This window comes from Trachypithecus francoisi, unplaced genomic scaffold, assembly GCF_009764315.1.
Source record: "Trachypithecus francoisi isolate TF-2019V2 unplaced genomic scaffold, Tfra_2.0 Lachesis_group20, whole genome shotgun sequence".
Classification (NCBI taxonomy): domain Eukaryota; kingdom Metazoa; phylum Chordata; class Mammalia; order Primates; family Cercopithecidae; genus Trachypithecus; species Trachypithecus francoisi.
In genome coordinates this window covers 66,137,752-66,209,840 of record NW_022681466.1, presented here as the reverse complement: position 1 = coordinate 66,209,840, position 72,089 = coordinate 66,137,752, and the positions used below count along the sequence as shown (strand labels likewise).

Sequence of the window (72,089 nt, the reverse complement as noted above, 5' to 3'; positions counted from 1 at the left end):
CACACTGGGTCTTGTTGTGGGGAGGGGGGAGGTGGGAGGGATAGCATTAGGAGATATACCTAATGTAATGACGAGTTAATGGGTGCAGCACACCAACATGGTACATGTATACATACATAACAAACCTGCACACTGTGCACATGTACCCTAGAACTTAAAGTATAATAATAAAAAAAAATTTTTTAAAATTAGATGCAAAAAGATGAGCAGAGTGCTGGTGAGAGAGTCAGCATGTAGTCAATGTCAGCTGTTATGATTCTCACTGTTATTCCCCCAGCCTGGGGAGCTGACCCACAAAGGGATGCAAAAGCAAACATCTTTTCTTAATGGCTGCAAAGGCCCCGAATCAAATCAGGATGTGTCTGATGGCTGCCGTCAAGTGAAACATACATGACCAGGACGAGGGGAGGGAGTTGGGGTGTGTGTAATGTAATTTAAAGGAATGTCTTTGCCAGTCAGAAGGAAACTGTGAGATTTACATTGATGTGGCAAAGGTTCCCGAAAGCTGCAGCTCTCCCACGGCCTGAAATGATGATATTTGCTGTTGGCAGACGTAGCTGAATTGGAAAAAGAGAGACCGCACTCATAGATTGTCACTTCATTTTATTCATCCATGGCTGTCGTCCAAAGGGGGAAGTGAGAGCTCCTCCATGGAGGAGGCGGCTTGTGGGATGACTATCCTCCTCCTTTTCCTCCTCTTATACTTCAATTGCCTCAGTGGCCAGAGGAAAGGATTAAGGCCTTGGAGTCAGGAGGTCTCAGTTTGAGTCCTGGTTCTGCCACTTGCCAGCCGTGTGTGTGACCGAGGACCAGCCACCCACCCCTCTGAGACTCTCACCTCCTATCTTTCTAGAGGACCAACAAAGACACAGTGCTGATAGCTGGTGGTGAGCCTCATGGTGCTCTTTCACTTGCCTAGTGCTTCTCACCTTGCCCTCCAAAGGCTGCCTGCTGCCTTTCTGTTTCCAGAATTGGTTGCCTGTTGTGGTCACCTCAGTAAAGTTCCAAGTTTGCATCTTCATCTTGGAAGGAGGAAGAAGCATTAGGCTGATAATGTCCCACCAGCAGCTGATATTAAGGGAGTACATCTCACCAAAGAGATCAGGCACTTGGCAGTAATGTTGAAAAGCATTGTTCCCTGAAGGTGCCTATACCACCTTTGTGAAAACAATAGGAACAACAACAACAGGCCGCTATCATTTCTTTCTTTTCTTTTTTTTTAAAAAATTATACTTTAAGTTCTGGGATACATGCGCAGAACGTGCAAATTTGTTACATAGGTATACATGTGCCATGGTGGTTTGCTGCACCTATCAACCCGTCATCTACATTAGGTATTTCTCCTAATGCTGTCCCTCCCCTGGACCCTCTCCCCGCAGCAGGTCCCAGTGTGTGATGTTCCTCTCCCTGTGTCCATGTGTTCTCATTGTTCAACTCTCACTTGTGAGTGGGAACATGTGGTGTTTGGTTTTCTGTTCCTGTGTTAGTTTGCTGAGAATGATGCTTTCCAGCTTCATCCATGTCCCTGCAAACGACATGAACTCATCCTTTTTTATGGCTGCATAGTATTCCATATGTGCTGCATTTTCTTTATCCAGTCTATCATTGATGGGCATTTGGGTTAGTTCCAAGTCTTTGCTATTGTGAACAGTGCTGCAATAAACATACGTGTGCATGTGTCTTTATGGTAGAATGATTTATAATCCTTCGGGTATCTACCCAGTAATGGGATTGCTGGGTCAAGTGGTATTTCTGGTTCTAGATCCTTGAGGAATCGCCATACTGTCTTCCACAATGGTTGAACTACTTTACACTCCCACCATTACTATTCCTCAAGCATTTATTCCAGGGCGATGTGGATTATCAAATCCTCAGGATACCGCTCTGAGGGAAGTGCTCTGGTTATTCCCATTTTATAGAAGAAATAGAAGCTTAACAAGGTAAGATAATTTGCCCAAGACCAAGCAGCTCCTCAGGGGCATCCTGTATGGTTGATCAGGTTGTGCACTGCGTGAGGAAACTCCACCTAAGAAGATGTCATTTACATTGTAGAAAAATACGAATGTGTATTACAGGACGCAGTGAGCACAGAGCTTCCAGGCCTCTGAGGCATGTCCTAGAGCAACCAGTCCTTCCTAAACCCACCCCAACACCATGACCAGGCTTCTACTCAGGAGTGCAGGAGACACACACTCATTGATGCACACGGGAGTGTAGTTGTGCCAGGTTCTGACTGTGTCCCAGTCATCTTCTGAGGTTGCTTCTCTCATTGCTGTAGCTCTGGTATTCACATCCCATACCAGACTTGGGGTTGGCTACGATTGCCTTTTGGGGAAGGATAAGGCAGGTGCACATTGGTGTCGGTGGGGGCCTGAGAGAACTGGGCTATCTGTATACACAAAGCTGGGCCTGATTCCTAATCAGATGCTTTCTTACCCCGAGATCCCCAAAAAGCAGAGCCAAAGGAGCAGCTTATGTGTGAGCATCTCACAAACAGCGTGAGCCCAAAGAGCAGAAGTGAGGGATGGGAGCTGAATGAGCTTCCTGTGGCTGCTGTAACAAATTATTAGAAACTTCGTGGCTTAGAAGGACACACACTTGTTCTTTTACAGTTTACTCATGGTCACACGTCCCAAATTAGTTTCACTGGGTTGAAATCAAGGTGTCAGCAGGGCCTTGCTCTCTCTGGAGACTATGCGGGAGAATCCACTTCCTTGCTGTTTCCAACTTCTGGAGCTACATTCCTTGCATTTCTTGGCATGTGGCCCCTTTCTCCATCTTCACAGTCCATGGCACTGGATCTTATTCCATCCTCACTTTGCCTTCTTCTGTAATTTCATTTCCCCCGCCTTCCTCTTATGACACCTGTGATTACATTTAGAGCCTACCAGCTTAGCTGGGATAATCTCCCCATCAAGATTCTTAATACAATCACATCTGCAAAATGTGATTGAACCCCCGCCCCCCCACCCCCGCTTGCCAGTAGGTAACAATCACAGTACCAGGAATTAGGACCTGGTTCTCTTTGGGGGCCATTATTCAGCCTACCATGGAATGAAGAGGGGAGGGAGAGGAGAGCCAAGATAAGGACGCATTTTCTGCTTGGCTGCTCTTACGGGAGACTGGTTGCTTGATTCTCTGGGGCCACCAAGAAGCTGTATGAAATGTTTTCATCTCAGAACTGCCTCTGGGGAACAGTAGGCAGCGGGAAAGGAGGGAGTATCTTTCAACGGCTTCTACCCCCTGTTGATTAAAGGTTCACCCCCTGGGGCATCCATACTCCCACAGCTGTGGATTGTGCCCAAGTGGATGCTTGGGGTCTCCCACCTGGAGGAGGAAATGAGACCAGTGGGTGCCACTAGGCTGCACCACCGGCCAGGGCCCCCATGGAGCTGCCCATCAGAGCAGAGGCTGGAATAAGTACAGATAAGTAAGGCCCAGAGGGCCTGAAAGGGGTGCAAAAGAGGTGTCCAACACAGGTGCCTGTGCTCTGTCTACAGGTACAAAAACAAGTCTGAATTAAGGGACCATGCATGGTTCATGTGCATTTAAGTGGGATGCTACTAATCAAACCCCAGGTCCCGGGGCCTCGCTCCTGCCCCCTTCCCCCCCCGTCTTCCTGTTGCCTCCCTGTCCTTTACACAGGTGGGGGCATCTTGTGGGGCCGTCTGTGGTCAGTTATCTCACACAATCAGCAAGGCCACCTCTCTCATCCCCCTTCCCTGCCACATAATGCGCTTCTGGGTGTGCTTTAAGTTGTTTTACCCTGGCCGGGCAAGGTGGTTCACGCCTGTACTCCCAGCACTTTGGGAGGTCAAGGAGGGTGAATCACCCTCCTTGATCACCCTCCTGAGGTCAGGAGTTCAAGACCAGCCTGGCCAACATGGTGAAACCTTGTCTGTCCTAAAAAATACAAAAGTAGCGGGATATGGTGGCACATGCCTGTAATCCCAGCTATTTGGAAAGCTGAGGCAGGAGAATCGCTTGAACCCTGGAGGTGGAGGTTGCAGTGAGTTGAGATCGCACCATTGCACTCCAGCCTGGGGGACAAGAGCAAAACCCCGTCTCTAAATAAATAAATAGTTTTACCCCATTCCCAGTTTCTTTTACCTTGAAGAAAAGTTGTTGACGTCTGTTTTGTTTTTGTTTGTAATCTGCCTCCGTGTCCCCCCAGGCAACAGCCCTGCAGCATTTGGGAGGCGGAATCAAATCCTAAATCCAGATCTGTTCATTGCAAAACCCAAAGGAAACGATAAACTCCACCGCTCCCCTACAGTTCCTAAGAAACCAAGGGGAACAGGGGAAGGTCTGCCTCATTCTCTAATCAGGTTCCCGCACGTCCACACGTCAACACGTCTGGCAAAGAGGAGAGAAGCCCCAGGAATAAAATGAAGACTCTTGGAGAGGAATGGGTGCTTCATGGAAAAGAGCAGAACTGGTAGAACTGGTATCGTGGGCAGCATCGGGGAGCTGGGTGGTGCCGGGGTGTGGGTTTGAGTGAGTGGGGAAGGTTTGGGGAACCCTGAAAGGAACTGAGCTCAGTGAGTACCATTTCGAGAGAGGTAAGTGCTCCTAGCCTCAGAGATGGGAAGCCCAGGGCAATGGCTTCTGAAGTTCTTTCCCTCTGACCCTATGGGACCAGGGTAAAGTTCAGGCCTAAAGAGGTCTCCAGGCCAGGTCTTTATGACTCACCTGCCCCTGCACGCCCGTCTCTTGAAGCCATTTGGATACATTCATATGAACTTCTGTCCTCATTCCCATGCGGCTCCTGCCGCCCTTATTCCCCACTCCGTCTTAGCTTATGACCACCTCCGTCTTGCAGTTCCGGGCATGGAGTGTATTTCTGCTCTCCCCTGACTCTCGGAAGCTCCCTCCAGGACTCCAGCATGTCTTTGTTCTACCCCTTGCACCTGGTGGCACGCCTCCCTGGCGAGCCCTTCAGGTCTTCATCCTGTATCTCACTCCACAATGAGGTGATTCAGGCATTTCCAGCAGGTTCTACATAGAGAAGATTCTGATGTTCCAGACAGGCTGAGCCTGACCCTACCAGTCCCATGGCCCAACCTGACCCTGGCCTTGACCTTGACCTTTGAGTCTCAGTCCTGTCCCAGACTTAGCCCAATGCTCCCATCAGCCTCATCCCTCAACTGTGCCCCAAAGGTGCATTTACCCCAGACAGTTCCAGCCCCTGTCCCAGGCTGAGGCCCAAATAATCCCAGATTGTCCCTCAATCTAATTGGCCAGAAATGGCCCTTTACTGAAAGTGAAAGGTGTAGCTCAGCCCTCCCATTTTGGCAGCTCAGCTCCCATACCATGTGCCTCGGTGGGCCGATGTATTGAGACCGTCAGGGCCACGCAGTAAAAAGACCACCTCTCTTGGGCCTGAGTCCAAATTTTTTCACTTACCAGCGACTCCACCTTAGGCTAAGTTCCAAGAGGCACCTTCTGGGCCCCAGTGGCCTTTTCTTACCACAAACGGCTGTGACAAGGGTTCTGTAACCCCGCGCCTGGGAGTCCTGTGTACACTGTGGGATACTGCAGGGCTTCACATCCGGGGTACTTGGGGACTGGGCTTTCTGTCTCTCCCCTGCCAGAAAGGGCAGTTCTTTTCCCAACACTGCAGGTATGCTAGGCCTTCCGCAAATCCCCGGCCTGCCGACAGGATGTTTGAACAAGGCTCCTGCAACAGCCTTGGCCCTGGTGCCATCAGCCGACCTAGTTTGATTTCAGTTTCCTTGAAAGAAAATCTTATCCCAGTCCGCTCTGTGTAGTCTGACAAATGCGTTTCTTTATTAGGGTGAACCCAGCCCCGGGAGGCAGCAGAGCAGGTCACGTGCTGGCAGGGTTGCCATGGAAATTATTCACTTTTATTGAATTATTCATTTGCGGCGTCCACCTAGAATGTCCCCTCAGGCTCACAGCTGTGACAGACAGACACTTGGACAGAGAGAGGTGTGGCCAAGGGCCCCTCCGCACGTCCGCATCTCTCCCAAGAGCTGCCTCCTGACAGGGGCAGAGCAGAGAACTTTGAGTCTGAGACCCTGGATCGCCTCCCTGTCTTTGTTCAGGGGGCGGTGGCTCTACAGGGATTTAGTGTGCGCACTCTGGCTCCAGATTGCCTGGGTTCAAGTCTCCTCTCTCCCTCTTCTATTTCCTCTACTGGAAAGTGGGAATAGGAAGGTACCCACCTCTCCAGGTTGTTATTACAGCTGAGACTCAAAAATATCTAAAACACAAATAGTAATGTTGGTATTTATTTATTTATACCAAGTATGTGATTACGGCCTCAGTTTTCCCCATCTGTACAATGAAAACAGCTGACCAGATAATCCCTAAGGAAGCCTCCAGCTCTGATACTGCCTGCCATTGACAATGAAGCCAAATGGCATTGTCCTGCCTGAATTCTGAAGTTTCTCAGGGACACAGAATCCATTTTCTCCAGTAGACGTTGTCTTCTTCCCAATAGGGGGTCACAGGTCATGGTTGTAAAGTGAGTGTGTGTTAGAGACTCAAACAGGCAGCCAGGCGCGGTGGCTCACACCTGTAATCCTAGCACTTTGAGAGGCCGAGGCGGGCAGACTGCCTGAGCTCAGGAGTTCGAGAACCGGCCTGGGCAACACAGTGAAACCCCATCTCTACTAAAATACAAAAAATTAGCCGGGCGTGGTGGTGGGTGTCTGTAGTCCCAGCTACGCCGGAGGCTGAGGCAGGAGAATCGCTTGAACCCAGGAGGCGGAGGTTGCAGTGAGCCGAGATCGTGCCACTGCACTCCAGCCTGGGCAACAGAGCGAGACTCCGTGTTCAAGAAAAAAAAAGAAGGAAAGAAAGACTCAAACAGGTCCGGTCCCGATTTCAAAGTCAGGGGAAGGATGAGTTCTGCTTCCTTCAACTCTCCCAGGCTAGGAGGAGGGTGTGATGTGGCACCAATGTGCCTGGCATATCGGGCAACTTTTGCTGAAATGACCTCCACCATCTGCAACTTGAGGGGCTTGTTGGGGCTTGCTGGCATTGCTTCAAACAACTGATTCTCGGTAGAATGAAGAAAGATCAGCAACGGAATGTTAGTAGGGCTATTTTTTTGTATTCTAAACTGAAACCGGTTTTTAAAGTGACCACCTCAACAGATGTGTAAAGATATCAGTAGAGGGAGGATGTTATCACAGAAGCATTGGAAATCACCTAAATGCCCACTAAGAGAGGAGTGGCTGTATACACTGCTAATTCCTTTCCAATAATTTACCACGTAGACATGAAGAGTGAGCGAGACATATACTTACTGACAAATCTAGATGCGTAAGACCCAGGACCGAGTAAAAAGAGATGTACAACAGCAAGTGCTATAAAATGTCGTTTAAATCAAACCTATAAACATAAATATATAGCCCAGGTGTCTAGGGCCAGCCTGTAGTTTTAGATCTAGAAAAGGTTGGCTTGTAACTCCCATCCACAAATTGGGGAGCCCCCTGATCCCCATATGTTTGGGAATTCCTGAAGGAGTTTTCTTGACAGGGTCACATCTGGATTCTCTAGCACCTGGCTACCCTCCCCACCCCACCCCCATTCTGCTGAATTAGCTCAAGGTCAGGATTGTGTGACTGTCTCATGTTCCAATTTTCCTTCCACACCACGACCGCCCACATAGAGATCCAGACCTTTCCTTAATGTCTCCCCGCAGAACACTCATACTGGGTCTGTGTGTGTCAGAAGCATTCTTGAAGGCTTGGGGAAGCCCGTTGAAGGCTTTTCACAGCAACAAAGCCAGCACCTTGAAATCCAGTCATTAGGTGCCCCTGCTTTTCAAATGTCCCCTGACCACTCGCATGCCCAGGGCCCCAGCCTCCTGCGGGGATGTGCTTTGGTCCTTTATTTTTCTTTCTATTTTCAGCTCTATTGCTCTCCCGCTAGCGCTTGATTGGCCCTGGGAGCACCAAGCTCCTCTCACTTTATGAAGCAGAGCAATTCAGTTCCTTTTCTGCCTCACCCCCACATTTGGATCTAGGCCACTCTTGCAGGTATCGAAACCCGTGGAGGGGCTCAGGGTCAGCTTCCAGCCGGCTCTGCACCAAGCAGAACTTGCCCTCATTAGAGAGTTGTTGGGGTTGTAAATAGCAACGTACCACACACACACACACACACACACACACACATCAGTCTGGAATTGTGTTCACCAAAACGTTAACAGCGGTTATTTCTGAGTAATGGTATTTGGGGTAATTTTTTTGCCTAAAATTGTATTTTTGTATCATATATTTCTTTATATATTTTTGTATTATTTGAATTTTCTAAAATGAGCATACGTTAGCTTCCCAGTCTGAGCAGGGAGCAGAGGAAGCAATTTTGGGGGAAGACAATATCCTCTGCGACGCAGAAGCCCACTCAAGTTCCCCCTCTTCCCCCACGTAGTCCACGAGCACATCCCTTTAATGCCCACACCTCAGTCAGTCACTGCCCAGGCCCTGCTCTGACTCTCTCAGCACCCTCCCACCTGTCACTTCCGACCCCTGCTCCAACTCTCTCAGCACCCTCCCACCTGTCCCAGCTGTGGTGCCACAGAGGCTGGCAGGCAGCCCACCCAGACCTCCCAGGAGTCCAGGAGAAACTGACTTCCCACACACTCTGCTCACAGCCGTTAGGAGAGCAACCATGGCAAGGGTGCAGAGAGCCAGTGAGGCCTGGGCTATTTTGAGAGCACCCTTCCCTGCCCATTTTTGCAGAAATGATTGAACGAAGTGAGCCACACATAGGATTCACTGGAATTACCAGGAGCAGGGCTCAACATCCTACATCACCTTGTGAACAGAGCCTTGGCCTCTGGAGAAGGGGTGCAGAGCTGGAGGGAGGAGGAGTATCCAGGAGGCCTGGGGATCACTTCCAACACCACCCCCTTCAACAGATGCATCCTGTATCGCTACTGACACAGTGTTTGTTTTGATTGATATGTCACCACTGCTCTCTTGGTGAAGGGACGGGAGATGGGTAAAGTTGCTTTTGTTGCCAAGAAACTCATGAAAGTCAACTCATGCTCAAGAAGAGAACATGTAGGTTCATTTACGAGTAGTGAGGCTCGAGATTTAGGAGAAGAGGTTTCAGACTCCTGTGCTGCCCCACCCCCAATCTAGCCTGGATTTCTGCCCAAAGACCTGTTCGAGGCCAATATGAATCATGTAATAGGAAGAGGATTTTAAATCCATTCCCCATGGTGCCTGGCACCGAGCCAGCCGCTGTGGGCACTCAACATCCTTTTGTCAAATCAAGCTCTTACGGAATCACTCTTCCCTCTCTTTAAAACCACCATTCATCGAGAGCCTTCTGTGGAGTGGGCACCATGCCATGTGCTTTACTTATGTCATAGCCCATTAAACCATCACACTAGGGCTGCAAGGTAAAGTGTTATTGCTTTTGTTATTGTTATTTTTTTATAGATGAGGAAACTGCATCTCACAGCAATGAACATAAGTAACTAGCCAAGGGTCCCACAGTCCATTAGTCAGCTATTGTGGCAATAACGCTATGCAACACACACTGTCTGCAGACTGAGGAGATGGTAACAAGCACTTACTTCCCACTGACAGCTGTGGCTCTCATGGGCTGGACTCCAGGCTGTGGGTTGGGCTGTTTCAAGGATCTCATTCTCCTGGGACCAGTGGTTACCCACTCCATTCCTCTCGTGGCAGATGGCAGAAGAGCCAGATTCTAAGCCAAGACATGCAAATATGGAACAGTTTGTTGGCCAAAACCCACATCTGTGGGACAGGGAAAGATATTTCCCCTCTTCTATTGAGAGATCTTGTAAGGTCGCATTGCACAGGGTACGGATGCGTCATTCTGACACCAGGAGTCAAGAAATGGAAGCTGAGATACCATTTGTAGACATAGCTAGTGGAGAGGTGAAGCCAGGTTCACACTGAGATCCTTGCAATGCTAACACCCACTTTCATTCACACCACGTCCCTTCCTCTGTCCCCTCTGTGAGTGACACACTGAGCTCAAGTCTCAAGATGTAGGTAGCATGGATAAAGAACCCTGGAAGGCTTAGCAGACCTCAGGAGAAAATCGGGCCTACGACGCTTCCTTGGTGCATTTGCTGCGGTGGTAGTTACTCTCGGAGATGACAGCTGTGAACCTTTGAAGACTGGGTGGGGAGCCAAGGAGAGAAACTGCTCTCCTCCATTGGAACCAGATTCAGCAGCAATGCTTGCTCCCTGCCCACTCGAGGCCCATGAAACTGTTCATTTATCCCCAGCTTCTGGCATGAGGGTGCCCCAACGTCTAAGACAGGGTGGCTTCTGCATTTTGGGACAGCATTTCCCACAATGGTTCATGCAGTGAACCCCCAAGATCTTATCAGCGAACATCAACTCTTGGAACATTAGTGGGGGATAGCACTATTAATATCTGGGGGGCAGTTTACTTCCAACATCTGGAGCTCAAGATACCCTCAACTGGACTTGGCAGTCACAGGGAATAGCCAGTGTCCTGGGTGTAGGATCCGAGGCCCTGACTTCCAGTCTCAGCTCTGAAGCTCATCTCTGGGCCTCGACTTCCCTGCTGCTAAAATGGGGCTGGGTTATAGCCTGTGTCCAGAACCCTTCCCAGCCCAGCAGTTTCCGGTCCCAGGAGGCCAGCGTACTGCTGGGGCATTCTAGACTCAGTGTTCATCTGTGTGGTGCCTCTTGTCTCCCCAATTTCACCTATCCTTGTCACAAACAGTCCAGAGCCCTTAGACTTCTGGAAGAAAACAAGGTAATTAGGAGGTTGGATGACTGCGGGCAGGGGTCTTGTTACTCAGTCTCCTCAGGCTGCAAGCAGGGCTGAACTTGGATTACTCAGTCTCCATGGGTCTCAGAGCTGGAGTGGGGTCTGGGGCTTCCCCACAAAGCCCACATCAGGCTTGGATTGCAGAGCCAGTGAGGGACACCAGTGGATGTGTGAGCCCAGGAGGCAGAACAAGGGAGTTCTGGCCAGTAGCTCTGGCTACTCCAAGTGGGAGCCATAGACCAGCGGCAGGAGCCTCACCAGGGAATATGTTAAGAATGCAGACTCTTGGCCGGGAGCAGTGGCTCACGCCTGTAATCCCAGCACTTTGGGAGGCTGAGGTGGGTGGATCATTTGAGGTCAGGAGTTCGAGGCCAGCCTGGCTAACACGGTGAAACCCTGTCTCTACTAAAAATACAAGAAAAAAAAAAAATTTGCTGGGTGTGGTGGCAGGTGTCTGTAATCCCAGCTACTCGGGAGGCTGAGGCAGGAGAACCACTTGAACCTGGGAGGCAGAGGTTGCTGTGAGCCCAGGCCATGCCACTGAACTCCAGCCTGGCAACAGAGGGAGACTCTGTCTCAAAAAAAAAGCAGACTCTCAGGCCCCTCCTAGCACCCTTAAATCAGCACTGAACAAGGTCCCCAGGTGAGTGGTGTGCACCTTGCAGTTTGAGAAGCGCTGGCATAGCAGATGCCGGTATCTACCCTGACTCCCTCGCCTTTGCCATTTCCCCTGCGCACTCACTCCTGGGGCGCCTTCACTCCCAGCAGTCCACACCTGCGATTATCTGCCAGTGGCTGCCCTCAGGCTGCTTGAGACCCCTTTGCCTGTAGCACCAAGAGCCAGAGGGTTTGGAAATTTACATCCACCCAGGGGCAGCCCTTAACTCAGAGGTTCCAGAACTTTCATATTTCATGAAGCCCTTGGAAACTCAGTAATTTCTCACAGCACTCATTCCTAGGCAAAAAAAAAAAAAAAAAAAAAAGAAAAAGAAAAAAAGAAAAAGAAAAAACAAACCTGGCCGGGCGTGGTGGCTCAAGCCTGTAATCCCAGCACTTTGGGAGGCTGAGACGGGTGAATCATGAGGTCAGGAGATTGAGACCACCCTGGCTCACACGGTGAAACCCCGTCTCTACTAAAAAATACAAAAAACTAGCCGGGCGAGGTGGCGGGTGCCTGTAGTCCCAGCTACTCCGGAGGCTGAGGCAGGAGAATGGTGTAAACCCGGGAGGCGGAGTTTGCAGTGAGCCAAGATCGCGCCACTGCACTCCAGCCCAGGCGACAGACCGAGACTCTGTCTCAAAAAAAAAAAAAAAGAAAAAGAAAAAGAAAAAACAAACCTAACAGTTCCAACTATTATATAGTAAGGTGCAAACAGCTTAACTAGTATTTACAGCCTAACAACTTGGCAGCTGTTTACAAATATGATACCTAAAAATTAAAACAGAAAGGAATGTGTTGATTTCACTCATAAATAACCACAATTACTTATTCATGGGATGTGTGTGCCTGTTGGGCACTGCATAACTTTTCAATTCTCAGAATCATGTTGCATGCCACCACCCTCATTGCCGGCTCTACACTGATTTCCATTCAGGACTTCCTTTTTATCACAGCTTCTGCTTAACACTCAGCTTCACAAAGATGTAACGTCAGCCAAGGAAATGCAGGGCAGTCTGATGTTGAAACTGTGAACTGTCTCAGGAGTGGTGTCTGGCAGCTGTTGCTGTGTTTTCCTTGAAAACTTAAAATATCCCACGGCACCTGGGGAATCTTGGCACGCACTTTGAGAATCATGGCCTAACCCATACTTGAGGTCATCAAGTATAAATACTGCAGCTCCCTCACCCTGATGGGGCCAGCTCTGAGGCATGATGGACTCTGTCTACTGTTGGGCTAAACGGAGTTCCCCTGTGTGGGCCATGTGCTACTATTCCTGGGCCCCCTTCCCTTCCCCATCTCACTCCTCTACTCACCTCCTCGTTTATCTTGGGAACATTTCCTAATGCATGTCTTTCACAGGAATCTTCATAACAGGACCTGCTTCTGGATAACCCAGCCTAAGGAAAAGGCAACCAGGAAGATATGGGCTTGGGGAGGCAGTTTAGGAGGTAATGCTGTCATCCAGAAAGATGTAGATAGCTTTGCCTGGGATGGTGGTAGTGGATGGGCACAGAAGACCAAGTCGGGAAATACTAAGGATGTGAAATTAGCAGCCTTGGTCACCAGCCAGGTATGGATGGCAAGAGAATCTCAGAAACTCTGGGTTTCACCCCAGTACAGGGATGCCACTATCAGCCATCTGGAGACTAAGAGTCGGGGTGAGTTGGGAGAAAGGTAGGAAGTACATTTTTCAACATGTAAGTTCAAACCCTGAAATCCCAGTTCTAAAAAAAGAAGAAAGTCGAGCAAGCAAACTTTTCCACCCACTTTTTTTAAAGGTTCTGTTTAAGTGTATACTCAATGTGCTGTTCTCAGCTTCATTTACCGCCTCTAATAATTATACTAACGACTGCACTCTCCGCCTTGGGATGTGTTCAGAAGCCCGGGTTCACGCTTGGCTTCAGATGGCAGACAATGCGTTCCTGCGTCGTGGTGTGTTGCTGCTGCACCCTGAAATGTTTAAGGCAAACAGAGGCAGCACCTGTGAAATGTCATGGCTGGCAGTGCGCGGCTCGAGCTACCTGCAAGCACTCACAGCGGCAGAGCCACACTCCACGGAGCCAGACACCAAAGCCTTGGTTCTCTGAAGAGGCCAGTGAGTGGGGTGGGATCTGCCCTGTTAGTCTTCCCAGGACCGGTGGGGGACAGTTTTCCCACTTGTTGCCTCATTTATTCTCCCAATAGTCTTGAGATGTGAATATTGCTATGTCCATTTTGCAGGCAAGAAACCTGAAGCTGAGCTGCAGTTTTATAATTCATCCAACACATATATTCTGAGCACCTGCTACATGCCGGTTACTCTTAAAGGGTCTGGGAGTAAAGCAGTAAGAAAACCCAACCTGGCCCTGTCCCATCCTACTTCTAGTGGACATAAACAATGAATAAATCAGCCAGCCAGGCACGGTGGCTCACACCTGTAATCCCAGCACTTTGGGAGGCTGAGGCGGGTGGATTGCAAGTTCAGGAGATTGAGACCATCCTGGCTAACATGGTGAAATGCCATCTCTACTAAAAATACAAAAGATTAGCCGGGTGTGGTGGTGGGCACCTGTAGTCCTTGCTACTCAGGAAGCTGAGGCAGGAGACTCGCTTGAACCCGGGAGGCAGAGGTCACAGTGAGCCGAGATGGCACCACCACACTCCAGCCTGGGTGACAGAGCGAGAGTCCATCTCAAAAAAAGAAAAGAAATCAAGCCAAGTAGTAAAGAGATTGAGGACAACTGAGGCAAGGGGAGGAGAAGAGTGTAGGGGGCAGCATCATATGGGGCAGCTGGCTGGGGAAGGCCTGTCTGAGCGAGGAAGTTTGAGCTGAGACCCGAAAGAATGGAGCAAGCGAGCCACGGGGCTGTTTGGAGAAAGCAGATGCCAAAAAGAAATGGCACTGAGTACAAAGGATCTGGCAGGTGCCTGCTTGTTGAGCTGAAGAACAGTGAGAAGCCCAGTGCAGTGAAGTGGAGGGGGAGGCTCTGTATTTGTCTATTTGGCATCTGATATGGTTTGACTGTGTCTCCACCCAAATCTCACCTTGAATTGTAGCTCCCACAATTCCCACATGTTGTGGGAGGAACCCAATGGGAGGTAACTGAATCTTGGGGGTGGGTCTTTCCCGTACTATTCTCTTGTTAGTGAATAATTCTCACGGGATCTGATGGTTTTGCCAAGGAGAGTTCCCCTGCACAAGCTCTCTGTTCACCTGCTGCCATCCATGTAAGATGTGACGTGCTCCTCCTTGCCTTCCACCATGATTGTGAGGCCTCCCCAGCCATGTGGAACTGTGAGTCCATTAAACCTCTTTCCTTTATAAATTACCCAGTCTTGGGTATGTCTTTATTAGCAGCATGAGAACGGACTAATACAGCATCCACTCATCACAGGGCCGATGTAACTACATTTTCCTATTTTCTGTATCGATGCTCTGGCATTTGAGGATCTTACAGGCCCAAGAAGATATTTCCCTTCTAAGGACTATCCAACTCTTAGAGAAAGCAAAGGGCAGAGCTGGGAGCACGTCTTTCATCTACAAACCAACGAATCCAGAGTCTGAGCCCCCCGCCATCACCTTGCCTACCCTCACACACAGGGTCATACTTCCTTTGTCCTAAATCATCCAAAGGCGAGGTCTCAGGCAACTTGGGAACTCCCTTGAGCCCAGAGCCCACGAGAATTATTCAAATTAGCCTGCTTGAAGCGACTTACCTGGCCCTGCCTTTCTTTTCCCGGGGAAACCCTAGTCAAGGCTGTGGCTCATGCCTTCCCTCGCTCCCGGTTTTGCCTCCTGACCAGCCCTGGTGTTTACCCCTGTAGCTCCGTGTGGCACACTGTGCCTTGGGAACTGGGAGAAACATTAAACCTTTCTCCCAGTGGAGTTGAACTCTCCACGTTGTCCCTCGGTCACCAGGCCCCTTTAATTATTCGGAAGGAAAACATGAGGGATCGCTCTTCTGCAAAGGGACAAATAGCCCCAAGAGGAAAAGGGGGTGAATAGTGGCCTCCTGGCTACGGTGGGGCACGGGCGGGGGACAGAGGAACTCAGAGGAAGAGCAGAACATAGGTATCCATGATTCCTGGCGGAGGCATTCCGGTGTCTGGGCTGGCATCCCAGGCCTAGATCCAGGGCCATGCCTGAGCTAAGAAGGGGGCTTCTGTATGCACAAGGGGGCCAAGTTGAGGGCCATGGGACTTACGTTTCTGACTCTTCCCTGTGTTTGGGCCAAGGCAACTCCAACAGGGCTCTGCTCCTACCAGTCACATAGACTGGGGGAAGTCCGGGGAGAACAGGGAATTCTAATGAGTTTGGGAGGATGCTGAGTCTGGGCGTGGCAGAGAGGCTCTGGTCCCAGAGAGTGCCACCTGCATCCAGAAACACTTCTAGGGTCAAGGTGAGGAATGTTCTTGGCTGGGACAGTTTAGGGCAGGTGGACACAGTGTGCCTCTGTGTCATCTAGAATGAGGACCCTCACTTGGGGGACAGATTAGAAAAAGGTGCAGACACAGCCTCTTGGGGGCAATGTTTGCCAAGGTGCTTTAGGGCAGAGAAAACTGCATCCCCTCCTCCAGCCTAGCTTGTTGAGCAGAATGGGTAGAGAAGGACAGCTGACCCCAGACCCCTACCCCCAGGGAGGTTTCCCACTCCTAGGAGCAGGAAATTGCCCCTGCCTAAGGGATAGGCAGGCACCGAGTCTGTTTCAGAATAACAGAGTCTGCCTCTGTCTCCAGGGCCCTTCGCTCCCTTTCCATGGGTTAACCACACAGGACCCAGATTTCCAGCTGTTGAAGAACTGGTGAATGTTGCTTGAGAAACTTCAGGTAGATTCTGGGAACTGCTCCCCATCCCTCAGCAAAATGTGGACAGCTGGGGAGCTGCAAGGAGTCCAGTTAGCTGGCCGCCGCCCACCCCCAAAATGCCTTGGATGATAAATTCGACGCCGGAAAAAATAAATAAATCTGTGGGTGTGTTTCGCCTCGAGGATCTGCCACGATAAAATTGTAATGAATGAGAATGTTTCTGGGTTACGTGTTGGAAAATTAGCACAGGCTTGCATTAATTGAAATTTAGTTATTTATGTGTATCAATTCCCTTTCATCCTTCTGGGATTCACAGCAGTGAGAAAGACACTGAGCAACAGATTAATCCAAGTGTTGTCAGCGACAATGATAAATGGAGGTTTAAAAGCCTACATTGAGATAAATTACCATTAAAATCCAGGCCTCCCCTCTCCTGTTAAGTCTGTAGAATCAAGAATTTGTTAAAATAGTGAGTTGCCTTCCATTAAGCTCACTCCTTGGGATATGGCCTGGAGAGTGGATGGTGACTCCTCAGTCCCTGGGCACTTTTTCCTTACCTTAAGGGGTGCTGTTTTTTCGGGGTTGGCCTTCCCACTCTCACACTCCCCTGGCTCATCATATAGCTTCCTCTCACTTGGCCTCAATTGCTAAATCTGTCTCTATGAACCCTATGCCTGTGACTGTCCCCTGAATACCAGGCCTGTAGATCTAGCTGCCCTGGGCACCTCCTAAGTTCTCGGACTTGGCACAGCCGAGATTCCATGTTCCACTTTCTCCCCAAACTTGCATCTGATGCTGTGTTCCCATCTCATCAGTGCCATCATTCATTCACCTATTAAGTCGCTGATGTCATCCTGGGCTTCTCCCATCCTCTTATTCTCCCATCCAATCAGAGCCACTCCCTCTTCCATCAACAGCCCTCTTCTCTCCACCCCAAGTGACTTCCCTGGTTCGGATCTTCATCAGCTTGCCCCTGGATATTGTAATTACCTCCTCCGTGGTCTCCCTGGCTCAAGTCTCCTTCCAACTCTTTCCTCAACCTCCAAATCCACGGTCTTCCTACAAGCTTGCCCCTATCACTTCCCTGCAGCAAACCCTCGAGTGATTTCTCATGGCGCTCAGGGCAAAGTCTAAATGTGGAGGCTCTTTGCGGTCCAGCCCCCAGCCCCATGCTGAGCCACACCCACCTTCACTCCATCAAGACCCTTGATGTCTTCGGAATACAGCACATTGTTTCTTGTGCCTCTGACTGTGCACCTTTTCCTTGGAACAGCTTCACCCTTCTCTGCCAGTTGATGTTGACTTCACGCCCAGCTTTGGAGCCCACTCTCAAACGGGATGGAGCTTGCAGCCCTCACCACGGGTCAAATGGAACAGTTTTTCTGCAGCCTGAGTCACCTTGCTTTGTGTGTTCGCCATCGCTTTCCTCAATCTCTGACCAGACCATGAGCCGGGACGTAAGATGTGAGTGCACCAAAGTCTGGGGTGCGTGCACCCAGCTGCATCTGTGCTGCAGGTGGGAAGGCGGCCAGGCCATTGGCTTGCAGTCAGAAGTCAGCCGATGGGGAACACCACCCTTCTAGACTCTCAGGGTCCTGTTTCAGCCACCTGGAGACAGCTGAGGACTCTGGAGCCCTGAGACCCCCGGCAAGACCCATTTCCTCCTGTCTCCGCTCCTACAGACGTTTCCAGGATCCTCCCCTTTCCCAGAAGCTGCAGGAGTCCCAAAACACCATTACAAGCATGTTATCCTAGTTCCTCACACTACCACAGGGCGGGAGATGGCTCAGAGAGTCATGAATTCATATTCGTGTATTCCCACGATGAACATAGTGAAAGCTTCCTTCATTAAAATGACAGCACTGCAGACACTTCCTGGTTAACTTGGACAACAAGGAAGCTCCTCTCCAAGGGATAAGAAGTTGTTTCAAGATGAAGGTGTTATCCAGCTTGTCATATCTGATTTCTCAGGCCAAAAAAGAAGATGATAATCCCCTGTCTCATTCTCATTCTTTTTCTCCCCTCCCCCACCACGTCTCTCTCTCTCTCTCCTCTCTCTCTCTCTCTCTCTCTCTGTCTCTCTCTGTCTCCTCTCCCTCTCTCTTCAGCCTCCTCTCCTCTTTCACTGTGTGCCAACCCCTCTGTAATTTCCCAAGTAACAGTAAAAGAGATGACCTTCTACGTAATCAGCCATTGCAATTTGGGGGTGAATATTCAATTAGTTCCAGGCCAGGGATTCTTGATCAATATTGCCTTCTCACGGCAAAACGGTGTAACAAACTCTCTTATTAAGCAATTCTAAGTCCCGGTGCTGATACCTGTGACCGACAGTTAATCTGCACTTTAATTAATACCTGCCCCTCAGTTGGCTAAAGCTGTGCATTATCCACAAAGGTTTTCAGTCCCCTCCCCAGTGAAGCTGGCAGGAGCATGGCTATTGTGTGAGGCTGCAGTAAAGTCAGAAGCCCAGCTTAACCTGGCTGTTTGGTGCTGGACCTCAGGGGTTTAGAAATAGAACAATACAATCTCATGCATGTAAGCGTCCTGAATTGCACTGAGATTCAGGGGAAGAAAAGGCACAATTTCTGGGGAAGAAAATCCCCCCCCCCACACACACATACACAAGAATACATTCCTGTACTCTCACTCACATTCCACATCTCTACCAAGTGACTCATCATCTACTTGCATGCCTTCAGTCACGGGGAGCTCACCACTCTAGGAGAAATCCAGTTCTCTCTCTGGCCAGCTAAGATTATGAGATGGATTCTGCTCTTACTGAGAATGGATTTTGCCTCCACTGATCCCGGCTTCATATTTCAGGCTTGTTGAGCTCCCTTTCTCTTCAATATGCCCAGTGCTGCGTGCCCTAGCCCTTCCAATGGCTCCCTTGGTCTCTGAAAAGGTCCCCTGGTCGTGGACCGCTAAGAGTCTCCGTGATAACAGTAGCACTGACAATCAGAACTTGTGGAGTGTTTACTACGTGCCAGCCCCTGCTTAGCATGTCCTAGGTGCTTTTTAATCCTTAGGATGACACTGGGAGGAGGATGCTGTTCTTATTCCCTGTTTTATAGCCAGGGAAACTGAGGCATTGTGGACTTAAGTCATGTGTTCAAAGCAAGGTCACACATCTAACAAGGTTGGTCTGTCCTTCATGGACGACTCAGGGGTCACCTCCTGGGCAAGACTTCACGGATTCTCCAAGGGCAGTGTCCTCGCTCACCCCACGGGGCTCTCACCATGCCTCATCCGTGCTTCTGCTGCTGCCCTCATTTCTGGGTATTGCAATTCACTTTTTTTTTTTTTTTTTTTGCCTTTTCTAACATTGTCCGCCCCACCTACTGCTCGTTGGGCTTCTCTGGGATAGAGGCTGAATGGCCTCATTCATTGGCAATATCCCACACTTAACACAGAGCCTGGTTCTTAACTTGTATTATATCTTCAAGGAATGTTACGGCTCAAACTTCTATGGAGGCTGCTGGAGCCCAGACCAGCATGCCCACAAATAAGATATCAATCAAAGGAGAAGCTAAATGTCAGGGGAGCTCCACCAAGACGGCTTGGATATACACATAGAAGAAAAGGCAATGAAGAGTGGTAGAAAGAGCCCCAGTCAGGGGAGTCAGGTGATCTGGGTTTTCGTCTCAATTCTTCCAGGCTCTTTGTAGTATATAGGACGAGTCACTTTTTCTCACTGGGTCTCAGTATCCCTGTGCTGAACCTCAGGTTGTATGGAGGACTTCTGGACACTCCTGGCACCACCAGCCTGCAGATGAGACTCCGATCGGGTTGTCCAGGCTGATGCTGGGGCCGAGTTCGGTCGGTGACTCCCAGCAGAACCCCACTGCCATTGCTGCAGACCTTCTAGACATGGCCTGTGCATTACACCTCACAATATCCCCACCTCCTGGCTGAAGGATGCAAAGAGGAGTGGTCGGGGTGAGAGCCACTACAGCAGCCACGGCAGCAGCAACCACAGCGAACCAGGTGCTATTCTAAGCATTTTGCAAGCCCAGCTCCAAAAGGTGGGCTGCTCAGAGGACTTTTCCAATGTGGCATTTATGAAGCTGTTGGCCTGGGCCTCGCCTTAGAGGTTCCCTATGCAGAAATGACACCCCAGACAGAGGGATTCTCTTTGCCTCTGATCTTCGTCCAGCACAAATTCTCAGGCCCTCTCTGGGCTGACAACCTTGCTTTCTAATTCACAGAGAAAACAGAAGCCACCAGATAAGCCTAGATCATCCCTTCTCCCTCCTCAAATCTTCTGGCTTACCTGCATCTATACCCACACTCTGAAAGATGTAAATTGACCCACGTCCCTGTGGCTGTGGGCGTGGCAGCCATGGTGAGGCCATGGGCAATGATGGTGGGAATGGAAGTTGAATGCTGAGAGGTGCTGGGACAGTTAGTGAGATAATTTCTGGAATACACATGACACAGGGCCTGAGCTAGGAACTGGGTTATTGTAGGCATAATAACGCTCCAATAATAGTAGCCAGCACTCATTGATCACCGGTGTGCATCAGGCAACCTGTCCATGTGAAGAGGCAGAGCTCAGAGTCAGTCAGTCAGTTGGTGAGCAGCTGACCAGTTATCTAACTCCAGAACCACCCACCTTACTATCCCCCTAGACCCCTGCTGAGAGCGCTCTTCTCACTGGCACACGGGCAGTGCCCACTGATTTACTAAGTAGGACCCGGGTCTTCTGGCTCCTAATTCATCACTATTGCCCCGATTAACCCATCACCCTTCTCTGCCTTTTTTCTCCTCAGTACTCAAGTATCTTCACATCTCACCAAGCATTTGGGCATTCCCTTAGTGACTCAGTGACTAGTGATTGTAAAGTGACAAGTTAAAAATTGTGTGGTGGTCTCAGGCAGGAAGACCAATCCCAGTGGGCCATCTCTGAGTGGGAAATCTCTACAGGTGACTTGAACAGAGCAATTGACCGCCACCACGGGATGTCCAGCTGGATTGGATGCGTGTGAGTGACTTGGAAATGGAACCTCTAGCCTCTGCAATGGTTTCCTTGCTGCCTGGTTTCATGGCCTGTGCAGTCCCCTCTCGCATCACACCAGACTGGCCTATGTGGCCAATGGAACGTGGCAAAAGTAACGGTATGTGGCTTCCAAGCCTAGGTCATAAAAGACACTACTGCTTCCATCTCCCTCCCTTGAATCACTCCCTCTGGGGGATGTCAGTTACCGTATCATGAGCACACTCAAGCAGCCCTGTGGCACTGCCTGCATGGTTAGCAACAGAAGCCCCCTGCCAACACCCAGCACTGTCTCCATCTGCTCGGGCAGCTATCACAAAATACCATGGACTGGGCAGCTTATAAACAACAGATATTTATTTCTCACAGTTCTGAAAGCTGGAAGTCCAAGATCAAGGCCCCAGCAGTTGCAGTGTCTGGCCAGGGTCCACTTCCTGGTTCACAGACGACCATCTTTTCAATGTAACTTCACATAGCAGAAGGGAAGAGGAGTCGCTTTCTGGCCTCTTTTATGAGGGCACTCATCCCATCCCTAAGGGTGAAGCCCTCCTGAATCACCTCTCAAAGGCCCCACCTCCTAAAAACATCACTTTGAAGGATGGGTCTCAGTATCCCCGTGCTGAATCTTGGGTTGTATGGAGGATTTCTGGACACTCCTGGCACCACCAGCCTGCAGATGAGACCCTGATCGGGCTGTCCAGGCTGCTGCTGGGGCCGAGTGCAGTCAGTGAGCATTAGGATTTCCTAACTCTAATCCTTGAGGGCCGGGATTTCAACATATGAACTTGGGGGAGACACAAACATTTAGATCACAGCAAGCACCGACTTGCCAAGCATGTGAGTGAGTTACATCGAAGGCAGGGCCTCCGGCTCCAGTAAAACCTCCAGATGATGGCAGCCCTGCGGAGACCCTGAGCCAGAACTGCCCACCCAAACTATTCCCAAACCCCGACCCATAGAAACTGTGGTAGATCATAAAGTCTGATTGTTGTTTTAAGCCATTAACTATGGCGTAATTTGTTCTATATAGTAGGCAACGAATGCAGGGAAATATCCTTCCACCTCACACTGCAGGATTCACCTTGTCAATAAACTTTGGCGGTATTTGTGTTCTGAAGAATTGCTCATCCAAACACGTGCTTGCAAGAATGACCATCGTCTTCCGCATCATTCTGTCCACAGGAAGAACCCTCATTCAGTGACGGAGATCTGAGGGCACCGCCTCAAAGGGCCAAAGTAAGGCAGGTGGCACACCAGTTGTGAAAGGGGTGTCTGGATTCACCTCAGGTCTGTAGTTAAGCAACACCAAACCTTAATTCTGACAAAATCACTCTTTGTACTGCAGATTAATAAAAGTGTAGCAGACTATCTCAGTGTGGGACGTAAGAACCACCTGCATCAGAAACACTCGAGGGAAAAGGGGGAGGTTTGATGAGAATAAACATGATCAAATAAATTTAGAGGATCAGAGCTTCACTGTCTTTTCCAAGCCATGAGCTCCTTAGCGAGGGTGGACCCCACTTGTGTCTGCATCTTCTGTAGTAGAAGAAACGCATTCAAATCCGGCCTGACTTTGGACTTTGGCTTTTGGGTGCTAGAACGTCTTCAGAAGAGCACCTGGGGCAGGTAATGCTGTCTCAGGCCCCTGCCGTGTGTGAACTGGAGAAGTAGCTTCCAGGTACAGACAGCAAGACAGCCTCTGAGACCTCCCAGTCTTGGATCCCACATAGTTCTTCAGTTACCATACATTCATCAAACCACGTGTTACATCCTGCTGACGAAAACAAGTGTATATTTTTAAGGAGAAGTTAATGCATATGTTTCAGATTCATCTTATGTGGAAACTCTCAAAATATTGTGCCATGAAGTCAAGTAACATCTAGAAAAGGCTTTTGATAGTTTTTGCCAGGTTTTTATATGTCTCTTGATAGGACTGGGTTCTGGCCTTACTGCCTGCCAGAGTTTTACCAGTGAGTGCCAATGTCACCTCCTCCAGGAAGTCCCCCCTGGCTGTCCCAGCTATCTGGAGCTGCCCCTCCTCAGAGCACAGGAGGCTCCTAATCAGGGTCATGGTATACGGAACTGCTCTTGTTCCCACAGGTCCCAAACTTCCCCAATCAGATTGTGAGCTGCCCTAGGGTGGGCATCAGACATCCCCCCTCGCTGGATTCTGCCATCACACACCAGCCTGGGCTCACAGGTATGTGTCAGGAGATGACGTGGCGCTGGCAAGGCTGGACTGGGGGATGGGGAGGCAGGAAGGGCAGCGGCAACTGGGGCACTGATGTGTGGAAAGTGTGGTTTCTGAGTCCTCGGCTTCTTAGAATTGTCCTTTTCCTTAGGCACATTCTCAGGGGTGACACCAAGGCAGAGTCCAGCAGATAATCCTTGTGCCTCTCCTAAGGAGCCAATTGAGTCTTTTAGAGTAAGAGGAAGAACACTGAGTCTAACCTGGCCACCCAATAGGCCCTGCTGTCGGTGGCAGACCCCAGTCACTGACAGAGGGCGGTCATGGCCTTAGATTAAGCTATCACCTCCTCCACAGACACAGACCTGGCCCAGTCAAAGGCTAAAACTGATATCAGCCTTAGAGTGAGCTTCTAACAGAGTCCACAGCCTGTGCTTGGACCCCTGCTGACTTGTGCCACAGTTCAGTGTAATGACTTGGCACAGCTCTTCCCACCGCTGAGGCAGCCAGGAGTGCATACCCCTCTCCCCAAGTCCTCACTTCCATTCACCCCGCTGCTAATGAGTTAGGATCCTGTCTAGTGTCTGGGCAACTCCCTGTCGGCACAAACCACATGAATTAACTCTTCTACTTGAAGGATATGTGGAAAGCAAAAGGTACCATCTCAAACAAGAGATGTGTTCCTTCTCTTTGAAAGGCCATACGAGGTCATGCCTACCAAGCATAGCATCCTTGGTAAGACCTGGCCCTCATCACAGCTCTCTCACCCAAAGCACCTTCCCTTCACTGTGTCTTCCCAGACCTCCTAGGCCCAGTGCCCAGCCTCCAACAGCAAGCAGAAAGTGACTCAGGGGCTGGTCCTCACGGATAAGACGGGCAGGGTTCGGAATTTCCCTCTCTCTGGCACCTCCTTCCGGCTTCTCCATGAGTCTCAGCCTTCCAGTTTCTGCTGACGTAGATGGTGCTGCTCAGAATGGCCACTTCATCCCCTCTTCTGAGGCACCTTCCTGTTATTCTTCTAAAGCAAAAAGCCAGGGTCATTTCCTTAGTGACAAGGGCCCACTACCAGACCCAATGGCAGGGCAGCTACACAACTCCGCGTATTCATAAAAGGCAATGCTGAGGTTTTGTGTGCACGTCCGTGTGGGTGTACGTGCTGGTCAAACACGGAAAGGAAGCCTGCGCTGCAGCAGCACAATCAGGAGCATCAGGAGTGTAATGTCCACGCAAGCGGACAACACCTTCCAAACGTCTTCATGGGGGAACAGAGAGAAAGACCTGGTGAGAGCTCCCGGGAGAAACCACAGGATGAGAGGTCGGTGAAAGAACACTCCAGAGGGTGCTTCCTCAGCGAGGCTGCCCCTTTGGACACAGCCCCAGAGCATCAGGAAGTCAGCATCCTGTTTTGAAAGACTAGGGAAGACTCCTCTTGCAGAAAACATCGTGCAGCTCACGCCATGCTCTAGAAAAGACCTTTGGTGACATCACAGATTCCCAGAAAGAGGATGGCACATGGGTCTCCTTTTTCCTGGGTAACTGGGGGAGTGGGGTGGGTAGAATATACATGCATACAATGGAAATATGTTGTCTATAGAAAACAAAAAATAAATCGAGAAAACCTTGTAACTATCACACAGAATCAACCCAGTCTTTTCTCTTCCACACATTCACAGTCAGCGTCATATGCTCGAGAATGTTCTCTTCTGTTCTTTTCACTTTGTATCATATCAGAATCATTTTCTGCCGGGGCCAGGTGCGGTGGCTCACACCTGTAATCCCAGCACTTTGGGAGGCCGAGGTGGGCGGATCATGAGATCAGGAGATAGAGACCATCCTGGCTAACCTGGTGAGACCCTGTCTCCACTAACAATACAAAAAATCAGCAGGGCATGGTGGCGGGCGCCTGCAGTCCCAGCTACTCAGGAGGCTGATGCAGGAGAATCGCTTAAACCCAGGAGGCGGAGCTTGCAGTGAGCCGAGATCGCGCCACTACATTCCAGCCTGGTCAACAGAGCAAGATTCCGTCTCAAAAAAAAAAAAAAAAGCCTGTAATCCCAGCACTTTGGGAGGCTGAGACGGGCGGATCACGAGGTCAGGAGATTGAGACCATCCTGGCTAACCCGGTGAAACCCCGTCTCTACTAAAAAATTCAAAAAACTAGCTGGGCGAGGTGGCGGGCGCCTGTAGTCCCAGCTACTCGGGAGGCTGAGGCAGGAGAATGGCGTGAACCCGGGAGGCAGAGCTTGCAGTGAGCTGAGATCCGGCCACTGCACTCCAGCCTGGGCAATAGAACAAGACTCCATCTCAAAAAAAAAAAAAGAAAGAATAATTTTCTTCCATCATTAAATGCTCATTGGAAGTATCATTTTAAAGGGTACCTACTAATTCATGGGAACGTAGCTAGCTTTACTTTTTTCTTATTGATAAGCCTTTAAGGTTCTCTCCTGAAGATTTGCTCATATTCACACTGCTGAAATTAATCTTTGTGCATAAGTCTTTCTTTGCCTCTCAGATTACTTTATAATCCAAATCTTAAAATGAAATCATTGATTATGAACCTATTAAGGCTTCTGACTCACATTTCTGAATTGTACTTCAAAATATTTGTGCCAATTTTTGCCCCTAACAAAAACAAATGAGATGTCCATCTCACTGCAATCTCACCAGCACTGAGTATTTTCACTTTAAAATGTTAGCCACGGTGACAAGTAAAAGGGCAAATCTTATTTGGTTTGAATTTCCATGATTATTATTCAACTGTACATGATAGGTTGATGAAGAAACAATGAATTTCCATGATTCTCATTCAACTGTATGTGATAGGCTGACGAAGAGACAAAGAAAGTCTTGCCAGTGAAGGTCAAGATATCAGATACAGTACTTTTTAAATTATTATTTGTATCAACTTAAGGAGTACAAGTATTAATACAAATTTGTTACATGGATTTATTTTGTAGTGGTGACGTCTGGGCTTGTAGTGTACCCATCACCTGAGTAACATGCATTGTACCTTTTAAGTAACTGATCATCCTTCACCCCCTATTCTCCTACCCTTCCAAGTTTCCAGTGTCTATTACTCCATACTCTGACCTCGTGTACACAATATTTTGCAGTCATTTAAAAGTCAGAACATGATTAGATTTAAAAAACATGGTATATATAGACAATGGAATTCTATTCAGCCATAAAATAAAATGAAACCATGTCTCTTGCAGCTACGGGCTTTTTTTTTTTTCTTTTTTTTCTTTTTTTTTGCTCTGTTGCCCAGGCTCTAGTGCAGTGGCACAATCTTGGCTCACCACAATCTCCGCCTCCTGGGTTCAAGCGATTCTCTTGCCTCAGCCTCCCAAGTAGCTGGGATTACAGGTGCCCGCCACCATGCCTGGCTAATTTTTGTATTTTTAGTAGGGTCGGGATTTTACCATGTTGGCCAGGCTGGTCTCAAACCACTGACCTCATGATCCACCCACCTCAGCCTCCCAAAGTGCTAGGATTACAGGCATGAGCCACTGCGCCCGGCCTAAGGGGCTTTTTTTTTTTTTAAACCTGATAACTTTATTTGTATTTTGTCTATAGATATTCTATTCTATTGTATAATTTCAACTTTCATTTTAGATTTGCGGGGCACACATGCAGTTTTGTTACATGAGTATATTGCATGATGTTGAGGTTTGGGATACAAAGGATCCCAGCAGCCAGACAGTGAGCACTGCACCCAAGAGGTTGTTGTTGTTGCCGTTTTTTTTTTTTGAGACGGAGTCTTGCTGTCACCTAGACTGGAGTGCAGTGGCCGAATCTCTGCTCACTGCAAGCTCTGCCTCCCAGGTTTACGCCATTCTCCTGCCTCAGCCTCCCGAGTAGCTGGGACTACAGGCGCCCGCCACCTCGCCCGGCTAGTTTTTTGTATTTTTTAGTAGAGACGGGGTTTCACCATGTTAGCCAGGATGGTCTCGATCTCCTGACCTCATGATCCGCCTGTCTCGGCCTCCCAAAGTGCTGGGATTACAGGCGTGAGACACCGCGCCCGGCCCAAGAGGTTGTTTTTTAACCTTTGTCCCTCTCCCTCCCTGCCCCATCTAGTAATTCCCAGTTTCTATTGATAGCATCTTTCCATGAGTGCTCTATGTTTAGCTCCTACTTATAAGTGAGAACATGCAGTAGTTGGGTTTTTGTTCTTGTATTAATTCACTTGGGATAATGGCCTCATGCTGCATTCACGTTCCTGCAAAGAACAAAACTTTGTTCTTTTTTATGACTGCATAGTATTCCCTAGTGTACATGGGCTACATTTCTTTATCCAGTCCACTGTTGATGGGCATCTAGGTTGATTCCATGTCTCTGCTATTGTGAATAGTGCTGCAATGAATATACAAGTGCATGTGTCTTTTTGGTAGAATGATTTATTTTCTTTTGGCTATCCACCCAGTCACGGGATTGCCGGGTCAAATGGTAGTTCTGTTTTAAGTTACTTGAGACATCTCCAAACTGCTTTCCACAATGGCTGAACTAACTTAAAAGCATAGACAAGATCGATAGTCCACTAGCTAGATCAACAAAGAAATAAAAGAGAAAAAATCCCAATAAGGACAACCAGAAGTGACAACGGTAACATTACAGCTGACCCCACAACAAGTCAAAGACTCCTCAGAGACTACTATTAACATCTCTAAGAGCACAAACTAGAAAATTCAGAGGCTATGGAAAAATCCCTGGAGACACGCAACCTCCCAAGATTGAATCAGGAGAAACTGAAACGCTGAACAGACCAATACTGAGTTCTGAAACTGAACCAATAATAAAAAACCTACCAACCAAAAAAAAAAAAAAAAAAAAACCCACACACCCCCAGACCAGATGGAATAGCCAAATTCTACCAGACATACAAAGAAGATTTGGTACCAATTCTACTAAAACTATCCAAAAAATCAAGGAGGAGGAGAGACTCCACTCTAACTCGTTCTACAAAACCAGCATCGCCCTGATACCAAAACCTGGCAAAGACACAACAACAAAAAATAAAACTACAGGCCAATATCCTGACGAATACAGACACAAAAATCTTCAACAAAATACTAGCCAACAGAATCTAGCAGCACATCAAAAAGTTAATTCACCACAATCAAGTAAGCTTCATTTGTAGGATGCAAGATTGGTTCAACATACACAGATCAATAAATGTGCTTCACCACATAAACAGAATTAAAAACAAAGACCATATGATTATCTCAATACATGTGGAAAAAGCCTTCAATAGAATCCAACATCCCTTCATGATTAAAAAAAAAAAAAACTCAACAAACCAGGCATTGAAGGAACATATTATTATTTTATAATAAAGTATTATCCATATGATAAAGTATTATCACAAAATAATAAGAGCCATCTATGACAAATCCACAGCCAACATCATACCAAATGAGCCAAAGCAGAAAGCATTTCCTCTGAGAACTGGAACAAAGACAAGGATGCCCATTCTCACCACTCCTATTTAATATAGTACTAGAAGTCCTAGCCAGAGCAATCAGGCAAGAGGAAGAAATAAAAGGCATCCAAATAGGAAAAAAAGAAGTTAAATCATCTGTGTTCACTGATTATACGATTCTATGGCTGGCAAACCCTAAAGACTCTGCCAAAAGTTTCCTGGATCTGATAAAAATTTCAATAAAGTTTCAGGATACAGAATCAACGTACAAAAATCAGTAACCTATATTAGTTACAATAATCAGTAACCTATTAGTATATCTATATACTAATAATGTTCAAGCTGCAAGCAAAATCAAGAATGCAATCCCATTTACAATAGCCACAAAAAAAAAAAAATAACTAGAAATACATCTAACCAAGGAGGTGAACTATCTCTACAAGGAGAACTACAAAATGCTGTTGAAAGAAATCACAGATGACACAAACAAATGGAAAACCATTCCATGCTCATGGATGGGAAGAATCAATACTGTTAAAATAGCCACACTGTCCAAAGCAATCTAAAGATTCAATGCCATTCCTATCAAACAATCAACACCATTTGTTACAGAACTAGAAAAAATATATAAAATTCATATGGAACCAGAAAGAGCCTAAATAGCCAAAGCAATCTTAAGCAAAAAGAACAAAGCTGGAGGAAATCACATTACTTAACTTCAAACTATACCATAAGGTTACAATAATCAGAATAGCAATACTGGTACAAAAACAGACACATAGAGAATAGAGAACCCAGAAATAAAGCCACACACCTGGTAGGCATCTGATCTTCAACAAGGCTGACAAAAATAAGCAATGGGGAAAGGGTTCCCTATTCAGTAAATGGTGCTGGGACAACTGGCTAGCCATATGCAGAAGAATGAAGTTGGACTCCTATCTTTCACCACATACGAAAATTAATTCAAGAAGGATTAAAGATTTAAATATCAAATTTAAATCTCAAACTATAAGTTAAACCTCCAACTATAATAATCCTAGAAGAAAACCTAGGAAATACCATTCTGGACATTGGCCTTGGGAAAAAAAATTATGACTAAGTCTTCAAAAGCAATTGCAACCAAAAAAAATGGACCTAATTAAACTAAAGAGCTCTTCACAGCTAAAGAAACTATCAACAGAGTAAACACATCCTATAGCATAGAAGAAAATATTTTCAAATTGCGGATCCAACAAAGGTCTAATATTCAGAATCCGTAAGGACCTTAAACAATTCAACAAGCAAAAACCAAACAACCCCATTAAAAAGTGGGCAAAAGACATGAACAGACATTTCTCAAAAGAAGACATATAAGCCACCAATAAGCATATGAAAAAATGTTCAACATCACTAGTCATCAGAGAAATACAAATCAAAGCCACAGTGAGCCACCTATACTTTGGGAAGCCAAGGCGGGCGGGTCACTTGAGGTCAAGAGTTCCAGACTAGCCTGGCCAACATGGTGAAATTCCATCTCTACTGAAAATACAAAAAAAAAAAAAAAAATTAGCTGTGTGTTGTGGTGCACACCTGTAACTCCAGCTGCTCCAGAGGCTGAGGCAGGAGAATCGCTTGGACCTGGGAGATGGAGGTTGCAGTGAGCCAAGGTTGTGCCACTGCCCTCCAACATGGGTAACAGAGTGAGACTCCACCTCAAAATAAATAAATAAATAAAAATTAAAACCCACAATGAGATATCATCTCACACTAGTCAGAATGGCTATCACTTAAAAAGTCAAAATACAGTCCTTTTAAAACTGGTTTGGAGGATATGGTTGGAATATGCTACAACCATGTGCTTCCATATTCTGAATCCCACAATTAGAAATAGACACAGGCCACAGGCAAGGCTGAACATTACCAGGCCTCCTCTGCATGAAGCAGCAGTGCAGAATACACAGGCTCTGCAGCAGGTGGAGTTCAAAGAGGAAGCAGAAAGAGAAACTAAGTTAGGTGGCTCAGGTCCCAGTCCCAAATGCACCAGCCAAATAATTCACTCCTCTTCTGGCAGAAGCAGATGAAGGTTATGGTGAGGAGAGAAGACAGGGGTGTTTAAGGGTAACTTTTCCTTATGGAACCTGGTAGAGGAAGGAGGAAGACGTGTCTATCCCTTATTCCACACTAATAAAGTCAGACTTTCTGCTTGTGTATGGACTGCTTGGGTTTGGAAAGAATTTGCAACCCCCATCTTTGTTTCCTTTTTACCTTCATCCTTCCCCTTGGATTTTACCCTTCACATATGTAGTTTGCAAAACTATGCCCTGGCTACTGGTCTCTATGACAGGTCAGGCACAAAAAGAGCATATTTAGACTGGGTAATTTGAGGACAATTTCATGAAGAGGCTATTTACAAAGATTTAGGCAAGGTGTAGGGAAGTAACAGGGAGAGAGTGCAGGACTCTGGAATCAACACAGGGCTTGGAAGAGGAATATTACCACCGTGAGGTAGACATACCCTAAGGTGACCCACACTGAGTCCACCCTTGTGTAATCCCCTTCCCTTGAGTGTGGGTGGGGACTATGGCTTGTTTTTAACCAATAGAATATTTCAAGGATGATGGGCTATTACTCTCATGACTGCCTTACATTTTCAGGACTCTGTCTTAGCAGATTGGAAACAGTCTCTTGCTGGCCTTCAAAAGCAAACTATCATGTGCTAACTGCCTAGAGATAGGGAGACGGCCATGTGGCAAAGAACTTTGGGTGGTCTCTAGCACCAGGGGCAGTCTCTATCTAATAACCAGTTAAAACAAAAACAAAAACAAAAACGGGGCCTTCAGTCATGCAGCTACAAGGAAATGTTTTCTTCCAACAGGCTGAATGAGCTGGAATGAACTTGGAGGCTTCCCGCATTCAAGTCTCCAGATGAGAATATAGCCTAGTGGACACCTTGATTGCAGCCTTGTGTGATCGTGAGCAGAAGATCCAGTTAGTGCAATCTCATTATAAAAGAAAAAAAAAAAAAAAGGCCAGGCAAGGTGGTTCACACCTGTAATCCCAGCACTTTGGGAGGCCGAGATGGGTGAATCATGAGGTCAGGAGTTCAAGACCAGCCTGACCAACATGGTGAAACCCCGTCTCTACTAAAAATACAAAAATTAGCCAGACATGGTGGCAGGCGCCTACAATCCCAGCTACTTGGGAGACCGAGGAAGGAGAGTTGCTTGAACCTGGGCAGCAGAGGTTACAGTGAGCTGAGATCTCACCATTGCACTCCAGCCTGGGACAGAGTAAGACTCCATCTCAAAACAAAATAAAAAATTTTAAAAAAAAAGACAAAAAAGAAAAAGAAAGCTCTTTATTTCTAAAAATGCCTAGGTATGTGCATGTACATTAAAAGTCATAGATGAACAGACATTTAATGGGAACAGTGGTTACCTCCGAGGAGGGTCCTGGGTCTGGGATAGATGGTAAAGGTCTACTTACATTTTAACATCATTGTTTAAATATGTACAGTAATAATATATTCATGTGTTATTTGTATAATTAGAATACTAACAATAATAACAAAAGACAAAGAAAAGATCATTTGCTCATTCATGTCATTCTCTGCTCACAACAGTGAACAGAGGCATCACCTATTTTTACTTTTCAAGTAAAGAAATGAGACCCAGAGAAGGCAATTGGGTCGTACCTGTCGGTGGCCATGCTTGAGCCCATGGCCATTGGATTCCTGGGCCTCCACCAGCTCACACCACTCACTGTGCCTTTTAGGTGAGGATGGACTCAGGACCCTATAAGCGCCTTTCCACGCCCATGCTCAGACCCCGCATTTGCAGGCTCACAGCCCCCCTTACTGTCATGCGTGTCCGTGTGAAGAGACCACTAAACAGGCTTTGTGTGAGCAATAAAGCTTTTTAATCACCTGGGTGCGGGCGGGCTGAGCCCAAAAAGAGAGTGAGCAAAGGGAGACAGGGGTGGGGCCGTTTTACAGGATTTGGGTAGGTAAAGGAAAATTACAGTCAAAGGGGGTTGTTCTTTAGCGGGCAGCTGTGGAGGGGTCACAAGGTGCTCAGTGGGGGAGCTTTTGAGCCAGGATGACCCAGGAAAAGGAATTTCACAAGGTAATGTCATCCATCAGTCAAGGCAGGAACCGGCCGTTTGGAAGTGTACGTGCAGGTCACAGGGGATACGATGGCTGAGCTTTGGCTCTGAGGCCTGACACGTACACCCACTGTAGACTGAATGTTTGTATCCTCCCAAAACTCATGTGTTGAAGCCCCATTCCCCAAGGTGATGGTTTTAGGAGATAGTGCCTTTGGGAGGTAGCCCCTTTGAGAAGAGACACAAAAGATATGATTTCTCCCCCTCTGTGAGAGGACACAGCAAAAAGGTAACTGTGTGCAAACAAGGAAGAGAGCCCTCATCAGGAATCGAACTGGCCAACACCCTGATCTTGGACTTCCCAGCCTCTAGAACTGAGAGAAAGAAATGTCTGTTGTTTGAAAGCCCCAGCCTACAGCATGCTTGTTACAGCAGCCCAGATGGATTAAGGCACTCCCTCTAAGAAGCATCAGGCTCTCTACACATATCCTGGGTCAGAGCCCCTCTGAGTCACTGGCAGACATCACAGCGAGGACCAGTCTAGGGGACAAATATCCTATTCATTGAGGCTTCAGGCAAACTCAAAGGTGATGCAGATTGATCCTCTATATGACAGATGACGAAACCGAGGTTCATGGAAGACAGAACCCAGACACTCTGCTCTGAGTAACCAGCGCCTGGCTTCTTCTGAGCATGGTGTGTACAGCCGTTTCTTGGAGGGAGATGCCATAGGGCCTCTCCTCCCGCAGCACATGACCTGCCTGGAACACAAGATATACACTGATGAAGAACACGCTGTACAAGGTAGGTTGTGAGCACTGCCGAGGTGTGAGAAAGGGAATCTGAGTGCGGGAACTTCCACCCCTTCTTGAGGGGTCACCTGAGCCTCAGCTTACTCATACCCTAAGCTGCATCTCCAGGGGAGAGTCAAGCCTGTGGGAGTCTGGGCTGTGGGATGGTACCCATTCTGATTTATTTTTAAGTGGCAGAATGCTGAAAAGAAAATGAAAATAAAGACCATACCACTGCAAGTTAATTCAATGAATTACTTTTTAAAAATAAATTTATACAGAAAAAAATTCCTTGATCAGAATCTATAGCATTCAGTTACCCTGTCTGCTATGCAGGAAGCCATGGGACTCCCTGGCAAGAGGTGATTGAGGGTATAGGCATCAGAGCAGGTGGCCTGCCTGGGTGCAACGGGCAGAATTTTTCCTGCAGCAGTGGAGCTGTAACACAGCAGCCACAGGTGTCTTCCCCACCTCCAGCTCATTCGGCCTCTGACTCAGTTACCCTGCAGCCCCCCTTCTCTCCCAGCTCGGCCTCCGGCTGTTGTATTTTGCGTCACTCATTTCTCTGTGGCGCCAGCAGTCTTTATTGTTGAAAACGTCTGTAGTTTGCTTTAATCAGAGCTCCTGTCAAGCACTGGCCCCCTCCTTTTGTACTTCATTGTCCTCAAGGGGAAAAAATTTATTACTAGCATCATTTTACACAAACCTCCCAGACGTGCTGGGATTCCACAATTCAGGAAGCCACCAGCTTGGTTTATGCTCAGCACCAGGAGTCACAAAAGACAAAAGAGGCGGAAAGAATGTCCGCCTCTCCTCAAGCTGCTGCTACCAGTCCTGGTCAGCTACTGACTTGCTGTGTGATCATCAGCCAGTTGCTGCCCCTCTCTGAGCATCAGGTTCATCGCCTATGCAACCAGGGGGATAGAGATGGTCTCCAAAGATAATTTCATCCCATTCTGCTATAATTTTGATTCGTAAGAGTAATTGGGTCTGGGGGCAGTGGCTCACACCTGTAATCCTAGCGCTTTGGGAGGTCAAGGTTGGTGGACCACCTGTGCTCAGGAATTTGAGACCAGCCTGGGCAATATGGCAAAACCCCATCTCTACCAAAAATACAAAAAAAAAGAAAAATTAGCTGGGCATCGTGGCATGTGCCTGTGGTCCCAGCTACTTTGGAGGCTGAGATGGAAGGATTGCTTGAGCCCAGAAGGTTGAGGCTGCAGTGAGCCAAGATCACACCACTGCACCCTAGCCTGGGTGACAAAGTGAGTCCCTGTATAAAAAAAAAAAATTAGTAATTGGAATTACCCAGACATATGCATCAGGTCTCCTGGCTGCTGATTAGACTTTCTCATTGCATATCTGAGCATCACGTTCCCCAACTTTAAACTTCTATGGCTTCTCACTTCCTGGCCTGACACCCCGAGGCCTTCATAGCTTAGCTTCAACCTCCTCTTCCTGCCACTTCTGTCCCTGTCACCCCATCCCATCACTGCCACCAGCAAGATGACTACATTTTTAAAAATTGTGTTTTATTTTGTTCTTCTATGTTTAATTTTTTTTTTATTATACTTTAAGTTCTAGGGTACATGACTAGGAAGACTACATTTTAAGTTTTCTTCATGCCTCTTCGATTTCACACATGCTATTCCTGCTGCCTGCAGTGCCTTTCCCTCTCTTTCATTTGTCTATCTGACTCCTTTGCCTTCAAAACCCAGTTCAAACACCAAAGTCTTGAGGAAATGCCAGGTGAAATCAGTCTGCACCTCCAGTGGGCTCCCCTGGTCCCTGCACACCCCCCAAGCCCAGCATTGCTCACTGTTCTCAGCACAGGACCTGGCATGGACAGCATACGGACGCCAGTTGGCTGCATGTGGGGACACACAGGGAGAGCCAGAACTCCCCTAAACAGGGCTGGTGGACTTATCTTACCTGTGGCATAGTGGGAAGAATGCAGTTTTGGAGGTGCTTGCCTCAGTTCAATTGCTGGTGCTGTCACTCTCTGGGAGTGTGCACTAAGGCAAGTCACTTGACTGGACTGTAAAATGCAATGTAAAATGGTAATTATTAAGTTTACCTTGCAAGGTCACTGTGAGGAACAGATAGAATTATGTGATGCCTAGCACACACTGAATGGTAGGTATTCAATAAATAGTAGTTATAGGGCCCACCTTTCATTCTGTTTGTCTGCCTGTCTGTCCATCCATCCATCCATCCATCTATCCATCCATCTATCCATCTATCCATCCATCCATCCATCTATCCTTCCATCCATCTATCCATCCATCTATCCATCCATCCATCTATCCATCCATCCATCTATCCATCCATTTATCCATCCATCTATCCATCCATCCATCCATCCATCCATCCATCTATCCATCCATCCATCCATCCATCCATCCATCCATCCATCCATCCAATACTTATTGAGTGTTTTCCATGTGCTGGGCATAGTGCTAGGCTGGAGATGTGGTAATGAGTATTCAGGACAAGCTAGGTCTCCCCATCCTGCTCTGATATTTGAAGTGGCCATAGTTTCTTTCTCGCCTCTCCCAGTGCCACCTGACCTGGTGCTGCTGAGCCAGTGCGATGAACCTCTGACCTGGCTCAGGCCACCCAGAGAAGGAGCATCGTTTCCCTCTGCATCTGCCCGCCTGGTGCATGTGGGCCTGGACTGCCCTGAGGTGGGACTCAGAGATGGGAAAGAGACTCAAGATAGTGCTTGGCAGGGCCTGAGCCACTTGGAGCCATTTCTGCAGCAGCCTTCATGGTTCTGCCACACTGGCCACCACTTACCTGGCCATACCCCAACTCTTCCTCCAGCTCCTCACACCTATCCAGCCCATCTACTCACTCTTCCACCTGCCCTCCCATAAGGCTGTTGTGAGGACAAAATGAATTGATGTAGGTAAAGTTCTAGAACCTTCCTGGCATGCAGTGAGCACTGCAGAAGCATTCGCGTCCACTATTCTATCATCAGATGCTCAAGGCGACTCACGCAGGGGCATCAATGCTCTCAGTTCACAGTCGTGGAAGCAGGCTGAGAGACAGAATGAGGGTCGCCTAAGGACAAAATCTGGGAAGAGGCGAGAGAGACTGGAAGCCAATTTGGACTGCAGTGAAGGGCTGAGGTCAGGCTCTTTCAATAATAACATGTGATTACTGCCCTGAGCTGTTTACACCTCCCTCTAGTTCAGCCACATAGCCAGAGTGGGGAGGTGAGAGGTGGGAAAGGGAGTTGAAGACAGCGGTGCTACCCTTCTGTGGGTGTTTGATGCAGCTATAGCACCCCCAACCAACACACACACACACAACAGACACAGCACACACTCCTGAGAAATCCTCCCTGGAAAGGTTCCCCCGCAGATGCATGGATATGAGTCAGAAGTCAGCCATCAGCTGGGCGCGGTGACTCAGGCCTGTAATCCCAGCACTTTGGGAGGTCGAGGCAAGTGAATCATGAGGTCAGGAGTCCCAGACCAGCCTGACCAACATGGTGAAACCTCATCTCTACTAAAAATACAAAAATTAGCTGGGTGTGGTGGTGCATGCCTGTAATCCCAGCTACTCAGGAGGCTGAGGCAGGAGAATCGCTTGAACCCAGGAGGCGGAGGTTGCAGGGAGCCGAGATCACGCTACTGCACTCCAGCCTGGGTGACAAAGTGAGACTCCGTCTAGAAAAAAAAAAAAAAAAAAAAGGTCAGCCATCAATCACAGCTGTGTCCAGGTAGCTCCTTGGTGAGGTGCCTTTTGGAAACACCTCCCAGCACCCCAGGTAGTTCCCACTCCCAGGTCCCTCCATCTCAGACACCAAGCTGGAGGATTTACAAACGTCTCATGCCCCAGGAGCTCAGAGTTAGGTGTTATTCCGTCCATGTCCCAGACAAATGTCCTGTGACTCAGAGACGGGGCTTACTCAGGGACAATGAGGGGGCGAGTGACCCAGCCAGGATAAGAAACAAGTATCCTGAGCCCTTGTCTGGGACTTTCCCCAGCTTTCTTGTGCCAAGTCCTCAATGTCTCAGTTGCCTTGGGAGCTCACTATGTTCCTGGTCCCTGAGTACAAAAGAATGTGCAAGACAGGGCATCCCCCAGTGTTCTTCCACTTGGCTGTCTCCTCCATCCCAGCCTTGGGGGGTCATTCTATCCCCCACCACATATCCCCTCACTCGGATCCAAGGACCCTCTGTGGGCTTTCCTGATGCATCTCCCAGCACCTCACAAACACCCCCAGCCTGGCTGCCTTTTACGGCGCTGAATTGGGCCAAGACCTCCCCTTTCACATGAGTTTTATTCCTTTTCAAAGGTGACTTAGTGACACTGTTCAGTGCGGACCCACCTCAAGCTTCGGTTGTTTGTGATTTAATGAGGAGCCTTTTAATTACAACATCTGTAGTTTTAATTACCAAAGGAATTATAATGAGACTCCCAGAGGAAGCTGCTGCCAGAGCAGAAGCTGGAGAAGAATTCTCAGCATCAGAGGGCCCACTGGGTCCCTGGCACGGTGGCTGCCACTGAGCGTGACCCGTCATGGAGAGCACTTCATCTTCATTTTAATTAAGCTTCGGGGGTGAGACAGGCGGCCTCCGGATTCAAGGGAGCTGAGCGCCCGGATCCTGGAAGAGACTCCTGCTTTAGGAAGTCTTGGATTTTGTGGATGGAGAGAAGGCAAAAAGACAAACCCGCCATTTTGCTGATGCTGATAGAGGCACACATTGGCCACTCAATAAGCAGGTGGGGACAAGAGCCTGGGCTTCCCTACTGTCCACCTGTGTGACCTTAGCATGATCAGCAGACGTCTGCAGATTTTAGTTTTCTCACGTAGAAAATGAAAGTGATGGCGGAGTGCAATGGCTCATGCCTGTAATCCCAACACTTTGGGAGGCCAAGGCAGGAGGAAGACTTGAGGTCAGGAGTTTGAGACAAGCCTGGGCAATGTAGTGAGATCCCATTGAAAATGATGCCATCTCTTTCTCTCTCAACGAAATGATTCATCCCTGACATTAGACCCTGAGTTTAGAGTTTGTAAGCCATATTCACATCCATCAGATAGAAAGAACTGTGCATATTATAAGATGAATTTCACAGAGACAGAGGGTCCATGTTGGAGGTGAGGATACCAACCTCCCTTGGTGGTAGTGAGGCCAAGTTCATAATGGTGGTGAGAGTGATTGTGTTTCTGAGATAGCAATTATGCCCATTATCTCAGCTCTTTACACCTTCTGTATCCATGCCCTTTGAAGTTCCTCTCCCTAAAGAGCATGAGTCTTTTCTCTCACTGAATTCGGACAGGTCTTGCAACTTGCTGCATTTAAAAGAATGCAGGAGAAATGATGATAAGCCTGTTCCACACGTAGGTCTTGGCAGATCTTGCTTGCTTCTGCTTCCTCTCTGCTCCGCCACCACAACCCTGAGAACTTGCCCGGGCTTGCCTACAGAGAATGAGATTCACATGAAGGAGAGCCAATGCCATTCTAGATGGGCCAATAGCCCACCAGCTGCCAGACACCTGAATGAGCCCAGCCTAGATCAGCAGAGCGGCCGGGCCTCCTGCAGCTGACCCCAGACATACGTGCAACAAATGCAATGCTTGTAGGTTACAGAGGATATGTAGTAATTTTATGCAGCATTATATGGCAATAAATAATAGATCTACTCCTCCAGGTTGTGAAACAATTGAGTAAGAGAGACAAGAAACAGGTAACAAAACAGTTTTTGTTTTGTTTTGTTTTTCCTAGTAAGACTTGATTGGAAAATGCTACTTGAAACTTCTGAACAAAACCTGGATTTCTACTCAAATTGAATATAGCCACCCATGACTGCCCAGGTGAGATTACCATATACAAGGGAGGAAGAAAACCACCTGCAGCCATAGTCAGGCTGGTCAAAAAGAAGGAATGATCCAGAGAAACCCAGTAACTCATGCTCAATCCTTTAACAGAACCTCATGCCAGTCAAGACACTTCTCCTCTAGGGAGGAGTGAGCAGGGGGATGGAGACAAGGGTAAAAACGATGTGTCCACACTTCCAGGAGGACTGAAATTCCTATTTTCATGGTTAATGGGCCATGGCAGAAATTTAGGGCAAGAAAGAAAATGGCTCCTGCTAGACAAGTGCTGATGGAGGTGGTGCTGATGGAGGTGGTAGTGATGGAGGTGATGGTGATGGAGGTGGTGGTGACGGAGGTGATGGTGATGGATGTGGTGCTGATGGAGGTGATGGTGATGGAGGTGGTGGTGATGGAGTTGGTAGTGATGGTGATGATGGTGATAGCAATGGAGGTGGTGGCGATGGAGGAGGTGGCAATGGAGGTGGTGGCGATGGAGGTGGTGGCAAGGAGGTGGTGGTGATGGAGGTGGTGGCAATGGAGGTGGTGGTGATGGAGGTGGTGGTGATGGAGGAGGTGGTGATGGAGGTGGTGGCGATGGAGGTAGTGGTGAGGGAGGTGGTGGTGATGGTGATGGAGGTTCTGGTGATGGAGGTGGTGTTGATGGAGGTGGTGGTGATGGAGGTGGTGGTGATGGAGGTGGTGGTGATGGAGGTGGTGGTGATGGAGGTGATGGTGATGGAGGTGGTGGTGATGGAGGTGGTGGTGATGGAGGTGGTGGTGATGGAGGTGGTGGTGATGGAGGTGGTGGTGATGGGGGTGGTGGTGATGGAGGAGGTGGTGATGGAGGTGGTGGCGATGGAGGTAGTGGTGAGGGAGGTCTGGTGATGGAAGTGGTGTTGATGGAGGTGGTGGTGATGGGGGTGGTGGTAAGGGAGGTGGTGGTGATGGAGGTGGTGGTGATGGTGATGGAGGTTCTGGTGATGGAGGTGGTGGTGATGGAGGTGGTGGTGATGGGGGTGGTGTTGATGGAGGTGATGGTGATGGAGGTGGTGGTGATGGAGGTGGTGGTGATGGAGGTGGTGGTGATGGAGGTGGTGGTGATGGGGGTATTGATGGAGGTGGTGCTGATGGAGGTGGTGCTGATGGAGGTGATGGTGATGGAGGTGGTGGTGATGGAGGTGGTGCTGATGGAGGTGGTGGTGAGGGAGGTGGTGGTGATGGTGATGGAGGTGGTGGTGATGGTGATGGTGATGGAGGTGGTGATGGTGATGGAGGTGGTGGTGATGGAGGTGATGGTGACGGAGGTGGTGCTGATGGAGGTGGTGGTGAGAGAGGTGGTGGTGATGATGATGGAGGTGGTGGTGATGGAGGTGGTGGTGATGGAGGTGGTGGTGAGGGAGGTGGTGGTGAGGGAGGTGATGGTGATGGAGGTGGTGGTGAGGGAGGTGGTGCTAATGGAGGTGGTGCTGATGGAGGTGGTGGTGATGGAGGTGGTGGTGATGGAGGTGGTGGTGAGGGAGGTGATGGTGATGGAGGTGGTGGTGAGGGAGGTGGTGCTAATGGAGGTGGTGCTGATGGAGGTGGTGGTGATGGAGGTGGTGGTGATGGAGGTGGTGGTGAGGGAGGTGATGGTGAGGGAGGTGGTAGTGATGATGATGGAGGTGGTGTTGATGGAGGTGGTGGTGATGGAGGTAGTGCTGATGGAGGTGGTGGTGATGATGATGGAGGTGGTGGTGATGGAGGTGGTGCTGATGGAGGTGGTGGTGAGAGAGGTGGTGGTGATGATGATGGAGGTGGTGGTGATGGAGGTGGTGGTGATGGAGGTGGTGGTGATGGAGGTAGTGGTGATGGAGGTGGTGCTGATGGAGGTGGTGCTGATGGAGGTGGTGGTGAGGGAAGTGGTGGTGAGGGAGGTGGTAGTGATGATGATGGAGGTGGTGGTGATGGAGGTGTTGGTGATGATGATGTTGGCAAGGATGCTTCCTATCCACAGGCTACATCCTCTGGTGTCTTTACAGGCTGGCCAATCCCATGCAGATGCTTGGCTGAGCAGTGGGGTTTTTTTCCTATTACAGCCTTCTTGGAGTTGCCCAATCACACTAGCATCCTATGCACCTCTGCCTTGGATCATGCCTGGGATATTTTCCCCCATCTTGCCCACCTAGAAAACTGCCACTCATCCACCAAGCCTTGGTTCAAATGCCACCTTTTTGGTGGAGTCATCCTAGGTTCTACTTGACAGACTCAGGTTCTGTATCTCCAATGCTCCTGCTCCCCTTCCTACATCCCCCAGTTGGAACACACATGACACTGCCTGCATTCTGGTTTACCTGCTTCCCCACAGGACTCTTGAGGGCTAAGAATGTATCTTACCCATCAATAGATAATTTGTTCCCAGCATTGAACCTGGATCATAGTTAGTGCCTCATATATGTTTGTTAAATATATACATCAGCCCCTATCTGATCAAGCATGGAGGGAGACACAGGTAAAGGAAAGGGGTAAGTACCAGAGAGGTTCCAGGTATAAATGTGGAGGCCAGCAGAGTCTGGAATGCGTACTAAAGGACTGGATCAGTGGATACAGCAACAATGACTCATCAACCAGCTTCTATATTTTTCTATGAATTAGCTTTTTAAAAATGTTATTTTAACAGAAGGAAGCAGGCAGGTCTCACTCGACAGGGTATTGACTTTCTGTAGCACGTTTTATTAAGACTCATCAGGACTGCAGGTCTCTGCATCCTCTGAGGGTGCCTGTGTGTTCGGGAGGCAGAGTGATAGGGAAATTAAATGCAGCAGCTGCATCCTTTGGAGCTTTTTTAAGCAGGCAAGGCCAGCCAACTCCACAGCATACAGGCTGGAGAATACCAGATATGCTCCCTTCCTAGCCTTTTACCCAAGCAGAGAAAGATATTTTCTAATTAGCCAAGTTAGATAAACATTCTTCTACCACGCTCTTGTTTGGAGAACAGGTGGATGCTAAGAAACATGGCTGTAGAGTGACTTTGTGTAGAGCTACTCTTCTGCTTTTAGTGGTTTCCAATATTTAAACACACCCACACCCCCCCCCCCCCCCCCCACACACACACACACACACACAGCTGGGGAAATTGAAATAGAGGGAATGAAAATAATTTTAAAAGTGGAGATTTAGGTGGTGGTAAGATGCATTACATACTGTGTGGCCAGGACCTCCAATGAATTTCCTTCCATGGGCATCTTTCCCCCTCCCTAGTGGACTCTCAGGTACATTACCCTTTCACTGGGCTATGCCCCATTTTATATAGCAAGTCCCAACTCAAACAAGCCTTTGATGACTCCTTGGGATACCTGGAATAACGTCTGCCTTTGGGGGTGGCGTTTATGACCCTTCACAGTCTCACTTCAACCTGTCTTTACTTTTGTCTTCTCACGTTCCTCTTCGATCACACACATCCTGCACCAGTCTACTGCTGAAACCAATAATCGTCATCGTTGTCACCACCATCCCTTGCATTTATTGAGTGCTGACTCTCCAGTGGCCCCAGAACAGGAATCTTACATTCCTTAGCTTATTTCATCTTCGTAATTCCATGAAGCTGGCACTGGGATGACCCTCAGTTTGATGATGAGGACATTTGGGCTCAGATCTGTTAAGGGACTTGCCCAAAGCTACACAAGTAATAAGTGGCCAACTGTCCCCATCCTGACCTCGTTGCCTTGGCAAATGCTGTTTCTCCCGCTTAGTGGCTTCCTCTCTCCACCTTCTTCAACTAACAGTCTCCTGCGTTGGAGCCCTGGTAACCATTTCTTTCTGATTTCTGACCTCACCTTCTCTGATCAAACTCCCCTAGCACCATAAGTCATTTCCAAACAAATGCCACGTGGTCGAATCCCTTTTCTCAATTGAGTAAATGGGATTTGCCCCATGTGGCACTTGTTCTGATATGATTCTGAATGGAGCAATTGTAAAAGGAGTCTTGACAGAATGAAAGGCTGCTGTTCTCCAGAGTTTTAATTCTGCTCTGCCAGTCAACACATCTGTGTTGGGGGCCTGCGCTGTCCCAGGCTCTGTGCCGTGGCCTGTGGGAGTCTAAATGGAATCAAAGAAGCACTCTCCAGAATTTCAGACAGATTGGCACATGGTGTTCAGAGCACTCATTTATGGTAAAACATCTCTAGTCTATCTGTGGACATTTTCTTTTCCTTTCGAATATTGTTCATGTACGCCTTCTCTCTCTTTTTCTGAACTACTGTTACCAAAATTGGTAAAACATTGGCCTTTCCAAGCAACCACATTTAGTTTTGCTGATATCTTTATGTGGCTGTTCTATTATTTGTTTTATTGTTTATTCATTTCTATCATTATCTTCATTATTCCCTTCTTTCTAGTTTCTCTGATTCTTTTTCTAGATTCTTAAGTTGATTGCTTGGATTGTGGGTTACATACAGCTGTTCTAATTTCCTAATAAATGCATTCAACACTATAAATTACTCCTCTAAGAACCAGTGAAACTGCCTCAGACAAGCTGAGATATGTAATGTCTTTATTACTTTCAATTTGAAATACTTGTTAATTTCTGTTACGATTTTCTTTTTTAACCCCTGGATAATTTAGATGTGTGCTTTTTAATTTCCAAACATACACTTAGAACATCTCTTTGTTGTTGATTACTAATTTTATTGCAGACTGGAGAAAGAAATTGTAAGTAATGAAGATTCTTTGGAATTTATTGATACTCTCTTGTGGTCTGTGCATAGCCCATTTTTCAATGTGTATCCTCGCTTTGTCAAGTTTAAATTTACATTTATGCAGACATAATTATACATTATTTTTAATCCATCAGCTTCTGGAAAAGATTTGCTAAAAATCGCCCACTATATTTGTTTATTTGTCAACTCTTCTATCTAATTACTTCAGTTTTTGCTTTGTATATTTCAAAGTGAGTATTGATGGATTCATACAATGCAATGCCTGTCCCTAATACTTTTACTACCTTCCATCTTAAGTTCAGTTTTGTCTGATGTTAATACAGTCATGCACCACATAATGGCATTTTGGTCAATGGTGGACCAAGTATATGATGGTGTTCCCATAAGATTATAATGAAGCTGAAACATTCCTATTGCCTAGTGATGTCATAGCCATCATCACATCAGCATAGACCATGCATTACTCATGTGTTTTTGGTGATGCTGGTGTAAATCAATCTACTGTGCTGCCAGTTATATAAAAGTATAGCACACACACAATTACGTACAGCACATAATACTTGATAATGACAATAAAAGACTGCATTACTGGTTTATATACTTACTATATTGTATTTTTCATCGTTATTTTAGAATGTGCTTTTGCTGCTTATAAAAAATAGTTCACCGTAAAACAGCCTTAGGCAGGTCCTTCAGGAGGTTTTCCAGAAGAAGGCATTGTTATCATAGGAGATGACAGCTCCATGCGTGTTATTACCCCGAAGACCTTCCAGTGGGACAAGATGTGGAGGTGGATGACAGTGATATTGATGACCCTGACCCTGTGTAGGCCTAGGCTAGTGTGTGTGTTTGTGTCTTTGTTTTTAGCAAAAAAAAAAGTTAAAAAGGAAAAAGAAAAAGAAAAAAAATTTTAATAGAAAAGATCTTACAGCATAAGAATACAAAGAAAATATTTTTATAGTTGTACAATGATATATATATTTAATGCTAAGTGTTATTACAAAAGAGCCAGAAACTAAAAATTAAAGGTTTTTGTTATTTTTATTTTATTTTATTTTAGAGACAGAGTTTCACTCTTTCTGCCCAGGATGGAGTTGAGTGGTGTGATCTCAGCTCACTGCAACCTCCGCCTCCAGGTTCAAGTGATTCTCCTGCCTCAGCCTCCCAAGTAGCTGGGATGACAGGTGTGCACTCCTACACCTGGCTAATTTTTGTATTTTTAGTAGAGATGGGGTTTCACCATGTTGGCCAGACTGGTCTCAAAGTCCTGACCTCAGGTGATCTGCCTGCCTCAGCCTCCCAAAGTCCTGGGAGTACATGCGTGAGCCACCATGCCTGTTCTTAAAAATTAAAGCTTATAAAGTAAAAATGTTGCAATGAGCTACGGTTAATTCCTTATTGAAGAAAAATATTTTAAAATAAATTTGAGAGTAGTTTAAGTGCACAGTATTTATGTAGTGTACAGAAATGTCCTAGACTTTCCCATTCATGCCCACCACTCACACATTGACTCTCCCAGAGAAAGTTCCAGTCCTGAAACCTCCTGCATTGATAGTAAGTGCTGTTCTCTCAGAATGAGGACATTCTCATCACTAGTCGTGGTAATATTCTCAGTTCACAAATTCAGCTGTGCAAAAATATAAAACTTAATTTTTCTATAATTCAACCTAATTTCTGTTTCAAGCTTCCCATTCAGTTGGTATAGAAATTTATTTCCTGTATAGAAGTGTCTTTTTTTTTTTTTTGGGATGGAATCTCACTCTGTCTCCCAGGCTACAGTGCAGTGGCACAATCTTGGCTCACTGCCAACTCCACCTCCTGGGTTCACGCCATTCTCCTACCTCAGCCTCCCGAGTAGCTGCGACTACAGGCGCCCGCCACCACGCCCAGCTAATTTTTTGTATTTTTAGTAGAAACGGGGTTTCACCATGCTAGCCAGGATGATCTCGACCTCCTGACCTCGTGATCTGCCCACCTCAGCCTCCCAAAGTGCTGGGATTACAGGTGTGAGCCCTCGCACCCTGCCAGAAGTGTCATTTTTAAATCATCTTTTATGTCATGCTTTTACTGTCTCTTTTCTCTGTTTAGATACACAAATGCTTACGATTGTGTTACAATTGCTGACGGTATTCAGTACGCTGCCGCGGTGTCCAGGTTTGTAGCCTAGGGTGAATAGGCTCTATGTTATAGCCTTGGTATGTAATAGGCTATACTATCCAGATTTCTGTGAAGTTCACACTATGACATTCACACAACGAAACTGCTTAATGGCACATTTCTCAGAGCGTATCCCAGGTTTTAAGTGCTGCCTGACTACATTGCTTTTGCAGGTCTGTTATCGCTATTCATCTCTTTATTTGTAATATTTTGGTGTCATTGAGTTTTAGCTCCTTTGCTTTTAAATAGCTCATGAGCTGCTCTTACATAAATAGTTACACAGATGCCCTTAAATAGCAACCATTTTTCAAAAAATCAAACTTAAGAATCCCTTTTAATTGGTAAGTTTAATAAGTTCGCATTATTGTAATAGATAATGTATTTATATTTATTTCTGCTGTTTTGTTATCCTAACTTTCTATTTTTTCTTTATTTTTCTTTCCTTGTTTTTCACCAAGTTGATCAAAATTTTTGTTGTTGTTATTGCAGATATGATATTTTTCCTGTGCTGGAGTTAAAATTACATTTTCTGTAACTTGATTAGCAAACACACATTTTTTAAGCAACTCCCAGCATACATCTGTAAATACATTCCTCTGGATGATTGAGATGAAACCTTAGCATGGTTTTACTTCTTCTAACCATCCACCCATTTTTCCCCCACCCCACCTTGGTAACATCACCTAGAATTTTTATTTTAAATTGTTGACCACATCCCTTCCACTATATCAGCCTCCTGAACATGCAGATACAGCCATGAAGACAGACAGGGAGACCATGACAGATTTCTTAACTCATTCAGCCAGCTATAACCAAATACCATAAACTGAATTTTATTTCTCATGATTCTGAAGCCTGGGAAGTTCAAGATCAAGGTAACAGCAGATTCAGCATGTGGTGAGGGCCTTTTTCCTGGACAATAGATGATGCCTTTTCAGTAGATGATGCCTTTTCAGTACTGTGTCCTCACTGGATGATGAGGGCCTCCTTCCTGGTCAATAGATGATGCCTTCTCACTATGTCCTCACATGGTAGGAGGTGCAAGGGATCTCCCTGCAGCCTTTTTTATCAGGGCACTAATTCCATTCATGAGGGCTCCACCCTCCTGACCTAATCACCTCCCAAAGGGCCCACCTCCTCATACTATCATCTTGGGGGTGAGGATTTCAACATATGAACACAAATATTCAGACCATAGCAACTGAAAATAAGTTTCTATCCCAGCTGAATGGGACACTTGAGACAGAAATTAGGTTGAATTATAGAAAAATAAAGTCTAATTTGTTTTGCTCAGCTGAGTGTATGAATTGAGAATATTACCACAATTAGTGACAAGCCTGTCCCCATTCTAAGATGAGAGCTCCCCTGGGGGGGAACTATGGCTGTTTCCTCTCTGGACTCCCAGTGCACAGGCCATGGCACAGAGTGGACAAAAGGAAACATCTGGGAATGCTTCCTGGGTAGGAAAGAGGAAAGTGCCCCAGCAGCCGAGAGCTGGGCTGGCATGCTCAGTTAGGCCTTGGTGCTCTACTGTTGAACATGAGCAATTTTGAAGGACATCAACATTGGACATGGAGACTCTGGGACTGCGATGCCTTAAGATCCAATCCAGACCCCTCATAATCGTGTTTGAACACAGACAACATGAAACTTACCCAGAGGTGCCTGAAAATCACCAAATATCTCCTAATCTGGGCTGCCATGAGGGACCGCTGCGTCTTAAGCCATCACAGCCTTTGTCTCTCTCTACTCTCCTCACCATATAGAAAATAAGTATTAGATACCGAATACAGAATTACCTTCACCAGCATCCAATCCAGAGCAAAGCTCCACTCCCTTCAACTCTGTCCGCTGCACCTAACACAAGCCCGGTTCCTGTAAGTCCTCTTCAACCCTCCCTTACTGGGATGCTTCATAGTTTCCTGTAGTGGATCTTCTCCCTTGTTTCAGCTTGTGTATTAAACCCAACATTGTTAAGCTACCTGTGTGTTTCTGGTGGTCTCTGGCTGGCAGTCATGAGCTATGGGTCAGGTGGGATGCGATAGTCGTCTGACTGTAGTCTGAGAGTAAAAGTTTACAAATGCTGGTTGAATTGAGTTGAATTCATGAAATGGGTCCTTAGAGTGCCCGGAAAATAGTGTTGTGAGCTTCATTTCTGACTGCATCTCCTTTCGAGCCCAGACCCAGCCAGGTCTGCCTGTCAGATACTCCGAGCAGCTACAGGAAGGGCTCCTTTTATTGCAAGGAAGCCTCGTATACTTCCCATTTCAGCCCAATAAAAGAAGCCTTCACCCAAGCAGGTCTACTCTCAGCCATTCCCTTCATCCTAAGAGATGAAAGGTTGAACCTAGAGCTAGAAATATGTTCAGAGGAATCTGCTAGTGGCTTGGCTTGTATGCCCAAGGCATGGAGTGTGGTTACTCTAAGGTTCTCAGACTGGGTCCTGGCTACTCACAGCCCTGGAGGAGGCTGATGGAGACCAAGCCAAGGATTCATGAGGAGTAGACAAGGAGAGAACTGGTTTGGAACCAGATGACTCCCTCCCAGTGCAGATGGACTGGTCTCCAGGCAGCCCCATGCCCACAGCCTCACCCAACTTCTTCACATACATTGTGACCCTTCTGTCAGCAGTTACATGGGTCCCAAGACAATGGGAACGAAGCTGCTAGCCATGAGGACTAGTCCTGGCACAGCTTCTTACTGTCAGAAACTGCCAAAGAGGTATTGAGTGTAACGTCTTCTCGCCTAAGAGAAATTAAATTAACTGGTAAAAAAAAATCGATCTGGGTTTTGGCAAATAAAGATTAGGCTGAAGGTACACTTCCAGAGTGCTCTCCGATTACACACACGCACACGCACACACACACCCAGGGGTGTATACACAAACACACGTACACACTCAATCCCACTGAGACATCTACTCTGTCAGACTTGTGGAGATGCAATTGGAAACTGGCTTCTTCCCAGAAGAACTGAGATGTCACTGAGCCCAAATTTCCCTCCATTTTCGGTAAATTGCTTGATTTCTCCAGGACCCCACAATGTGGTCTTTAGTCATGGAGACTGTGAGAACATCACACAGAGCCAGAAGGGAGTGACTCTCAAATTCACGCACCAGGTCTCGAGGGAGTGAAGGAAGGTGAGGAGGACCTGCCATCCTTCCCTCCCAGCCTGGAACACCCAGTTCCTTCGTAGACCTTGCTCAAATGTCACCTCCTCTATGAAGCCTTCCCTGACCTTTTCCAAGTAGATTTTATCGCATTCTCTTCTGGGTTCCAGCAGCAAATTGTAACGACCTCTTGTGGCAGGCATCTAGAGTTTTGCCTGCTGGATCTCTTAGGATTTGGTTCAGCTGCAAGTAACAGAGTCCCTCAAACAACCATGGCTTAAGCAGAATAGAAGTGTAGTTATCCCTCCACATAAAAGCCCAGGGTTGGGAGGCAACTACACAATCTTCTGGAATCCAGGCTACTCTGGCCTTTTTCTTCAATTCTCCCTGGGGCGTGGTTCTCGGGCTCTTAGCACAAGATGGTGGCTGGAACTTCAGCCCTCAGAGCATATCCAATGCCATAGGGTGGAGTGGGCAGGAATCAAAGAGGAGGTGACAAAGGATTCTGCTCCCTTTTAAGAAAAATTTTCAGAAACTGCCACATGGTACTCTACTTCAATTACACTGGCCAGGAGTTAGTGACACAGGCATGCCTACTTGCAAGGAATGCAGGGCAATGTAATGTTTGGTCATAGGCCCATCTAGAAAATTCATCTAGTGGCCAGGAGCAGTGGTGGCTCACGCCTGTAATCCCAGCACTCTGGGAGGCCGAGGCGGGTGGATCACCTGAGGTCAGGAGTTTGAGACCTGCCTGGCCAACATGGTGAAACCCCATCTCTACTAAAAATACAAAAATTAGCCAGGCGTGGTGGTACGCACCTGTAATCCCACCTACGTGGGAGGCTGAGGCAGGAGAATCCCTTGAACCTGGAAGGCGGGAGTTGCAGTGAGCCGAGATTGCACCATTGCACTCTAGCCTGGGTGATGAGAGTGAAACTCAGTTTCAAAAAAAAAAAAAAAAAAAAATTCAACTAGTATGGAAGAGTGCTGACACTGGAGCCAACGATGAGTTTTGACTGGTCCCTCCCAGCATCTCTCCTTGCCTTGTCCTAGTTACAGGATGCAGATCTCTATAGGCGGCTACTCCTTTTCCTATGGATATAGCCTTGGTGGTGCCATCAGCCAAGAGACCTTGAAAAAGCTAGGGGATGGTCCCCATTAGACCAATCAGATTATCTTGCAGGGCCTTAAATTGCCAGCAAGTGATCCAAGATGGAAAATGACCGGGGTGACGTTGCTCCTGAAACTGGAGTCCTGAAGAAACCGTCCATCCTTTCCTGCTCACTGGATCCTTGGACCACTCACTTTCCTGAGCTCTCCAAAGCCTAGTGCTGCAGTGTATCTTTAATTCTATGAGTCACTCCACATACTTCCAGTGAATTCCTCCTTTTCTTGCTTAAGTTACCCAAAGTTCATTGATGCTGCTTGCAACTCACAATCCCTGATTCTCCTCTGTTATGTCACTAATCATGTACCATTTACACACCTGTGTCTTTTTCATATAATTTTTTATTTGCATAGAATTGTTGTATGTATTTTGGGGGTGTATGTGACGTTCTGAAACCTGCATACACTGTATAATGATCAAAGCAGGATAATGGGATATTCATCACCTCGAATGTTCACACTTGTGTCTTTAAGATTAAACTCTCCAAAGTAGAGAGCACATTTGCTCATCTCTGTGCACCTGCCCCAAAGATCAACACTCTCCCATTAGGGACTCTGTAAATGTTTGTAGAAAAAATGAATGACGATGGCTCAAGCCTGTAATCCCAGCACTTTGGGAGGCCGAGACGGGCGGATCACGAGGTCAGGAGAAAGAGACCATCCTGGTTAAGACGGTGAAACCCCGTCTCTACTAAAAAATACAAAAAACTAGCCGGGCGAGGTGGCGGGCGCCTGTAGTCCCAGCTACTCGGGAGGCTGAGGCAGGAGAATGGCGTGAACCCGGGAGGCAGAGCTTGCAGTGAGCTGAGATCCGGCCACTGCACTCCAGCCTGGGTGACAGAGTGAGACTCCGTCTCAAAAAAAAAAAAAAGAAAGAAAAAATGAATGAGAGATTCTGTGTGATTCTAAGGACACGCTGTGTGAACTTGCAGAAGCCATACAACTTCTTTTCCTCGCTGTCCCTAGTAAAATACCCATTAGTAAGTGTTATATAGTGAGGGTGAGGGGAATGGCCCGTGTATTCCTCACCTCTCACTTTATTCTCAGAACTCCCAGAACAGAAGGAGCAGAATGAGTTCCACTGGAGAGCAGAACCTGCTGTCAAAGTTATAACTAGCTGCCGGATGTGGTGGTTCACGCCTGTAATCCCAGCACTTTGGGAGGCTCAGGTGGGCGGATCACAAGGTCAGGAGGTCGAGACCATCCTGGTCAACATAGTGAAATCCTGTCTCTACTAAAAATACAAAAATTAGTCTGGCGTGGTAGCATGCGCCTATAGTCCCAGCTACTCTTACAGCTGAGGTAGAAGAATCGCTTGAACCCGGGAGGCGGAGGTTGTAGTGAGCCAAGATCACACCACTGCATTCCAGCCTGGGTGACAAGAGCACAACTCCGTTTCAAAAAAAAAAGTTGTAACTACCATTGATTTTATGATCATTGCCGAAGAAAGTTTTTCTAAAATTTACCTACTGATACGATGTCAGATTCACACCCTCCCAATTTTTCAGTTTCTTTATCTCCCTCACTGAACTCAGATGCGTCAGATTTATCTCAAATGACTGATCACCACCTGGTAGCCAGGAACCATGAGACCACTTTCTTTCTCAGCTCCTGTCCCAACTCATGGGACAACCATGCTAACACTATGTGATTCTCAGTCCCTGGTGTTAGCTAATTTGGAGCAAGAGGATGCCTAATCCATTGCACATCAATCAGATTCTCTCTCACAAGAAATTGTAATAGCCCTTCAGAGATGCTGGTGTGAATCCCAGCTGCTTTCAGGAAGAGAGAATGTGTAAATACAAGAGGGATCAAGCTTTTCTGTCCGGCAGCCACTGTGTCAAAACATAAAGAAAGTCAATCTGCAGAGAAAGGGGACTGCAGAGGATGCGCAGAGAGAAGCCAAAAGAGAAACCCGGTGGTTCCAGGGAGAGAAAACCAAGAGAAGCCCGTCCTTTCTGACAGCAGTGGTACAAATGCCAAATCTGGTCTCCTGAGGGTGCAGTGGGACTTTTGCCTTTGAGTTAGTTCTGCAACATGCCTGAATCCATGTGCTGAATACTCCTTGATTTTCCCGAGCCACTCTGACATGGGGTCGTACAACCAAAAACCTAACAAAGACAGCTGCCCTAGGTCAGGCCTCATCTTCTCTCTAGAAGACTCTTGTTAGGCTTCCTCACTGACCTCCCTGCCTCCAGTGTGTCCTGGCTCCACCACCAATCCACCTTTCACATGGGTTTCCAGGCAGACCTCACTGTGTTAGTGCCCCTGTGTGCAGAAAAGAGTTGGCATTACCATTCTTTTTTTGGGGGGGGGGCACGGTCTCGTTCTTGTTGCCTAGGCTAGAGTGCAGTGGCACCATCTCGGCTCACCGAAACCTCTGCCTCCCGGGTTCAAGCAATTCTCCTGCCTCAGCCTCCCGAATAGCTGGGACTACAGGCGCCCGCTGCCATACCCGGCTCATTTTTTGTATTTTAGTAGAGATGTCGTTTCACTGTGTTGCCCAGGCTAGTCTTGAACTCCTGAGCTCAGGCAATCTGCTCACCTCAGTCTCCCAAAGTGCTAGGATTGCAGGCGTGAGGCACTGGCATTCTAAAAAAGGCCTGTTGCAAGCTAGTCCTTGGCTGGTGTCTGGGAATGTAGATGAGAGAAGGGTCCCCATCCTAACTGATGTGAGCGGCTTACTCCGCCTAAAATGTTTGTGCAAACAGCGTGGTTTAAGCTCAACACCTGCTTTCCCTCTGGGAGTCTGGAAATTTAGTAAGCATTAGACCAAGGGTGTCTATGTGAACATCCCCCCAATAAAATCTCTGGGCACTGAGTGTCCAATGAGCTCCTCTGAGAGACAGCGTTTCACACTGTTGTCCCGACCTGTGACTGAGGCAACTGTGCATGATTTGTATGGCTTCTTTGGGAGAGGACCCTTGGAAGCCTGTGCCTGGTCTTCCCCAGACTTCACCCAGGAGCCTTTTCCCTTTGCTGGCCTTACTGTGTATAGTTTTGCTCTGATGAGTCATAGCCATGAGTGTGACTGCATGCTGAGTCCCACGAGCACTTCTGGCCAATCATTGCACAAGGAGGTGGTCTGGTGACTCCAGCCACACCGTGCTGGAAACACAAGTATCCTTCCAGGATAAAGCCCACCTCTTCATTTGACACCAGGACCACTGGGAACCGGCTCTAATTGGCATCTCAACCTCATCTCTCCTGTTTCCAACCTACCACCTTACGTTCCAGTTACACCCCTGCCTCTATTACTCACCACTGTAGGCACCTGTGTTTCATTCACCAGGGCCCATCTCAGGAAGGCCTCCTGGAGGATCCCTTCTATCAGAACCCAGCTGTTCCTGCCTCATGCTCTACCCCACTTCCTAACACAGAGCCTGGAGTCCTCGAAGTTTCACCACACCCATGTCCCCATCAGGGGTGATTCCTGGAAATCAGGGGTGCAGCCCATCTATGGCTTGCATCTCCAGGGACACCACAGGCTCCAGCACACAGTAGGTGCTCCATAGAGGTATTGCAAGCTTTAGCCTCCCTATACAGATGTCTCTCTCCTCTGAAATCAGGAAACCAACACCCCTGAGACCTGAGACGTGCCCTTGTACACCTATGATCCTTTTTATAGAGATACTTGAGTGCTCCCTTCAGCAGCACATAGACTGAAATTGGAAGAATACTGAGAAGATTAGCCTGACCCCTGCTCAAGATTGACACGGAAGTTTGTGAAGTATTCCATATATTTTTTAAACTACCACGCTTTAGTCATTCTATAATGCATACATTGAAACAGTACACTGTACCCCACAAATATGTACAACTATTATGTGTCAATAATAAACAACAAACAAGATACCCAAATCCCCCGACTAGGTCTCGATTCCAATTCAGACTCAGCGTATACGATGGAGAACCTGGAAGTGGGGGCCATGCACTAAGAGTCCCTGATCTCCATGTTACATGACACTCTCAGAGAAGTAAAGCGACCTAACCAAGGTTGCCCAGCTGGTGAGTGGCAGAGCTGGGACTCAACTCCAGAGCAGTCAGGTCCAGAAGTCCACCCTGTGAACACTGTCCTCCAATCATTGCTTAGGGTGTGCAGACCGGGCCTGGGGAGCTGTCCCTTGAGCTCCGGGGCCGCCCTGGGTCACTGTCCTGCTCACCAGTGACCTCCCCGAGGGCCAGGACTCCAAGGCTCCTCTTACCCTGCTCCCAGCTCAGGGCAGTGGAAACTGGTGATACCATGTTTACCCCCTAAGCTGCCACTAATTCTCTCCTCCCAAGTGAGCCTGCTTCAGGGAGGTCTGAAGGTTCTATTCTCCCAGGAGGAGCTCCAACTCCCTCCCAGCTTTAAAGAAATTCACATAAATGGAATCCACATGGAAAAGAGGCACTTTAGCCTCCTTCACAGCAGCCTGAGAGCCAGCTTCAGGGTCCTGCACCCCAGAAAGCTCCAGGTCTCCTTTGGCTGAGTACTTTTGACATTTTCAATGATAAAATAAATTTGATTTGCAGAAGCCATGAAGGAACCGAGGCGATGTGATTTCCGAAACGCACTGTGTTATTGGATATGATAAAAGACTGAACGAGTCAGTAAATGTAGCAGTTTAATAACTGTTAAAAAAAAAAAAAAAAAAAAAGGCCGGGTGCTGTTTCTCATGCCTGTAGTCCCAGCACTTTGGGAGGCTGAGGTGGGCAGATCACGAGGTCAGGAGTTCAAGACCAGCCTGACCAGTGTGGTGAAACCCCGTCTCTACTAAAAATACAAAAATTAGCCAGGTGTGGTGGCGGGTGCCTGTAATCCCAGCTACTTGGGACGCTGAGGCAGGAGAACTGCTTGAACCCGGGAGGCAGAGGTTGCAGTGAGCTGAGATCGCGCCACTGCACTCCAGCCTGGGTGAGAGAGTGAGACTCCGTCTTAAAAAAAAAAAAAAAAAAAAAGCAAACCCATGTGGTCTGGTGGTGGTGGAGGAGGAAGAGGAGGAGGTTGTGGTAGGTGGAGAAGGAAAGATTCATGCCTGAACTCACTGCCTACACCCAGAAAGAATCCTCAGCCCCCTTCACTCCCTCACAGACACAGACAGACACACGGATTCACGCCCCACACTCCCACAGACATAAACAGGCATGGATACAGACGCAGAAATGCACAGCCATGTTCACATAAACATAGGTGCACACGCCAGGCAGGTCCACGAACAGTCATCACAGCCGGTGCCAATCATTGGGCAGTGAAAATGTGCCAGGTACTGCGATGAGGACTTTACATCCTTTTGTCTCAGTTACTATCTTACTCGGTTGTGCAACTATCCGAGATAAGCAAGTTATTATTCCCGTTTTACAGATGAAGAAACTGAGGCACTGAGATCTTAAGTAACTTCCTCAAAGAGATCCCAGCTAGGAAGTAGGGAAGCCAAGATGAGAACCCAGATAGATTTCAGAAGCCTTGTTCCCTTTGCTTTACCACATTTTCCTTTTCTTTTTAGTTTCATTGAAATATAATTGACGGAGCCTCAACTTCACAGGTGTATAGTTTGATGAGTTGCGATGTGTGTGCATACTCATAGAATCATCACTATAATCAAGATAATGAACACATCTATCAGCCACAAAAGTTTTCTTGGGCCCTTGATAATCGCTTGCTTACGTCGCCATCCCTGAGCAGCCACTCTTCTACTGTCTGTCACTGTAGATTGGTTTTCATTATCTAGAATTTTCTAGAAATGGGTCATGCAGTGTGTCCTCTCTAATGCCTATGGAAGCGATGCTCACTATGTCTGCACTGTGGGCCTCCTCACACATGCATGCACAATGTCCACAAGTCCTCACCAGCACGCACCCCCAGCACCACATTCCCCCTCATCCCCCCTTACACCCATTCCCATGCCCCTCAGGCACAAGGCGCTCCTGTGCCCCCCACCCCCACCCCTCACTGTATCTCTCAATCCATGCTGCTTCTCGGGAATAATTTTGCTCCATTCATCAGCAAAATCAACTTCTGACAGTTTCCCGGCAAAGCAGTGCAGCTCCTTTCTCCTAAGTCCATGTGACAGGTGACTGCAGACCCACTGTCCTCAGCACATGAGCCCTTTGTAGACTCTGGTTCAATCCTCAAAAGCTTTGCTCATTCAACAAGAAGCCCGTTCTCCTAGGCACTGTATATTCAGCAACGACCAAGAAGTCACAGTCCCCTCTGGCTACGGAGCTGAATCACCTCCCCAGCCAGCATAACCGGCCCCATGCTGTGGGAGAGGAAACCCTCCAGCAAGACCACGCTGGCTGAAGAACCAAGTGACAGGTTCACAATTAAGAAAGAGAATAAGGAAGATGGCATGGAAAAGAGGGGTGAGGGGAAGAGGAAGAGAGAAGGACCCCAAATCAAGCTCAGACCGGTGTGGCTGGCCAGGAGAGGAGGAGTCTTCCTTCAAGGGTGGACGCTGAAAGACAACCACAAGACACTGTATGGAGACCGTGGGACAGGGCAGGGCTGAGCAGAGCTCCATTGCTAGGAACACGGGCCATGGCTTGTGGCTGACCACCAGGCTTTATGGGACAGGAGAGGGGCCTTGCACGCCCTGCATCAAAGCCAGTTACTGCAGGGGGCTGATGTCCAGGTCATACCTCAAGTCTAACTCACCCCTAGCTGTCAATCTGAATACACTGTGGAATCATTCTAGGAGTTTAAAATCATACTGAGCCCTGGGTTCCACTCCCAGATAATCTGATTTAATTGTTTGAGGGAGGGGTGTGTGACCTCGGCATGTGCATTTTTAAAAGCTCTCCAGGTGATTATCTCATATGCAGTCCAGTTTGAGAACCTCTGTAATTCTTCATTGGCCTCCAGTCTTAGGCTAGGTACCTCCCGAAAGCACCGCAGGATACAAGAACGCAACACTGCTAGAAGGAAGGCCTCCAATCCCACCTCCCTGCAAATACCCTAATGGGAATTTAACAAGATGACCTATATTGATTAGATATCAATTAATTGTGAGACGAGGACTAAAGATTTCATAAGCAATCAATCTCACTGTCATGTAATGAACTGAAATTGGGGCAAGTAGTAAGTAAATGCTCAGTGATAATGACTTTCTTATCAATATCAGATATTTAAAACCTTTCAGGTTTTACTGATAATTCAATATCAAGATAATTAGGTATCAGTCAGGCACATTAAATATTGTTTACATTGGTCATTGTTCTTTAAATCTACGATAAGACGGCTATGGGGTCCCCAGCCAATGGCTCTTGCTTATTTGGGATGACACATCTAATATATTGACAAGTATTAGGTAAGATAACCTCTGAGGTATGAACTACCATGGACAGTAGAGAATGCTGAGTTTATTTCAGCTTCACACGCTGGTACCAGAAACGGAAGTCTAGTCTAATATGTCATCTCAGCTAAACTGAGCTGTGGAAGAACTACTGCAAAATCCCTTCCCCTTAATTACATTTTGTTTGGACGAACGGAGGCAAGATGGTGCACTTCCGGGTTCTTCTTCACCAACTTTTCCCGCACGCGCGAAAATGCAGCCGGCGACCCGGGAAGGTGCAAACCAACTAGGCATGCGCCAGGTGATGTCAATCCGAAGAGACCAAGATTTACCTGGTCGCACCTGCGGAACGCCCCCGACACGCCCGTGCCCCGCCTATTGCCCTCCCACTCCTAGAAAAGCCGCTCCGGACGAACGCCACGCACGGCCTTCTCACAGCCCCACTCCTGTTGGGATGTCGGGACTGTGGGAACTCCGTCGGAGAGCCCCACCGGGGAACTCTATCGACCTTCTTTGCCGGAGGCCGACAGACCTCTTCCCCACACCTTAGGTGACCAAAATAAACTTGCAGTTTTGTTCCTACCCTTTGCCTAGTCGCTGGTTCTTTTGTGCCCGCTCTGGTGGTCTTAGAAAAATCAGTTGGTGCCGAACCCGGGAGGAGACCCCTCCTCAGGGCCCCCAGGGTCTGGGGAGCCTCCTCCTCCTCCTCGTTCCACGCCGCAGACGGACCAGGACCTGAGACCCGCTTCCCTCACTCTCACGGCCTCTCTGGGGTAAGTGCCCTTGTCTCCTCTTTACCTCCCTCAGCCAAAATCCTGCGCAGGTCCGAGGTCCATTTAGAGCCACCATGTGGCTTGGGAGACCCGTTCAGGACGGAGACGTCCGCCTGAAGGTAATCTCCACTTTGGCTCCATGAGCCTCCAGTCTGTCTCTGCTGGTTCCAAAGGACGCTTTGAAGCCAGGCAGGGATCCATTTCTATTGTGTCCATTGTGTCGGTAAAGAGGAAACGAACGGGAAACTCCCCAGTCCAAATTTCCAAAGAGCACCCCCTTAGGGTGCCTCCTAGCCAATTTAAAAACCTTACAGCTTGAACAAGACCTTAGGAGGAAGCGGTTAATTTTCCTTTCCACTGTGGCGTGATCGACCTCAGCAATTTCTGCCAGTGGCTAGGCAAGTGGTCTGAAATTAATTACATACAAGGCTCTTGGGCCTTACGCTCTCGTCCCGATCTGCCCTATACTCCTCTTTCTCTCCCCGCTCTCTCCACCCCCTCCCTTCCTACCCAGACTCCTCCTTCCTCTTCCTTACCTACTAGTAATCCACTCGGTCCCGTGCCTCCTTCGGGGCCCCCAACTGGCTGTCTTGAGTCCCCTATCTCTGCCCACACCCTCCTACAGTGTTAGCACCTTTGCGAGAGGTGGCTGGAGCGGAGGGGGTAGTCAGAGTACATGTCCCTTTTTCACTGGCCGATCTTTCCAAAATTGAGAAGTGTTTAGGGGATTTCTCAGCTAATCCCACCATCTACATAAAGGAATTTAGATACCTTTGTCAGGCCTATGACTTAACTTGGCATAACCTCCAGGTTATCCTAACCTCTACCCTAAACTGACTGAGGTTCTAACCCAGTATACCCGGTTAGATCCGGCCTCCCCCACAGGGACCACCATTTTGGCGTCTTATTTCATTTCTCAATCAGCTCCTGACATTCGTAAAAAACTTCAAAAGGTAGAGGATGGTCCTCAGGCACCAATACAAGACCTAGTTAAATTAGCCATTAAGGTCTATAACTCCAGAGAGGAGACGGCAAGCTCGCCTCAAACAGAAGGCCCAGCTCCTAGCAGTGGCTTTACAGCCAAGTCATAACCCCAGGCCAGAGAGCACACACCCCACAGACTCCAAGGCCACGAAAGGAGCCTGCTATAAGTGCGGCAAGGCAGGACACTATGCCGACAGGTGTCCGCAAGGTCCCCGAGCCCCAACGCAGCCTTGCTATAAGTGCAAGGCATCAGGACATTGGGCCAGTGAATGTCCTAACCCTCGTCCACCAGCAGCCCCCCGCCCTGCTTGCTAGCAGGGAGGACGCTGGAAGTCTCATTGCCCCACCCTGGGAACAGGTGCTGCGTCTCCACGTGACCCCCTTTCCCAGGATCCTGGGAGCTCCTTCCAGCTCCTACATCTGGACGACAACTACAACTGAAGGTGCCGAGACTCGGGGACCCCCATCACCCTTGCAGAGCCGCGGGTAACTCTTCTGGTAGCGGGTAAGACAATCAATTTTTTAATCAACAGCAAGGCTACCTATTCTTTTTTGCCGTCCTTCTCTGGACCTAGCCTTCCATCCAATATCTCTGTAGTAGGAGTAAGCGGAAAGCCATCCACTCCACAAAAACTCCACTCCTTCATTGCTGCCTGGCTAACAACTACTCTGCGCACTCGTTCCTCATTCCCAGCTAAAAAGGGCCCCTACCGAAAGCAATCAGTGGAAATCAGTTTGGCTTTCCCCCCACTCGCCTCAAACTTACTAAATTTTCTTAACTATCTCATACTCCTCAACCTTGCTGGGACCTTCCTTCTGGGTTTTGCCCCTATTCCAACAAATGCTTCCATTCCTTATTCCTATACTAATACTGTGCCTTATTTTATTCTTCATCCTTACGTCCAAATGCCAACCATGGGCCCCGACCTTAACGACGCCCCTTAACAGCAGGAAGTAGCCAGACAGACCACGGCGCCCCTTTATCACTATTATCAATAAAAGGTTGGACTGTTTGGATGAACGGAGGCAAGATGGTGCACTTCCGGGTTCTTCATCCCCCCCCCAACTTTTCCCGCGCGCGCGAAAATGCAGCCGGCGACCCGGGAAGGTGCAGACCAACTAGGCATGCGCCAGGTGATGTCAATCCGAAGAGACCAAGATTTACCTGGTCGCACCTGTGGAACGCCCCCGACACGCCCGTGCCCCGCCTATTGCCCTCCCACTCCTAGAAAAGCCGCTCGGGAGGGACGCCACGCGCGGCCTTTCTCAGTCCTTCACTCCTGTCGGGATGTCAGGACTGCAGGAACGCCGTCCGAGAGCCCCACGGGGGGACTCTGTCAGCCTTCTTTGCCGGAGGCCGACAGACCTCTTCCCCACACCTTAGGTGACCAAAATAAACTTGCAGTTTTGCTCTTACACTTGCCTAGTCGCTGGTTCTTTTGTGCCCGCTCTGGTGGTCTTAGAAAAACAAATCACATTTTACTGTTAATTAATCGAATTACTTCCTCATTACCTTGATGCCAACGCCTATGAACCAGATTACTTTAATCATATCGAACCTCTACTTCCTTGTAGGTGTTTTTGATGTATGGAAATCATGATGAGGCCAGAAGCACTCATGACTCCCACATGAAGGGAAAAAAAACTATTGCTTCCAACCATCAAGCTTTACGGACATGGACCCAAATCATCTTAATGCGTCCTGAGGAAGGCAGAGGAGGAAAGGTATGAGTGTGTTGAGAAGAGACTTTACGGGAGTACAAGATGCAGGCGGTGGAGTGGCTTTGATCAATAGATGGAATCATTCTGTCGAAAACAAGTCAATCTGGTATATTTAAAAAATTGTTAGAGGTGTTCAAGTGGGTTATATCCCCAAAAGGCCACATCATAAAGGTGCGATAGGCTCCACAGCAGTGCCAGCCCTGGGTAGAATGTTGTTCTTGCTCTCATGAAGTAATGGGCAAGGAAGAGTGTGCTGGTCAAGAGTGAGGGCTTCAGAGTGGAAGCCTTGAACAAGCTGCTTAAACTCTCTAGGCCTTGATTTATGCATCTGTAAAATGGGGATAATGATATTATCTACCTTACGGGGCTATAGGGGGGACGACATGGCATCATTCCTTGAACTCCCCAGTACTATGTACACAGCAAGAGTTCAGTAAATGATGCTTATTTCTATGCTTCATTTTGCTTTTGTTGTGTCATTGTCTTGACCCCATTCAATGTCTTTGGGCCTCAGTCCCACTTTGGTATTACTATTTTCACTCCCTCTTTTATGGTTATGGTTAGGGCTGAGGCACTTTTCCTGACATCCTTTTGCCTAGACCTTTATTTTTTACCTTTCTTAGTCATTTCATTCTAGATGAGATTCTGGTAAACAGGATAGAGCCAAGCCTTCTTGCTTGACTCAGTCTGGAGTCTCTGTCTTTTAATCGGGGGATTCAGTCAATTCCCTTTCATGGGAATAACGGGCACCCTTGTTTCATTTCTGCCCTCTTAAGTTATGGTTACTGTTGTTCTTACTTCGTTGTTGTTTTATTTTTCCTTTTCCTTCTTTTACCTGGCTTTGTCAAGTAACCATGTATTCCTGTCCTCTCCACTCCATGATTCTGAAAACTCCCTCTGGCTTCTCAGCTATTAGCGATGACCATTCTCATCTTCACATACACGCAGCACCCTGTAGTCTTCTCGTTATGTTAAACAGCCCTGTCCTAGCCCAGAAGTCCTCTGCTAGCCCTTCACTGAGGTCTACAGAATTTCTCTTCTTCACTCTCTGTCTCTCTCTCCCTGATTTTTCTCTCTTTGTATTTGGGCCCTAGGTTTTGAGACACTTCTACTCCTGATCTCCTGTCATTATTTTAATTCTTAATAGAGACAATTCTCTAATTAATGTATTCATTTATTATGTCCATACTTCAAGCTTTAAGAACCACTTCTTTTACGTTTCAAAAAAATCTTTACTTCCCTCCCACCGGATCTCTTTAAGAGTGTTTCTTTTTTGTCCAAGTTGTCTCCTGGATCTTGCCCAGATCTATTTCAGACAGAGACACCTGTCCCAATTCTTCCACTGGGTCAGCTTCCCTCTGGTTCCTGTCCCTTACATCTGTGGGTTTTTTCTTTGCCTACTCATGGCTCCCTGTACCCTCAGGAGCTGACTCCAGCTGTCACAGCCCAATCAGAGTGAGAGGCACATGGACTTCTACTCCTCTGGACTGGCAGTGACTGACCTGGCCGGCCTCTGCTGAGACCCTGGAGGATGCCTCTCTGCTCCCGGAGAACCCTGTCCATGGTAGCTCTCCCCCAAACTCAACACCTGTGGGCAATTAAGCCTCAAGTGGAAAAGAAAAAATAAATGGCAAAATGGCTACAGCAAAATTTAAATTTTAAAAATAATTTGCAAATTGGTCATTGGCCAAATTGACTGTATGATGAATTGACTGATGTAGACATAGTTTTTGGTAAATTTGTTTGCTTCCTCACAAAAGCACTGGCAACCCAGTTTGCCAGGGTGCTTGCCAAAGCCCCTTCTCTGCTTGCTCTGAAGAGGGTGTTGAGAGGCAGTGGGCAAGTGGGAGGTAGGGACAGGTGTTCATGTCACCATCTTCCAGGGTTCTCATTGTGTTGCCACTGGAGTCGTCTGCTTCCGTTTTTTTTGTTTTTTTTGTTTTTGTTTTTTTTTTTTTTTTTGAGATGGAGTCTCACTCTGTCGCCCAGGTTGGAGTACAAAGTACAAAGGCACGATCTTGGCGCACTGCAACCTCCTTCTCCCAGGTTCAAGCGATTCTCCTGCCTCAGCCTCCTGCACAGCTGGGATTATAGGCACATGCCACCACGCCTGGCTAATTTTTCTATTTTCAGTAGAGATGGGATTTCACCATGTTGGTCAGGCTGGTCTTGAACTCCTGACTTTGTGATCCGGCCTCCTCAGCCTCCCAAAGTGCTAGGATTACAGGCGTGAGCCGTGGCACCCAGGCTGCTTCTGCTTTAAACCAGGTGAAGTGTACTTGTGGACTCGAAGGTGCAAGTGAGAGTGTGTGTTGATGCTGGTGGCTGTAGCTGCAAGCCCTGCAGAGCCAGCTCATAACACAAGTGCCAGCTATTGCTAAGGAGAAGCAAGGCTGACTTGGAGTGTATTTTCCAGAATATGATTGGCAGTTGTGATGCCCTGCTCTGCCCCGTGGGGTGGCAGCCAGGCTGATGGATCATGTCCCCAGGAGGCCAGTGTGGGGGGGGACTAGAAATATCACACTATAGAAGACTGTGGAGTGCTTTGAGAGGCCAAGGCAGGTGGATTGCTTGAGCTCAGAAATTCGAGACCAGCCTGGGCAACACAGTGAAACCTCGTCTCTACTAAAATACAAAAAAATTAGCCAGGCATGGTGGCATGCACCTGTAATCCCAGCTACTCAGGAGGCTGAGGCAGGAGAATTGCTAGAACTCGGGAGGTGGAGGTTGCAGTGAGCTGAGATTGCACCACTGCTTTACAGCTTGGGCAACCGAACGAGACTGTCTCAAAACAAACAAAAAAAAGACTGTGGCCTGGGCTTGTGGACTGGGCTTGGGGGCTGAGGGGTAGGAGGGTGGGGAGTGGGAGGCAGAGTGCTCAGCCTAGAGAAGATACACTTCCATGATGAGATGTCCTGGGAAGGGCAGTAGACTTCTGTGTGGCCCCAGGGGCTGGGACTGAGGCAGCGTGGAGGCTAGGAAGACGATTCTACCATCAGAGCTTACCAGTGATGGACCTGTCTAGAAGGAGGGAGCTCTCCATCATGAAAGGCATGCAGGTCAGACCCGAGAGTTCATTTGATGGAGACAGACTGGGTAATTCCAGAGTTTCTTCCTACCTGGGAATCTCTAACTCCCAAAATGGCTGCGACGTAATGGTTGGGGGAGCCCTGCTTCTCACCACAGGCACTAAAATCCATGAACCCTGAGGGCACTGAGCAGAGGAATGGGGAAGTTTTGCTATGGAAAAAGCCACAATACCCTTATCTTTTCTCCTAAAGTCTTACATCCATCTTGAGGGAATAACCTCTTTCTTTATTTTAGGCAAATCATCATGATGTGCTTTTTAGTAATATAAATACTCACCAGTTGTTCCTGGAGAAAACTGTGAGATCACCATTGACCAGCAATCAAATCTTTTAAATTGAAATTGTTAGGGTTCTGTTTGACCCCTCAAGTTGGGGAATGGTGGCACCCAGTCATGTAGCTCTGAGACTCTCTTGTCTCCCTCCCCCGTTTGGGAAGATATGGAAGCTATAGAGAAATACTCCCTGCTTCTGCCTGAACCGTGCTACAAATGGGTGCAGATTACCCATTTTCCTGGGGAAATGGGAGTCCTTTTCTAGCGACTTTTTTTTTTTTTTTTTTTTTTGAGACGGAGTCTTGCTCTGTCACCCAGGCTGGAGTGCAGCAGTGCAATCTCGACTCACTGCAAGCTCCACTTCCTGAGTTCAAGTGATACTTCTGCCTCAGCCTCCCAAGTAGCTGGAAGTACAGGTGCCCGCCACCACACCCAACTTATTTTTTTGTATTTTAGTAGAGATGGGGTTTCACCATGTTGGCCAGGGTGGTCTAGATCTCCTGACCTTGTGATCCGCCTGCCTCTTCCTCCCAAAGTGCTGGGATTACAGGCGTGAGCCACGGCACCTGGCCAGGACTTTTTTTTTTTTTTTTTTTTTTTTTTGAGACGGAGTTTCGCTCTGTCACCCAGGCTGGAGTGCATTGGCCGGATCTCAGCTCACTGCAAGCTCCGCCTCCCGGGTTCACGCCATTCTCCTGCCTCAGCCTCCCGAGTAGCTGGGACTACAGGCGCCCGCCACGTCGCCCGGCTAGTTTTTTGTATTTTTAGTAGAGACAGGGTTTCACCATGTTAGCCAGGATGGTCTCGATCTCCTGACCTCGTGATCCGCCCGTCTCGGCCTCCCAAAGTGCTGGGATTACAGGCTTGAGCCACCGCGCCCGGCCCAGGACTTCTTTATGGGAAAGGAAGATCTGACTTCAGAGGGAGCATGCTACTGTTACCTGCTCCGCCTGCCCGCTGACCCTTCATGGATTCCTACCAGGAGAGCCTGGTGGCCTCTGGATAGCTAGATGTTTATGTCCAAGAATGGGCTAGGTCTGACACAAGGGGCAACTGATAACTCCATCCAGGCCCATGGAGTCCAAGGGTGTTCCAGACATCACACTAGGCACAGAGGAAACGTAGAAGCAGCATAAGTGAGGCCGGGCGCGGTGGCTCAAGCCTGTCATCCCAGCACTTTGGGAGGCCGAGACGGGCGGATCACGAGGTCAGGAGATCGGGACCATCCTGGCTAACACGGTGAAACCCCGTCTCTACTAAAAAATACAAAAAACTAGCCGGGCGAGGTGGCGGGCGCCTGTAGTCCCAGCTACTCGGGAGGCGGAGGCAGGAGAATGGCGTAAACCCGGGAGGCGGAGCTTGCAGTGAGCTGAGATCCAGCCACTGCACTCCAGCCTGGGTGACAGAGCGAGACTCCGTCTCAAAAAAAGAAAAAAAAGCAGCATAAGTGAATGACGATAAAGGGAGATATGGGTTTTGACAAAGGTGACCTGGGGACACTGTTGGCCCATAGAGAGCAGAGGAGGTGAGGCCTGGAGGAACAGTGTGGATGCTGCCTCCTCCGTGCCCCACTTGCGAGGCCCCTTCTTCGGGGAACTAAGCACACGGGAGCAAGGATCTCTGTGTCATTGTCCTGCATCAGATGCTGAGCTGCCCAAGAATGGGATCCTCTCTGGTTTCTCTGCTCGCTCCTCTTCATAGGGAAGGGTCAGTCACATTCAAGGTATTCCGTGAGCAGAAAGTGATGGGAGAGAGCGGAGAAGTGGCAGTAGCTCCAACAAGGAGGTCTTGCAATTCCAGCTTAAGGAGCTGGAATTCAAGCAGCAGGTGCCAGGGCCAGGGGAGCAGGGAGCAGAAGTGAGGACATGGCGGGAGGCAGCTATGGGGCGGTGAGCTCTGCTGCATCCGTGGCCGTGGTGGGCCATCTTGGAAGGGACCAGCAGGACAGTGGCTGCTCCAGACCCATCCCACCCAAAAATGTCTCCTAGAGCAGGAGAGCGACCTGTGGGAGAAGCAAGCTGATATAAATCAGAGCTAACCCGTGCTGATCCCCGGCTCCCTAAATCAAGAACCTGACAGGTTTTCTGGGCGAGAATCAATCTTGCTGTCCCCACAGTAAATACCATAATCCTTTTTCCAGTGTGTTTTAGAGAATGTAACTGCCATGCTCATGATTTATTCGAAAATATTCTGCCAGGTTATGTGAATGAATGGGGGAGTCAACGTGCTTTTAAACAGGAGTTCAGGGAGCTCCCAGCGGAACTGGCACCTCCCTCTTAGGGCAGCTCCAGTAGGCTGCCAGCTTCCACACCTGCCCCCTGTGGCAGGCCACCAGGACCAAGGACATGGGAACTGAGGGCGGGCAGCAGGACACCAGAATGACCATTCTTTAGCTGGGAGGGCAGAGCAGAGGCAGCCAAGCAGCAGTAGGTGGCCAGTCCTCTCAGGGCTTCTTTCCATGAAAGCCATCACTGGACTTCTCTTTTCCAAGTTTTTTGTAATTTATTTGTTACACAGCTAATATAAGAATGCATTCTTGGTCAGGTGCGGTGACTCACGCCTGTAATCCCAGCACTTTGAGAGGACGAGGTGGGTAGATCTCTCAAGGCCAGGAGTTCGAGATCAGCCTGACCAACATGGAGAAAACCTGTCTATACTAAAAATACAAAAATTAGCTGGACGTGGTGGTGGGCACCTGTAATCCCAGCTACTTGGGAAGCTGAGGCAGGAGAATTGCTTGAACCCAGGAGGCAGAGGTTGCAGTGAGCTGAGATCGCACCACTGCACTCCAGCCTGGGTGACAGAGTGAGACTCTGTTTCAAAAATAAAATAAAGGAAAAAGAAAAGAAAAAAGAACGCATTCTTGTTATGCCTAATTCAAATAATTCAGAAGTTTCCAGAGCAAAACGTGAATCTCCCTTCTATACCCTTCCATGACCCAACTCACTGCGTTATTATTTCTTCTTCCAGAGACAGCAGCAGTAAACACTTAGTTACCATCATCTTATATTCATAAACACATATACCCTTTTCGCACAAACAGGTTTTTTGTTTTTGTTTTTGTTTTTTTGAGACAGAGTCTTGCTCTGTCACCCAGGCTGGAGTGCAATGGTACAATCTTGGCTCACTGCAACCTCCGCCTCCCGGGTTCAAGTGATTCTCCTGCCTTAGCCTCCCAAGTAGCTGGAACTACAGACACATGCCACCACGCCTGACTAATTTTTTGTATTTTTAGTAGAGATGGGGTTTCACCATGTTGGTCAGTCTGGTCTCGAACTCCTGACCTCGCGAAGGTTCTTTTTTTATGATATGTAGCTTATATTTATAGTTTATGTATTTATATGATATTTTTATATATGCATGCATACATAAATACATATACACACATATATGGTATCTATGGGTTTATACTGCTTCCCGTTGTTTTTAACCTTTGTAAACAAAATCATGATGCATTTCTTTATAACTAAATGCATCTTGGCACATGTTGTATGAGTTTTCTTGTAATATAGATTCTAAATGAGACATGGCTGGTTAGAGTTCTGACAAATTCTACCAAACTGTCCTCCAAATATAAAATGCCAATGGGATATAAGTGTCTGTTTCCCCATATTACTAGGAATGCTTTCATTTAATTTTTGCCAAGTTGATGGGCATAAGCCCTCCTTGTTGGTTTACCCATAACTGGTTCCTAAGAACGTGGAACACACTTCCCTGCATTTAGTGGTTTATTGTGTCTTTTTTTCTGGGTATTGCCTAATCATTCCTTTGTCCAGCTTTCTACTAAGTTGTCTTTTTTTCTTATGGAATTTAGGGATTTTAATCTTTGTCTTTCGAACATATTGCAACTACTTCTTTTCAGTTTGTTTTGCTGTTAACTTTGTGGTGTCTTTCTTGTTTAGAAATTTTAAATTTTTTTTTTTTTTTTTTTTTTTTGAGACGGAGTCTCGCTCTGTCGCCCAGGCTGGAGTGCAGTGGCCCGATCTCAGCTCACTGCAAGCTCCACCTCCCGGGTTTACGCCATTCTCCCGCCTCAGCCTCCTGAGTAGCTGGGACTACAGGCGCCCACCGCCACGCCCAGCTAGTTTTTTTTGTATTTTTTTTAGTAGAGACGGGGTTTCACAGTGTCAGCCAGGATGGTCTCGATCTCCTGACCTCGTGATCCGCCCGTCTCGGCCTCCCAAAGTGCTGGGATTACAGGCTTGAGCCACCGCGCCCGGCCAGAAATTTTAAATTTTTAAAGCATTCAGATTTGACTGTCCTTTCATTTACGGCTTCCAGGTCTCGTGATTTGCATGGGAAGGCTTTCCTTTCCCAGAAATATAGTTACATTTTATTTCCTCTATTTTCTTCTAACGTTTTGGCGTTTCTGTATCTCACATTCACTCATGGTTAGCCTCCAGCATCTCTGCTTTCTCCATTACTTTTCTCCTCTGAACCTACACTTCCCCCAGGTAATCATATTCACGCTGTGACTTTAATCAGCACTTTTAGGCTCATAATTCCCTCGTGTGTATCTCTGATCTTGGTTTCCTCTGGGCTCCTGACTTGCCTATCCTGACTTGCCTATCTGCCTATCTACATGATATCACAAAAGTACCACAGACTCTGCAAACCCAAAACTGAACTCACGATCTTTCTCTCTAAACTTTGACTTCTTTTCTATCCTAGTGGATGGCTCAGAAACTTGAGCCTCACTCTTTGCACTGCCCTGTCCTTCATACTCCATGTTGATGCCCTGCCAAGACTTTGGCTGGGACCTGGTCAGTTGCACCTACCAAATTCTCTGCCACTGTTCTGTCTCTCCACCCTCACAATCCCAACCTCAGCTGCCTTCACATCTGGCCAGGTTTTTGCATTAGCCTGCTAACCTGTCTGTTCAGCGTCATTCTCACCTGCTCTAACCTTTCTCCACACAGCAGTCTTCAAGATACAAATGTGATCATGCAACCCTCTTCGCCTCAAAACCATTAAGAGGACAAACAAAATCTTTCTCGTGTCCAACAGGACTTTTCATGACCTGGGCCCTGCCTGCTTCCCTGATCTCAGTCTCAGTCTCTGTGCGCTAGCCATGCTGTCATGTTCTGTTTCTCCAACCGGAGGTCCTTTCCACATGCCTCTCCCTCTACACGTTATATTTTCTCCTTTTTTTTTTTTTTTTTTTAGACAAAGTTTTGCTCTTGTTGCCCAGGCTGGAGTGCAATGGTGTGATCTTGGCTCACCGCAACCTCTGCCTCCCAGGTTCAAGCAATTCTCCTGCCTCAGCCTCTCAAGTAGCTGGGATTACAGGCACCCACCACCACACCTGGCTAATTTTTGTATTTTTTAATAGAAATGGGGTTTCACCATGTCAGCCAGGCTGACCTCGAACTCCTGACCTCGGGTGATCCTACCGCCTTGGCATCCTAAAGTGCTGGAATTATAGGCGTGAGCCACCGCGCCTGGCCTATATTTTATCCTTTTTCATACCCCACATCTATTCCTCACTTGAATCCTATTCCTCCTTGCTCTCTCAGCTCAAATGACATTCTTACCATCCCATAGATTAGGCCAAGCCCTCATGCTATATTTTCTCATAGCATTATGAAGCTTTTCCTCATAATACTCATCCCAGCTTATGTTTATGTATTTAAGCATGTGATGCATGTCTGCCAAGGCAAGGCCAAGAATGCTCCCTCTTCTGAGTTGCAATAAAAAGTGAGGACTTGGCCGGGCGCCGTGGCTCACGCCTGTAATCCCAGCACTTTGGGAGGCCAAAGCGGGCAGATCACGAGGTCAGGAGATCGAGGACATCTTGGCCAACATGGTGATACCCCATCTCTACTAAATACAAAAAATCAGCTGGGTATGGTAGTGTGTGCCTGTAATCCCAGCTACTTGGGAGGCTAAAGCAGGGGAATCGCTTGAACCTGGGAGGTGGAGGTTGCAGTGAACTGAGATCGTACCATTGCACTCCAGCCTGGCAACAGAGCAAGACTCCATCCAAAAAAAAAAAAGTGAAGACTTGTTTCTCTTGTTTCTCTTCACCAAGACCCTAGCAAAGCTCTGATCCTGTCTTGGGGGAGAGAGTTAGGAGAAGTAAAAGGCATGGGAGGAGACAAGAATATTGTTTCTTTAGGGAGAGCTTGGAATGGGAAGATGATGTATTGGGATGCGCTCACCTCCCATCCTCTGACAAAATCAGCCAAGGAAATTGTGAGTGTCTAGTTGTCTGAGTGAATAAGGGAGGAAGAAAGTATCTGTGAGTGAGGGCCGGACACGGTGGCTCATGCCTATAATCCTAGCACTTTGGGAGGCCAAGGCGGGTAGATCACGAGGTCAGGAGATCGAGACCATCCTGGCTAGCATGGTGAAATCCCGTCTCTACTAAAAATACAAAAAAAAAAAAAATTGTTGGGCATGGTGGGCACCTGTAGTCCCAGCTACTTGGGAGGCTGAGGCAGGAGAATGGTGTGAACCTGGGAGGTGGAGCTTGCAGTGAGCTGAGATCGGGCCACTGCACTCCAACCTGGCATCAAAGCAAGACTCCATCTTTAAAAAAAAAAAAAAAGAAAAGGGAAAGAAGGAAGGAAGGAAGAAAAGAGAAGAGAAGGGGAGGGGAGAGGAGAAGAGGGGAGGGGAGGGGAAGGAAGGGAAGGGAAGGGAAGGGAAAGAGAGAGACAGGTGGGGCAGGGCGAGGCGAAGTGAAGGGAAGAAAAGAAAAGAAATTAAAAGACAGGACAAGAAAAGGGTCTCCTTCCAAAAACCACATAGAGGACAAACTCCCAGTACCACCTAGAAGTTCCCAAGGACGGAGGAGGCATGGGGCTTCACCTCCCCACTCCACCTGCACTTGGTGCTTGGAGGGATCTGGAAGGGACAGAGAAGCCGCATCAGGAACACAAACACAGGGCTCACTGGATGAACAGGCTTCCTACTAGGTGACAGCCCAAAAAGAACCTTTCTCTAAGAACTGATCAAACTCAATGCTAATTCATCCAGAATTCACAGCTCAGCCCTCAGCATTCCAGGAAGCTGTCACTCTACTGCCTGGTTTCCCCCAGGGGAGAGTTAGGAAATGACATGAGAGATGTGCCAGGGGCAGGGCCCCAGCTGCAGCGAGGTGTGTGCTGGGCTAGGAACCAGGTCTCTTCTGTCAGCTTGAGTGGTGAGCGGATTCTGGAGTACAGGGCCACAGAGCAGAGAACCGAGGGGCTCCTCAGTATTGAGAGGGCCTCTGGGGGTTCCTGAGGGTTCGAGTGTGGGGCTCCCTGAGGTCCTGCCCCTTCACGAGCCCAGTTGAAACTGGCGATTGTCTCCACCTCTTCCCTTCCCCTGGGGGAGAATGTGAC

The 72,089-nt window shown here is 47.9% G+C and overlaps 1 long non-coding RNA gene and 1 other non-coding gene across 2 annotated transcripts; both read left to right on the top strand.

The window, feature by feature from the left end:
* The first annotated feature begins 36,675 nt into the window (after positions 1–36,675).
* On the top strand, positions 36,676–61,732 carry LOC117066530. The gene is made up of 3 exons (XR_004430379.1): positions 36,676–36,818; positions 39,426–39,514; positions 61,251–61,732. It is a non-coding gene; the product is annotated as an uncharacterized LOC117066530 (long non-coding RNA).
* On the top strand, positions 54,283–54,389 carry LOC117068166. Its single transcript, XR_004431016.1, has one exon. It is a non-coding gene; the product is annotated as a U6 spliceosomal RNA (small nuclear RNA).
* Positions 61,733–72,089: the final 10,357 nt, after the last annotated feature.